At 38.0% G+C, this 52,873-nt stretch overlaps 5 protein-coding genes and 2 pseudogenes across 6 annotated transcripts; 1 reads left to right on the forward strand and 6 right to left on the reverse strand.

The window, feature by feature from the left end:
* Positions 1–1,994: 1,994 nt before the first annotated feature.
* LOC125479596 (mitogen-activated protein kinase 7-like) lies at positions 1,995–4,921 on the reverse strand. 2 transcript variants are annotated; one of them, XM_048589116.1, is made up of 3 exons: positions 4,484–4,921; positions 3,323–3,749; positions 1,995–3,011 (listed from the first exon to the last, which is right to left on the reverse strand). In XM_048589116.1, exons 2-3 carry the CDS (start codon positions 3,743–3,745, stop codon positions 2,298–2,300), a joined length of 1,137 nt encoding a protein of 378 aa, XP_048445073.1. In that variant the 5' UTR covers positions 3,746–3,749; positions 4,484–4,921; the 3' UTR covers positions 1,995–2,297. The 2 variants fall into 2 exon arrangements, with proteins under 2 accessions (XP_048445073.1, XP_048445067.1); XM_048589110.1 differs by having other exon boundaries at positions 3,323–3,759; positions 4,484–4,918.
* A 3,333-nt stretch (positions 4,922–8,254) lies between these two features.
* LOC125471814 lies at positions 8,255–13,483 on the reverse strand (annotated as a pseudogene).
* A 1,047-nt stretch (positions 13,484–14,530) lies between these two features.
* LOC125479600 (thioredoxin domain-containing protein PLP3A-like) lies at positions 14,531–16,421 on the reverse strand. The gene is made up of 7 exons (XM_048589127.1): positions 16,009–16,421; positions 15,848–15,895; positions 15,594–15,736; positions 15,442–15,514; positions 15,224–15,285; positions 14,863–14,960; positions 14,531–14,791 (listed from the first exon to the last, which is right to left on the reverse strand). Exons 1-7 carry the CDS (start codon positions 16,165–16,167, stop codon positions 14,685–14,687), a joined length of 690 nt encoding a protein of 229 aa, XP_048445084.1. The 5' UTR covers positions 16,168–16,421; the 3' UTR covers positions 14,531–14,684.
* Positions 16,422–19,513: 3,092 nt separating this feature from the next.
* Positions 19,514–22,556, reverse strand: LOC125476048 (annotated as a pseudogene).
* Positions 22,557–23,126: 570 nt separating this feature from the next.
* On the reverse strand, positions 23,127–25,033 carry LOC125479608 (AAA-ATPase At2g18190-like). The gene is made up of 2 exons (XM_048589138.1): positions 23,993–25,033; positions 23,127–23,797 (listed from the first exon to the last, which is right to left on the reverse strand). The coding sequence occupies exons 1-2, from the start codon at positions 25,004–25,006 to the stop codon at positions 23,303–23,305; spliced, it is 1,509 nt and encodes a 502-aa protein (XP_048445095.1). The 5' UTR covers positions 25,007–25,033; the 3' UTR covers positions 23,127–23,302.
* An 18,533-nt stretch (positions 25,034–43,566) lies between these two features.
* LOC125479603 lies at positions 43,567–46,942 on the forward strand. The gene is made up of 5 exons (XM_048589133.1): positions 43,567–44,095; positions 44,757–44,835; positions 44,943–45,707; positions 45,900–46,160; positions 46,419–46,942. Exons 1-5 carry the CDS (start codon positions 43,687–43,689, stop codon positions 46,489–46,491), a joined length of 1,587 nt encoding a protein of 528 aa, XP_048445090.1. The 5' UTR covers positions 43,567–43,686; the 3' UTR covers positions 46,492–46,942.
* Positions 46,943–47,121: 179 nt separating this feature from the next.
* LOC125479611 (AAA-ATPase At3g50940-like) lies at positions 47,122–49,357 on the reverse strand. Its single transcript, XM_048589145.1, has 2 exons — positions 48,230–49,357; positions 47,122–47,768 (listed from the first exon to the last, which is right to left on the reverse strand). The coding sequence occupies exons 1-2, from the start codon at positions 49,298–49,300 to the stop codon at positions 47,337–47,339; spliced, it is 1,503 nt and encodes a 500-aa protein (XP_048445102.1). The 5' UTR covers positions 49,301–49,357; the 3' UTR covers positions 47,122–47,336.
* Between the last annotated feature and the right edge of the window lie 3,516 nt (positions 49,358–52,873).

A 52,873-nucleotide genomic window follows, 5' to 3' on the forward strand; every position in this document is an offset into this window, starting at 1 on the left:
TGTTTGTTGTGTTTGTAATTCAATTTAAGCATATGAATTTTAGACATTTAAAATTTTAAGTGACCAATTTGTTTTATTAACAATGATCCCCATTGGACTCTGGACTTTGGAAACCACATATGACATATTGGACCCTTCCTCAACTTCAAGGTCGACTCCATTTAACATATTGCATATACATATACATAATATATATATATATATATATAGAGAGAGAGAGAGAGAGAGAGAGAGAGAGGGGATATTCCACTTTTGATGTACATGTGCTTAAGAGTTAGGTAATCTTTCATTTAAAGATGCCAGCTCCTCGTTACTTTTTGCCAAACAGACTTTTCATACTTGACACTGAACACAAATAAGATATAGTAGCGGTTTTTACACTCTCAATTTATCTTCTAACATTGTATCTATATGTGTAGAAAAATTATAAGCTAAATCGAAAGTACCAAAATCACTACCTATTTAAAGAGAAAATTGAAGCATTGTCATGAACTTTGACCCAATCTGAGTTTTAGTTGTTATATTGAAAATCCATAAACATTAATCCTTGAACTTATCACAACGTAGAGAAAACATCCTTTTGAGCAACAATGATGGAAATATCATCCAAAATAAAAGGTTAAAGGAAAAATATGAACAAAATTTCTAACGAAGTCGCTCAAAAAAACTCATTTCTACACATTGTAGTAAGTTTAAAAACCATTACTCTAATTAAATTACAATTTAAGACCATTACTTCAATGACATGTTTCTTGCAAGTTGCCTTGAGAGGGTTGGACCCAGTCATTGTAAAAAGAAGGGGAGAGGCAGGCAAGAGAGGTAAGCAGTGGGCAGTGAGTGGTGGGCTGTTAGTGGGTTTATTAGGGGTTAAGAAAAGTTGGGAGACATAAATATCAATTCTTATCAACTTCTTTTGTGAAGGTCTCTTTCTTTGGGTCTCAAATTGTGTGCTCTTTCTGCTTTAAAGTGAACTTTCGAGTGTCATGGCTTTTTTTGTATATATGGTAGGATATAATATATATGATGGATGTTTTCTTATAGTTTGTTTGCCAAAATAAACTTAAAAAGTAGGCTGCATATCGATGCAGCAGCTTTAGAAATAGGACAAGGATTATTTCTCATTTTTATCAATCTTCTTCTGTTTGAACGATTAAGATTTTATCTTGTCACTCTACTAGTTTTAGTAATAGTTGATTTTAATTCTTGATAAAGCCAGAAAGAATGCATATAGAGGAACGAGAAATGAAGAATGGTAGGTGAAGGGTCGATGATTAAATAAAGGAGAATGTAGAAAATAGAAAAGAAAATCTACTAAACTTTGTTTTTAGTTAATTTTTATTTTGTGTACTCTACGATATCCGCTTTATTCCCGGCATTCATCCTCCACCTTTGTCCATCCCTCATTTCTCTCTTGTATTTCCTATTTACTGTTAACAAGACAATGAAACTAAACACAACAAACGAAATAAACAGTCTTATATTCGGTTCCGATAGGCATTGAACCAGTCAATCTCCAACCAAAAGCTAGGGGTCATACTAACAACTGTGTGCTTACAGTAGGACAGTATTAAGCTGCTTTATCCATGCCTCGGCTCACCTAATCTATCCATATCCACCTTTGGATATTATCCAAAATACAAGACAAACATGAATTCCCTTACTCCGCACTTTTTCTTTTCTCCCCTTTCTCTATATCTCTATCGAGTTTTCATAGCTCTAGAGCAATTGTAGTTCCTATTTGCGCCTACCACGAAATATCACGCAAATGACACAAATCGTACAGTGAAAGTTCGACGAATGATTTTATATATTCCTTTCACTTTCAGGCAAACAAGCATATATGCTTCAGCATATACACTAAGCCTTGGGCGACCCACACATCTACCTATTAAGCTTGAGCTTGACAATATGTGAAGAAACAGTACACAAAAACACATCTTTGCCTTTGAGTAAAGAAAACTACAAAGATAATTGAAACAGAAGACAAGAACGCGAATAAAAATGGATACATCTTTATTCAGTTTCTTTCGGTTTTTCTCTGGAAATGTCTTGCATGCATTATCCATAATAAGATACCATAGTCGTAGACTACAGGTAACAAGCATAATTATATACACAGTTACACGATAGAATGTTCAGAGAGACGGAGACCTCAAGCTACCGAACATAATGCAAAATCTTGGTAAGATCATGATGAACAACAATACGTTTCTCTAGTGCATGGTTTTTTATAAATAATAAACACATTGCACGAAGAAACATTGTTTTTGAAACTGGAAAGCGTTTTGAAAGTTTACCTAGGCATGCACAAAAGCCGCTACTGGATGGTAGTGAAGCATCTGGACAGCTTCTGGATGGTAGTGAAGCATCTCGTTCCACATCATCTCCCTGATCATTGGTTCCCCCATATTCTCATCTATATCGAGGCTGATGGGAACCTGGGCAAGAGGATCGGATCTTGGATCGTATAGCTCTGACATGTAAGGGTGTTGGAGTGCTTCTGAGACGGAAATCCTCTTGGTTGGATCAAACACAAGCATCCTTTGCAACAAGTCTATAGCTAAAGGATCGGCTTGGGGGTATAAACGGGACAAATGTGTCCCCCTAGAAAGGGGCAGTGATTGGATGTACTTCCTGGCTTTCGGGTTGTCAATGAATGCAAGATCAGACTCATTCTGGCTACCAAGAACATTGATAATTAGTTTTAGTTGGTTGAGGCATTCAGTTCCAGGAAAGATTGGCTTCCGACCAAGAATTTCAGCAAAGATGCATCCTACGGACCAGACGTCAATGGATGTTCCATAATTGTCACAGGACAATAGCAGCTCTGGTGCACGATACCAGCGAGTGACAACATACTCTGTCATGAACTGGCCTCTACCTCCGCTGGTTCGGGCCAACCCAAAGTCACATATTTTCAAGTCGCAGTTAGCATTGACTAGCAGGTTCCCAGGCTTCAAGTCCCGGTGAAGGATGTTTGCTGAATGAAGATACTTGAGCCCTCGAAGCAACTACAATGCCGAATCAAATTAGTCACAAGTAGAACAACTATTACAAGAGCAGAGCTCAAGGATTAACTGAAGCTTGGTGAGGAACCAAAATTTCAGCCTTTGAAATGCATAGAAACACCGGAGTGTTGAGTTCTACATAAGAAAATGCAAGAAGCTGAAACGTCTGCTTGTGCTTGGTCAAAATGTACTTCGGTAACATGCTTTCTACTCATTCATGAACTAATGCAGCTCAAAATTAGCATCAACCAATTGGGATGACCACTTGGAGGAATTAACGAGGTAATTAACACTAGTTGAGAGAAAGCTAGTACCTGAAATAGGAAGTATTTGCAATGGTCACTGGAAAGTGGTTGGGAGGACTTTATAATATGATGAAGATCCGTGTCCATGAGCTCGTAAACGAAGTACACATCTTTGAAACTTGTCCTGTGGATAGGCATCATAACATCCTTCAAAGCAATGACATTTTCGTGCTGGATATGTTTAAGAAGCTTCAACTCCCTCAGAGTCCTCAATGCATCAATGCTGTTCTCAAACACGTTATTGATCTTCTTGATTGCAACTTTCTCATTCGTTTCCCTATTGATTGACGAGCACACTACACCATATGCCCCTTTCCCTATTGCTTTGATCGGTACGTACTTGGTGTCAACCTCAAACAATGTTTGCCACATTGAGTAATAATGCTTCCCCCGTTGCCTAATTCCATTCGGAGGCTCAACTAAAGTTGCCATTTTCCTGCAAATCACTATAACACGATCCAAATCACTCAATACCTTATAACTTAAAACACAAATACTTCTAATAAAAACCCTCAAACAACAAAAATATAACAAGAACAACATGAAATACCAAGTGAAAGAAATTGAAGTGTATGACAAGCACTGGATGATAAATTTCTACGGAAACCGAAAACGGCATGTGTGGGAGTGTGTACGTAAAGAAGAGGTAAGCTTTAAAATGGAATCAATCCTTACTTGCCCTTAACACTTCTAGACTTGGATCTTTTGCAGTCACCCAATTCCCCGTTTGTGTTATTCTTGCTACTTTTCTCCTACTTTTTAAATTACACAGAATTTCACTTCCACTTTTGACTTCTTTTTTTTTATTTTTAACTTTCAACTCCTAAATTTTTCATCTTTTTTCTTTTACTTGTCGACCCAGCAATTTTTGAAATCCCATTCACACCAACAATTCTCCAACTTCCACACACAACAAAAAACTACCCAATAAACCAAACTCAAAAACGAAACTGAAAAGCACACTTATTACCCGAGTTCGAATTCCCTCCCAAAATTTGAATTAGTTTAAAGTAGAATGTCGATTGCATCAAAAGACTAGCTGAGGAATCAAAGTTTTTACTTTTTACCGACATGAAAGCTCCCAAATCACGAATTCATAGCTAAATTCTAAAACTTCACACAAAAATTCAAGAAGAAAAACAAAAACCCAGAAGAGAAAGAAGAACAAACCTCAATAATTGGCAAGCAACATTAACAGGAGAAGAGAGGATCCTCAGAGGTCGTGGGGACAAGTAACTGGCAAGTATATAGATCTTCCCTTATCTATATTTATATATACGAATACATATATATATATAGATGTAAATATATAGATAAATGGCTCAAAGCCTCATAGTGATATCAGACCATCATCACGAGTTATGATTCTTTTTCTCGTCGTGATCAGAGAGAGAGAGAGAGAGAGAGAGGGAGAGAGGGAGAGAGGGAGAGAGGGAGGGGGGTTAATGTTAAATACAAATTAACCCCCCACGGGAGAGAGAGGAGGAGGAGGAAGGAGCTAAACCCATGACCCCCACACCGACAGCTGCATAACATCTCGCTTTCTTTCTGTCTTCGTTTTTGTTGCTTCATGCACAATCAATCAAACACTCTAAAATCATGCTGTCGAATATAAGATTACGCCGTCTGTTGACGGCTCTGGGTCAATTCGGCTTACCTATCAGTTTATCACTTCCCTCGTCCATGTGAAATGTACCTTTTTTCAACCCTACTTATTTGAAAATTTGTACCACCAACGACATACGCATTCATTGCATTTTATCTATTTTTGCATACGGAAAATGTTCAATTTGAGTTAGGCTGCTACAGTAATTATAATAATTAGGTATCATATTAGTCATTTAAGTAAGTTAAACTTGAGATGTTCCATGTGAGAATGAATACTACTAGCTTTTGATAGACAAAAAAAAAAAAAAAAAAAAAACTACTAGCCTTTGTGTTAGTGACATTTGGTTTGGAAACTTTAGCATGAGTTGATCTCTAAGATATCTTGAATGAAGAAAATTTAATAAAAAATTTTGTGCCAATTGAAAGGTAAACTATGAATTACTCATTAACAAAACCTATCATTTCAACCCCTCAAAATAATATGAGAAGTTTCATTCACGTACAATTCTTCTAATCACCTCAAAATGAATAAATTTTCACCATTACTTTTAATATGCCTTCAATTTATGAGATATTATTATTACTTTTCTTTACAACGATAAAGAAATGATACTCATCCCCGTTTTTGTTCAATTACAAACAAGAAACATGGAAATAAGGATGTATATGCTCTTAGATAATGCTAAACAATTGGTGGTTGATAGGATAAGTATAGATTAATATTTAACATGTAATGCGAGGAGATCCATTAAGATGACTCATCGGTGATACACAATAGGTGCCCACATACATTCCATATATCACTATTATCACTATTACAAGCATAAACGTCACCATTTACCATCAAAATTAACACATATTTACATTTAAATAGACTTCCGTTTAACTAAATGGGTACCCATTGATGATCCCTATTGGTACATTTCCAAAAGGCTAAGTTCCATAAGTTTGGTCACATCTTTAAATGTTTCCATTGTAATTGAAAAAAAAAAATGCCCAAACCGAATTTTACATCAAAATTTCATCCAATTCAAACTAAATGGTTGTTCCAAGTGTGATTTAAGGGTGAAACAACTCCACACAAACTTAAATAAAATTTACATTTTTACTCTGAAATGATGCACACAATAAAAATAATAAAATATGGATAAAGTTTGAATGTGATATAACAAAGGGTTATTATACAAAATGGCCCTTGAGATTTGCATGATCAATAGAAATGGTCATTGAGATTGTCCACCATCCATAATTTTGGTTTTTCCGTTAAAAACGATTTTGGGCAATTTTCAAAGCTTTATAACTTAATGGTTTCTTAACCAAATTCGACCCATAATATATCAAAATGAAGATAGGAAAGTGTAGAATAAGATTATACCTATTTGGGAAATAGCCTGAAAGGTGACTGGTCCATGGGAAAACTGGAAAACTCGCCGGAAAATAGCTAAACTTTAAATGCTCATAACTTCTTCAATACTCAGCCAAATCGAGTGATTAAAAAACGAAAATAATATTTCTTGACGAGACAAAGAGAATGGTACCTTTTTTGAAGGCTAACTCCCCGTGGTTTGGTTGGACAACAGCTCGAAAGTGGCTAACCATTGTCGAATTAGCCACTTTCGAGTAGTTTTCAATCAAACAACGGCGAGTTAGCCTTCGAAAAAGGTATCATTCTCTTCGTTTCATCAATAAGTATTATTTTCGTTTTTGAAGGATTTGGTTGAGTATTGAAGAAGTTATGAACGTTTAAAGTTTACCCAGTTTCCAACAAGTTTTCCAGTTTTCCCGCGGACTAGTCACCTTTCAGGCTATTTTCCTGTCATCTCCGATTGAGCTTCCAAATAGGTATAATCTTGTTCTACACTTTCTTATTTTCATTTTGATAAATTATGGGTCGAATTTGGTTAAGAATCGATCAAGTTAGGAAGCTTTGAAAATTGCCCAAAGAGTTTTTAACGGAATAACTAAAATCATGGATGGTGGACAATCTCAGGGACCATTTCTATTGATTTTCAATCTCATGAACCATTTTTATTGATCATACAAATCTCAGGGACCATTTTGTATAATAACCCTATAACAAATAAAATTTGAAATGAGATTGGTAACATACTAATTATATAACTACAATGGTTTTATTAAGAGTTATGCACCGCAAGAGCAACATTAACATACGCCACAGTACATGGATGATTTCTCTAATCTGGCCTTTAAAAAAAAACATATTTAATCCTTTCGATTTTAGAGATAAATGTTAACGATGATCACAAATATTTTGTGATAACGGATAATTATCACGCTCTTATTGTCTTAATAATTCATGATTTACATGTAATAAAAATAAAGGAATTGTTATTAACACTCCAAAAATTTCATTCTACATTCCTCACAAGTGTATTTTTCTTTCTAATTATAGAAAGTTTGAAGTGCCAAATGAGATTTTTGGAGTGCTAATAACAATTCTCCAAAAATAATATAATGTATTAATGTTATAATGTTTGATGTATAATTCTGTTTGTAGGAGAATATCAAACCCTTTCGGTGGACTTGGCTGCCAAACCAAATGGCTAAAAGCCTAAAACTAAGGGGAGGCAGTCCAACTTGAAGATATGGTAAGATTGTGAAGAGTGTTGCCTTTGCTTTCCCTACAATTCATTCATTCATTCATTCACTCTCTCTCTCTGTGTCTCTCGCGTGAGTCTTTGAAAGAAACATTCCGTAAGTGCACACTTTCTCCGCCGCCCTCCTCCATCTCTCAAGCAACCGGCGCAGCCGCGTGGCGATGCGGTAGCTGCCAGACTGGTTGCCGGTTGCCTTTGCTGAGTTTGCTCAGCTTGCTTGGTGGGGCCCCCCCTAGAGCAAACCCTATTCTGCTATCCATCTAGATTCTGATAATCTGAAAGTAGCTAAACTCTTGCTTTCCAACAAGCAAATCACAAAGTCTTTGGCTACATCATGGTATCATATCATGCATAATGCACCCAAACAAACCCAGCTGGGTTTGTACCAAACACTCAATAGTGTTTCAACAACTCTCCTCGACAAAATCTGAACTCAGAATTGCCTCCAGCGAAGTAAAGACTAAATGTCCGTTTAAATTAGGATATCTACACCATGATCATATCATGCATGCACCAAAAATTCAGTTGGGTTTGTACCAAACTCTAAAGAGTTTTTTCAACAACTATCATCTGTTCATGAGATGTGAACGCAATATCTTCTTTAACAAACTAGAGATCGAGTGCCGTGCGCTAGACCACTGTTCATGTGCTATTAGAAATTTATATTGAAAAATGAAGACATGCACATAAATTATAATAGTGAAAAGTGATAAACTGGCAAACTATGCACATGGCCAAAACTTTATTCATTCATATTTTATGCGGTAAAAGTTTAATAGAACAATTAAGTTGAGTACAGGCGCGCATTTGGGTTGGGGGTTTTGACAGCCAATGATTCATTTATTCAACCAAGCATATCTTCTCCTGTGTCTGACTTTTCTTCACCAGATATGGAACTGCATTACAACCCAAAACATATTTAAAATGTCACAAACTCCACCTAAAATTCGAATAAGTGATGTTTTCGTCTCGGTTGCTTACCATTTTCTTCTTGTTCTTGTTCTTTCTTCTTCTTCTTTTTGTCAAGAGAGCTCAAGAGCTCCTCTTGCCGGGTAAGTGACTCCTCGAGAGCCTAAACAAGAAGCCAATTCAAATGAGGATCATACACCTATAACGTTTACAGTACCCTCCTAGCGATTGATGTAAATTACGGCTTTTACTTTCCTATGGTTGGATTCTGTTTCATGATTTATTTTTTTGGCTAGGTTTTACAGCTCTGTATTCCAGAAATCTACATAGAGGAACTTGTACAAACGCTACCTGCTTTGTTGCCATAAGCTCTTGCTCCAAGGCATCAACCCGGCCTAGAGCAGCATTCAGCATTTCCTCCTTCTGAGCTGGCTTGGCGGCTGGTTTCATGTTCAAAACAGTCATTCTCTCTTCCAACTCAGCCATGCGTTTCATGACAGTCATGAGATCTGAACCGGAGATGGCAGAGTGTGAAGAGCCCTGGCCTTTGACCATTGTGTCACTGTCGCAGACAGTGCTGGAGTAGAAGGTAGAGTCGGTGAGCTTCCTCGGCATGCTACGTGTTAGTCTGACCATGGCAACAACTGCCCATAAGAAACGTCATAATAGCAGCCATAATCTGAGAGCCGAACCCTTCAGGAAGTTCACAAGCATTGTTCCTGGCTAAACAATCTCCTGCAAGTAAAGAAACTCAGACCCTATAACTATTGTGAAAGGAACAAAAAGGGTAAAAAAATGGAATATCTTAGAATTAGAAAAGGAAAGAAAACACAATATACCAGCTCACCTAAATTCTTAGATGATTTAGCCTTTGAGAGGGAAAATTTAACATTCCCTGCTGACACTGGCCAACTTGAATCCACAGATTTACCAACCATCGAGACACTGTCCTTGCGCCTGAAAGACACTTGGCGAGTTTTGGCTAGGGAAACCTGCAAAGATTATCTCAGAGGAAGTTAGAACTGTCACAATAACAGAGGAGAGAAACTTCAGCTACAAGATACGCAGATAACAATTATACGTGTGTCTATGCTTAGAAACACATACAGAAGAAAGAAAAGCTCTCAGTGTATTTTGACAATTGCTCGGTTGAAATTTAAATTGAACTTGGAAGTCTTTTGCACTTACTTCTTCATGGAAGCGAGAAAGTGCATGATTGAGTTGAGGAGCGGAAGGTCCAATGTTTAGAGCTGCATCGAGTCCCTAGGAAGATTATATGATTAAGCTATGAATTACATCTACGAACAGGAAGCACCAAAATATATTTTGAAAATCATGTGACTAAGAATTTTGAGATGACCTAGTATCCGAAATGTGAATCTGGAAACTAGGGTCAGGTTTATAAGGAAAAAGAAAAGCAGAAGATATGTTCAAGCAGGACCTACTTGAAGTCCAGATTTTCTTGAACATTTATGACTGCCGTTATGGACCATCTGCAAGTACATAAATTGATACTTATGAATTCTAATTAAATTAGAAGTTAAAATAATGCATAGTGGTAATGATACAAAATAATAAAAAGGAAAAAAAACGAAGAGAAGAACGGTCTTTATCTACCTTCATGATCTCCGGTTGTTTCCAGGGTCCCTTGTCCGAAAGCATACAGCCTCCTTGATCAGCACAAGTACATGTACCTCCTAAAAACTCGGGCAATTCGCTGGAGCAAAGTCAAACCAGAAAATGTACATGAAAATAAGCAAACTGATGAAGCAGCTTATGTGGAAGCAAAGCTCCTAAAAAGTCTGCTTCGTTTAAAACAGACTTACCTAGTATCAATGATTTCAAGCAACTTGCTCTGATACTTGTTGCCAAGGACCTGGAGGATGATAGTTTGCCCTGATTAATGTAGCCCTGACGAGAATAAGCATTTTTAGCATAAAAATGTATATACTCACATTAATCTTTGCTGTAGTCTTCGGATCAAGGAAGGACTTCACGGTGTTCCACAACATTCGAAAGCCAGAACCAGCATTGATGATAAACATGCGATTCAAGGTCTGTGGTAAAAACAACAATTTGTGTGGCATCATAATTCTGACATCAACAAAAATGTCCTGAAGTTCCCGAAATTTTATAGACCAAAAGATGTTAACTGGTAAGGCAGTACCTCAGGATAATTGTCACCGTCAATCTTCTGAAGGCGAGTAATAAGTTCCCTGGCAGATTTGTTGAAATTCTTAAATCCCTGAGGCATTGCAGTAAGTTCGTAACAGATTATTTAACTTCCATGTAATGTAATTTGAAGCAAGAAAACTTAGAAGGCCAAAAAGGCTTGTCTAGCGCCATCATCTGCAAACTGCGTAAAAAACTTATGCCTCTCAAGATTCTTTGTAGTAAATATCCCTTATAGTTAAAAATCTTAGCACATCTTGGCAACAGCTATAAACAATATACCAGCTTTTCCCTTGTTTTCCCATAAGTGATTCTAGTTTTCTGTTTTTCAAATTATTTGCTGAGTAGAAGTAGCGGTTATAGTTAGTATCACATACCACTCCTTGCACATCGAGGATAGTTGTACTTTGATCAATGTGCTTCTTTGCTGCAATTGAGCAAGCTGGAAACTTAACAGCAAATGTCCTCTCGAACTCCTGGACATGGTATTTGATGTAGCGGTCCATAGTTGTAGCTTGCATCAGCTTGGTCACATCTACTAGGCCTAGTCTCTCAATGTACACAGGTCGTCCTTCCTTGTCTACACCATGATGTCCTTGGGGATAGTATTTCAAGACTTCATCGAGTTCCTTGAATTCAAAGTCCTAGAAGAAAAGATAAATACATGAGTAACTAAATTGACGAACAAATATAAACAAATGAAATTCTGCTCTTTACTAAAGGAAAACAAACATAAAAATTGAATGGAAAGATATAAAATGAAATACTTAGCAAACTTCAAAACCTAAGCACCTATTTCTACAGAAGATACCTCCATGATTGTGTCAGCATCGAATGCCTTCCTCCAGTCGAGCATGTCAGACCACATTTGCTTGGTTTTGTCGACATCAAATTTCCTGGCCTTCAAGAATCTGTCTTACAATGATTAGTTAGATTAAACAAGAACCCAGTATCTGTCATAAAAACCATCGACGACAAAACTGCCACTGGAGCAAGAAAAAGGAAGGAACCTAAGCATCTTATGATAATCATCGTGCTTGGAGGGTAGAAGCTCCTCCAGTAAAAGTGCCTGCCGCAATGAATCAACAGCATGTATCTCCTCTAAGTTGTGCACATCCTCAATGTCGATAGACAAGACTTTACTACTGCTTCTTCTATTCCTTTTTGACAAAGAATTTCTGAACCTAGTAGAGGCATTCATTGCCTTCTTCTTCAACGACCCGACTTTAGTCTTTCTATCTTCCTCAGAGATTTCGACATCAGATACTGAAAATTACACAACATAAGTGAGTCATATCTATGCGCATCAAACGCGAGGCATCCTAATATGCAAAGAATAGTATGTTTGCCTATCAATGCATTCAAATTCCAAGGCTTTTTTTGTTCATTCCAACATCCTAAAGTCCCTTAAAGTGGCATTGTGCATTACAAATTCAAGACAAGTCCTCACATTTGAAGCATATAGTTATTGAGATGCGAATATACGTTGATTCTAAATGAAATATTACCGGGTAGAGGTCCAGACATGGTGTTACTTGTGAGGACAACGGGGTTTACTTGTCCGAAAACTTTGTTAAAGTAGTAGCTGAAGTGCAGAAGAAGAATGAAGCACTCATATCACAGATGCAGACCCAGAACCAAAACCCTGTCCAAATGCCTGCATTTACATTCCCACTTTGGAAAACAAAATCACAAAACAGACCAATTATGCTATATAATGTACTTTGCAACCAAATGCAGCTTAAATTTCGAAAAAGAAACAACCAACTTAAAAGGGCCATTCGCTAAAATGATTAGAAACTAAATCCCAATTCCTAAAACGATCAAAATCAGATATCAACGATATATTGAAAACTGATCAGTTTTTAGCAATTGGTACGTGAAAAATGATCGTGTTGGCTAATTTCCCAACTAAAAAAGCAAATTACTTCAAGTACAATTGAGCAGTAACTACAAGAATCGCCCAATTGAACAAATCCATGCATTTACATTCCCACTTTGGAAACCAAAATCACAACCAGAGTGCAACTTAAATTAAAATATAAAAACTATATATAACTCAACTAAAAAATAGGATTAATTCAAATAAAATTGAGCAGTAACAACAAGAAAGAGAAAAATTAAAGGCCTCCAATTGTACAAAAATACAGAAAAATATAGTGGGATTAATAGGATTATTGATTTTATTTACCTCTGTCCTCTGGTGAACACAGTGGGGGGGGGGGGGGGGGTCAGTCCAAAAAAAAAAAAACACGAATGGGGTTTTTGGGGAGAGAGAGACAAGGATGGATATAAATATCCTGAATCATAGTCGGGATTTGAGAATTCTTAGAAAATGTCGGAGAGACAGTGAGGGAGAAGAAAATTAGTAAATCTTGTTTTCTTTTTTTAAGGTTTCGATTCAGTTGAGAGCTTGATGTTTGACGAGGTCTCGACAGAAGGCGAAATGCAAGGCAACTCCACTCAAATCCTAAATAACGTCTCTTTGCTTTTCCCGGTAAAACTATATTCCCACTACTTTCATTTCATATATGGTTTTGTTTTCATTTGATAAGTTCTCGACAGTACGAGGACAATTTTATTAACAATAAAGCATAAATTTGATCTTGGCTAACTAATATCTAGCTCGTAGATATGTTTTTTTTTTTTTTTTGAAAAACACTTACGTTTATATACACTTTCATAAAAAGTACGTTGAAATTTTTAATAAAAATCCAAAAAACACTTGAAGTTCCTAAAAGAAGCACCTAGCAAGTGCTTTTGCTTATACAGCATGTCCGAATATTTTTCTAATCCATATGCACTTTTAACTTTTCTTGCTAAATATTATGAAAAATGGTTTTGATGATCTGAAATCACTTATACAAGAGAGTTTTCTATATGAATAAAATCAGAGTCACCTCGAACTAACCAAGACAAACCAAAACAAAGAAGAGTAAAGCCACAAGATAAAAGAGTTTCAACTAACTGAATCAGAGAGAAATATTACATTGTGCATTTGTTGTCTTTTTTCTTCACCGTCTGCCTTCTTTATTTTTGGTGATAGAAAGTTAGAAACCAACGTCCTCCCATTCTAATTATATAGCGCTCCAACAGACTCCTCTAAGTGTTCATTTGGAAATGGTGATCTCAAATCTACGTATTTGGGATTTGATACAAGAAATATCTAGAGATTTGGATAATATTACTATGCATACATTTATTTTTTAAGAAAGATTGATTGCATCTAGTCATTTTAAATAAATGTGATGTTGTTTCTCACTCGACGTTCACCTGCATGAGAGATTTTTATGCCAACTAAAAATAACGGACCATAAATCTTAGATTGTTACTCGATCACGAAAGAATTTGTGGATGCTGCACTTACCGAGTTGTACTTTCTGTTTTTATAATTACTTTTTTCGACTTTTCTTAATTAATTACAAAAATCTGAATCCTTTCTTTCACATGGTTTCATCCAAATGTACATTGTTGTATAAAATCAGATACTTTTCTTAATTTTCTTTATAAAACTAAATTTATTCACCTTAAGTCATTTCTTTTCCGGTTCTGTTGGCTTTACCTAATTTACTTATCGACATTGTCATTTTTTCTTTCCTACCTATCCAATCTCCCGGGATTTGGCTCGATTATTTCCAGCTCTGTCCAAAATATTTGGATTCCAAATTTCCTGATTCTGCTCGTTTTTGTAGTCGCCCGGAGCACACAAATCTCAGGACGGACTTTTACCATTTATCAGGATGAAGAACTTGCATGTAGACGGAGTATACACCACCTGATGCAGGTAAAGTTTATCTCAAACTGAGGGTTTAGCAATATAATCGTATTTAAATGCAATTGTTTTACTATGCTACCGTATTTTGTTCACGAGAAGTTATTGTGTGGTACACGATTTAGAAAAGTCTACAGATACAGTGCAAACGAATGCCTGGAAGAATATATTTCCACTGCAATGCGGTCCACAAAAAGAGAAACAAAACCGATTCCGTTCATACGGTAACATAAATTAGATGCCACAAGAAGCATACAAGCATACAACGCATTTGAAAACTCAGGTTGTGGTTTCAATCTGAATCCGAATCAAGATTCACAGATGATCTCACTGTCCTGCGACCGCCTTCAAGATATCCATCATCTTCATCATCGTCTTCTTTCTTCTCACTAATTATGCCTGTTAAATTGGCAGTTTAGAGACTCCGCAACAGGATACAAAATGTGAAACACACTTGACAAAGCCATTACCTTTCTTGATTAGTGCAACTTCAAGCGCCCTTGTGCTGAAATCATCTTTTGCTCCCACTTCTTGAAATCCAACCAACCTATCCACAGCAACTCCTTTTCTGAAAAAAGGCGAACCTCTGAATCCGTAAATATGAATTTCAATGGAAGATCTCAGTGCAAGATGTTATTAGCATGAAAGTTATCACATGCTCTTGAAGCACATGTCAAATGATTGCGCAATTACAGTTTTACTATATTTCCAGCTTTCGTTGCTCTCCTGCCTTTTCATACAACAGCGAAATAGTGGATGCCCATATGCCTCTTTAATGCTCGAAATGGATATGCACACAGATTTACAATAATTATATGGAGATTGCCTGACCTGAAGAGTATGACACAAGGCAAAGTTTTGATTCCGAGCTTGGTAACAAAGAAGGGCGCATTCTGCAGTTCATCATCAAATAATCAATTCCCAATTCTAAACCCTTTACTAACTAAAGGACCAAAAACGGAAGGTTGCAAACAAGTAAGCTCAATCCAAGTAAACACGAAAATTTGCACCAACTACAACACAAAACAGGAAACAAAGTTCACAGCAACCTCGGCATCCAGCTTGATGAACTTAGAATCAACATGCTTCGAGGCAAGCGTCTTCAAATGCTTATCCATTATCCTAGAAATAACCAAGCAACGTAAGTTCAAAACACAATCACTAAACCATGTCTAAATTTTCTAGACCAATATGCACTTACTTGCATCTATAGAACTCCCGGTGATAAAAATGGCAGATGACCTTTTCAGTTCCGGTAACTTCACCCAAAAAATCCCCCTCAGTTATATCCCTGTACTCTCCATGCCCTTTCCTCTTCAAAGCTTCTCGCTTCTCAGCTTCTTTCTATTCAAACAAAATCAAAATTTCAAAAATTCAAACCAAACCCTCCAAACAAACACACAAATCCAAGAAATCCCCCATCCGCAAATCAATCAAACACGAAAAATATCGTACCTTTAAAGCATTAATCCGATCCGCGTGCAGTTTTTCAAGCTCCGGATCCTACTCATCACAAAATAATCAAACAAACCATCGCTTTGCGAATTGGGAATTTGAAATGCACATGAAAGATGCAGAATTGAATCAAATCGAATGGAATCGAACCCAGAACTTACATCCATCAACTCGTCGAGGTCGACTTCCTGGTTGGAGGAGCTCGTGGCGGCCGCCTTCTCGTTGGAAAGAAGTTCCTTTTGGTAATTACGGGCTGCGGCGGCCATTACATTTCCGAATGCTAGATTTTGGAGAGTGGACTTCACTGAATCGGGATCCATGTTTCCTGGGAATTGAAAACTTTTCGGATTTGGAGCTTGGATTGTATTGTTCTTCAGTAATATATGGATGATTGCAGATCTGGAAATACAGAGTAGATGCAATCGCAGCTTTTCTGGATTTCGCGGAGGAAAGGGTTCAATTCAAGCGCGAACCACCATTGAGTGGAGGTTTTGGGTCTTGGAGACGAAGACTGACGATCAAACGGGCTCCGTGTTTGGGTGACAATAGGTGATTGGGCATAGGGCCAATTAGTACTGTTTTCCTTCAATCAGAGCACTCAATTTCTCGAAACACTCGTACCCATTTTAAAGAAATTATTTCATTTTGTTTCTTTGAGATTATTTTTGAAAAGGCTAAAAGAGTTTTATGACAATTAAAAGCACTTTTGGCAATGTTTGGTAATTTTTTTTTTTTAATTTTTTTTAATGTTTGTGATTTATAAAAGTGCTTTCTTCGATAAGGCACTTCTAAAAGTTTCATTAGAAAACATTTAGATAATAAAATTTCAATGTATACATTTACTGAAAGTGCTTCTTGCAAAAACTCTTATAAACAAACGTTCTTTCAACCTATGCAATCTGAGCCACTGCTCATCTTGCTAAAGGCCTTCTTAGACTTTGATCATCCATTGTCTTCAGATGTCCCCGCCTAACTGATATTCTTATTTTCACGATCATTTTAGTTGAGTTTGGTCTAATTATATTGTAATTAGTCTATTTGAATTTGGACTTTTGCCGCAATTCCACCCAAAAGAAAAAGGTAAAAGTTATTGTGAACAACTTTTTTTTACCTTGAATATTGTATTGCAAAGGGTACAAGTCACAACTTGCAAACTGCAAATTGAAAATCTATGAAGATGAACAGAAACCAAACATTTTTATACGAGGTAGCATATATATCACATAGCCTCATGCTTATTCAACACATGCATGATGATAATTTTCATTTACCTTCCCTGCTCTTCAAGCTTCCAGACACCACCTCTAAACCCAACATCCTCAACCGGACAAGACACCAACTCACATTCAGAACTCTCAACGACGGCAAAACTTGTCGAACCCCTTCCCATTCTTCTTCGAAATCTGAAAGAGATTCGAGCATTCGGCCCTCAGTTTTCCAAACAACGTTGTCACTAATCCCCTAAAACCTTTCATTCATCTTCTCAAGATTGCCCGATGATTCGAAAGATACCTCAAAATAGGAAGTGAGATGGGATTGAGCCAAACTGGACTAATCTTTCCGCGATAAAACTTAAGACTCAGCTCATGAAGCTGCTGAGGAGGGAACAACAACTTATCAAGCTTGGTGACGAGATCATCACTGCCCTGACTATCGAAACAACAAAAGGTATCGAATTTAATACAAACCTTTTACATATTAGTCCATTCATAAACGTGAGAAGTAAATAAAAATATCACTAAACTTAGTCCCTTTTAGCCAATTAAACATTCTCCAACTCGAAGGCTTACTTAGCTTGTTCATCGAGGTATTCAAGTCTAAGTGCCGCACGGGCGGAAGGCTTAAAGAGTCATCCCGTGACACTAGGCTGTCTGGGCGGGCGCCTTAGCAAGTCTAGGCGCATTTTCTTAATTTCCAAACACCTAAGTATCAATCGGGGTGGTGGCCAGCCGCCTAGCGCCTAGGTGGCGATAGGTGGGGATTTTTAGAATAGTGTGTGGGACAAGTCACCAAGCAATTAAACTATGTGTGTGCTAATGTTTCCGTCTTTCTGTTTACTTTAGAATATCTGGACTTAGGTGATCATTGGGTGTGGTACTAAGAGAAGGGGGTTGGGCTATGTTGATGATGTTGCACAGGGCAGTGTTCATCAAGTTCAAGGTTGTGAGTGACAATGGAAAGTTGAAGACTGTCCAATTATGGCATCATCAGCTAGGTTATGCCTCCTTTGGTTATTTGCAAAAATTACTTCCGTTATTATTTAGGAATATTTCAGATTCTTCGTTAAAGTGTAATATTTGCACATTAGCTAAAAGCCATCAAGCTTCTTATTCTCTGAGTATGAATAAAAGAACGATTCCTTTTGAGTTAATTCATTCAGATATGTGAGGGCAATCTTCGGTTGTTACTCAACATGGTGTGCGTTGGTTTGTAACCTTTGTTGATGACTGCACTAGAATGACTTGGTTGTACCTCATGAAAAATAAAAGAGATGTGGGTGGAATCTTCAAAAAGTTTTATCACATGGTCAATACTCAATATTCTCTCCCTATTAAAGTGCTTTGGTCAGACAACGGTGGTGAGTATATGAATCAGGATCTTTCTCAGTTTTTCACAGAAATGGGTATTCTTCATGAAACTACGTGCCCTCAGACTCCACAGCAAAATGGCGTCGCCGAACGAAAAAACCGACACATCCTTGAGATTACCCGTGCCCTTTTTATTGGTGGTTGTGCACCCAAGACATATTGGGCGGATGCAGTAACCTATGCTATTTATCTCATGAACCGGATGCTATCGCGTGTTCTCTTTTTTAGAACACCTTTGGCCATGATTGTTGATCATGCTTTGCTCTCGTCCACCCTTCACTTAGAACCACAGGTTTTTAGTTGTGTGGCATACATTCACCTTCACAAAAATCAACGAAGCAAACTTGATCCATGTGCGGGTGCATGTTCCTTGGATTTAGTCTTCAACAAAAGGGTTATCACTGTTTCATCCATCCACTTGACATACGTATGTGACCATGGATGTTACCTTTTCTAAAGACGAATTATTTTTTCCTCTTAGCCATACTCCTCAAGGGGAGCAAACCTTAATCGACGATTATGGCGAGTTCGGTATAATTGAAGAATTAAGTGTAGAAGACAGTGCACATGCCCCAAATAGGCTGCTTAACTGTGACAGTAATAGTCTAAATAGCACCACCACTAGTGGGCCACGTAAGTGACCAGAATCTGCCTACCCAAAAGAGCAAAAAAATCATGATATTGCCGAGAGCCCAAGTGGCCCCAATGAAGTGAATAATGATTCACGCCTCAGGCAAAATCTAGTGGACATTAATGATGACACAAGTGGGCTGAGTGCAGAAAATCTACTCCATTGCCAACTATGTCTCCACTCATCAACTTTCACCGCAATACTGTGCATCTGTTCAACAGATGGAAACCATCAAAATACCCACCAGAGTGGAAGAAGCCTTGAAAGATCCAAAATGGATAGAGGCAATGCAAGTTGAAATGGAAGTATTACAAAAGAATAATACATGGAGTGTAGTTACACTTCTCAAAGAAAAGAAATCAGTAGGATGCAAGTGGGTGTTTACTATTAAACATATGGCGGATGGGACAATTAACAAGTACAAGGTGACGTTAGTGGCAAAAGGGTTTAGCCAGACAAGGCAAGGTAGTTAGAGGCTAAAACCCTGAACCCGCTTGTCGTGCAATAGGATATGTGAATGTGCATATCCATTCCACTAGGATGCAGCAATGCAGGGTCAAGTCAATTCTTGTGGTTAGTGGTGAATACAATAATTCTCTCGTCGCCAAAGCTCGACCACAAACCATCTATGAAGTTCAATAAGCTCGAGAGTGACACTAACTGCGATCATTATAACACCACGTGATATGTCAATGCCCATCAAAAGAAAAAAAAAGAGTAACTAAGAATATCATTTGTAACAAAAAACAGAAGGAATTGAAGCAAAACCTTGGTGTTAGAAGTTTGATTTTGTTTCTCTGATTGCCGATTTTGTATATCAACACTGCAGTAATCGATATCCTCAATCACCAAAATCGAACGATTTGTAGTAGACAACAACACCCTCTTCAATTTATAGTCAGTGGAAAGATTAGTAAGCCCCAAATCATACACATTAAACTTAAGATAATTAGCCATGGCTGCGATCAAGCTCAATTTCCAGTGCCGGGAGGACCATACAACAAGTAGACTTTTTCCAAGCCTTCCCCACCTTCTTATAAAACTCCCTCCTCCTCACAAACCTATCCAAATCCTCTACAATCATTTTCTTAAGCTCAGGGTCCATTGCCATCGTCTCAAAAGTAGCAGGGTGCTCTAGGTTTATCAATCCCCAAGTACTGTTGTTGCCATCATCATACGAACATAAATGACAAGAGTAAAGCTTCACAACCTTCTCTTCTTCTTTAATGGCATTTGGCCTAGCAAGAATGTAAGGCAAGAAGGCGTCTATCACTTTGTCTTTGTGTTTTTTGTGAAATGTCAGCTTAAAGAACCGGTGCTTCAAACTTTCCCTAAAGTACTCCTTTACCTTCTTGGTTTCCATGACATTAAAGCGCCACCTGAGCTTAACATTATCGAAAGTGTTGGCGACTTCTTCATCTTTGTCGATGGAAAATCAGATGGTCTATTGGCGATGCATTTTTCCGACATGGAGGCATTGAGTGCCAGGATTGTTGCCAATGGTTTGGAGGTAGACCTCAGTGGCATCATAGACCTGGTTGCGTGATAAGCTCATATTTATATATATATATATATTTTTTACATCAAATTTACTTATCTTTTCTTAGTTAATTCCTTATATTTTTGAGCTATTTACTTTGTTTTTGTGTTTTGTAGGATTCGTCAAGCAAAGAAAAGAAAAATAGCACAAGTGGGATTTTAAGTAACAAGTTCGTCAAAACTGCATGTGCAGGTCAGCTGACTTTGGAAGAAAGTTACGGACAAGTCAGAATGAATTAGAGAATGAGCCTTATATGCTTGGAAAGCTACATATGTCTATTTTTTGGAGCATTTCATGGATTACTAATATCATTTTTCTAGAAGAGGTTATGGACATTTTAACACTTAAAGGTTCCAAGAGGCTGAACAGTTTGTAACTGACAAGAAAGCATTGAAAGCAATAAATCCACTAAAATTAGCAGCCAAAACTGATGCAGCTAAGAACAAGCCAGTTGACACCTATTCAAATATCAGAGGAAATGGAAAATTAAGTGGGAGTAATTGGCATAAAGGCTGCCCAAAGAGTTACAATTGTTTTACCATTTTCTCTCACTTATTGTCATCACTAAATGACTGTTAGTGGGGTGAGTTATGGAGAAGAAACTGTGGCAGCAAACAAGAACCAAAAAGGGCTGCAGGTTGCAGTGGCAAAGCTAGGAAAAAAATGAAAGGAAAGGAAGAAAAAAAGGTAAGGCTGCTGCGTTGGGGAAGGAAGGAAAGGAAGGAGGAAATCTTGGCATTCTCTTATTTTGGTTTTATCTTCTCAAACTCATGTCTTTCTTTTGGTTTTATTTGAGAATAATGTGTAACTAAATTTTTAGTAGTTAGGGGCTGTTTTGAAGCCCCGAATATGATTGCAAGTTTGTTATAACATTTCGTTTGAATTACTTTTATGAATGGATGAAAATTGGTTCACTACTTGTCTCATTGATGAATTCTTTATGTGTTTTCTACGGATGCATACTTACTAAGTATATCTAGGATTCTAATGCTATGAATATGTGTGTGCCTACCCTTGTCGAATGAGGACCGACATATGTTCTAGAGTAGTACTTGTTAATTGCGATTAACATGTGAACCAATTTCTAGGATAAGTAAGACAACACTAGTACTTACGATGCCTTGTGATGACTCAAACTCTTTTTGTTCTTAATGATTTCTACTTGTTAAATCTATGAACACGCCATTCTAGATTGCACGTTAGGGACTAAGTTGAGTTGAAAACACCATTCTCTTAACATACTACATAAGAAAGAGTAATATGTTGAGTTCTAACATTGAGCCAACTTGAGCATCTTCATCCAGAATAGAAGGAATTTGAATGAAACATAACATGTTTGCATGATTATTTGGTGGTGGATAGCAATTCCCCTAACTCGTTTTTCTTAATTTGTGAACTACTTGAAATCTGTTTTTGTCCTGTTTTTATTCGATTTAATTTAAATAGCAAATCAACTCCAAAAATCCCAAAAATTTGTGTGCGTATAACTCTGTGTGTCTAGTGTTTGCATATGAAATTTCGTAAACTTTAGATAAGTGTAAGTCGGTCTAATAATTATTTTTTGGTGGCTGGCCAGTAGGGACGGACAGCCCAGTTTTTGTGACATTTTAAGTAGTTAGATAAAACAATTTTCTGCGGGAAAGACCTTTATTTTTATATGCTACAATTGATAAATCTTAGTGTTAATAAGGAAAATCAATAGGACATTTGTGTGATACTTTGTGGTGTGTTTTTAATCCTATCATTGCGTACTGCTCCGTAGAGCTCGTCAATGATGAGAGTGAGGTTAGAGGAGAGTGGAGTGAAAAGGGATTTGAGTTTTGAGTACACGTACGAGCGGACGGCGGGGATGAGCTTTCGGACCAACACCATGGATCCTGCAACGGAGATATAGGCTGAGAACAAGGAGGATGCTAGCGTGAGTAGATTTTTTGGATCAAAGGAAAACATTTTGGTAATTTCAGATTGGTTTGTTGAGAGATGGATGAAGATACCATTGGAAAATTATCTACTCATCAACCAACAAATTAGACTTCATACAAGATGCTTAATTTTATTTGATCCCCTCGTCACCACAAACGAACCCATCAAATTATCTGCTTAATAATTAAGCAACCTAATCCGCCGCCACCGTGAGTGGAAAGGACACCCAAATACAATGCATGAGAAATAAGGGAGACGAAATTGGACAAAGTAACACAATAAAATGTATCGAATTCAGCACATATATTATACATCTTAGTCCATTCATGTTAACCCCTATTAACCAATTAAACATTCTCCAACATCCGCCTTATAGAAAAGATTGATATTCCACCTATCACATAGGGTTAAGACGGCACCCCACTAGTTTTGAAATTTAACTTGACCCCTTTTATTTTTTAAATTTATGATTAACGTCTGTTTAACTCTAAATTACGAAAAAAAGAATTCGAACTTGAATGCAAAGTATGAAGCACATTGCAGACCTAATTTAGATTTAGAATGAATTACCATATCGCTTTGTCAAAGAAAAAAAGGTAGGTTAAACTCTTGTGCTGCAATTCCATCTAATTTCCTGTGTTTACATTCACGAATTCATAAAACCAAGTTCAGCAAGTCCTTAAATCACATAAGATTCACAAAAGAGAGCTTGAAACTAGCCAGAGATTTCCGAAAGGGTTTAAGGGTTAATTATCTAAGATTGAAACATTAAACTAGGACATGGGAGGTGCCAGGCAACAAGCATCAGGTTTCGACCATGGAAGACGGATGTGCAGCAACTTTTTGATCCCTTTTCTGTGCCGCTGTTGCTTCTTAACCGACGGCAGCGATGTTTCCTTCTTCTTGCTCTCAGCCTTCTTACCTTTGAGCAGGTTGACAAGTCCTTGAAGAGCCACATTAGCATCATCACTCTTCATCAGCTCCTCAGCAACCTCTGCAGGGGTGACCTCTGTGCTCTCAATCAGCCCTTCAATTTCTCCGCAGAGGCGATGGCGGTTGTGTTCTTGAATGCCAAGGTAGTTAGAGGCCAAGATCCTGTACCCAGCTGTGGTGCAATAGGACATGTGAATGTGCAGGTCCATTCGACCCGGACGCAGCAATGCCGGGTCCAGTCGGTCTTTGTGGTTCGTGGTGAACACAAGGATCCTCTCATCTCCACAGCTTGACCACAATCCATCAATAAAGTTCAGTAGACCCGAAAGTGTCACCTGCAAATTAAACATTAAGTCCATGTAAAGTTGCAACCCAATGCCAATGCCCATTTGAAAATAACATGATAAACAGGGAGGATGCAACGTACTAATAGGCTACTACAATAAAAATTTGAAACTTAGAGCTTCATTTGGCAAAACATTGAACCTTGATTCATCAAACAAAGGGCATCGAAAAAAAAGAGTACTAACCCGGCTCCTGTCCGAATCGGAATCCGAGTCCGAATCCGAATCCGAATCCCGGTTGCCAACATCCACCCTGCAGCAATCAATGTCCTCAATTACCAAAATAGAACGATTGGTAGTGGACAGCAAAACCTTCTTCAACTGAGAGTCACTGTAAATGCTATTGAGCTCCAAATCGAACACATCAAACTTGAGGTAGTTAGCCATGGCGGCGATCAAGCTCGATTTACCCGTCCCTGGCGGCCCGTACAGCAAGTAGCCCCTTTTCCAAGCTTTCCCCACCTTCTTATAAAACTCCTTCCTCCTCACAAACCTCTCCAAATCCTCCACGATTATTTTCTTCATCTCCGGGTCCATCGCCATGGTGTCGAAAGTCGACGGGTGCTCCAGGTTCACAGACCCCCATTCGGAATTCGCCACGTCATCGTCGTTGTATCTCGACCAGAGGTGGCGGGTGTAGAGCTTCACCGCCTTCTCCTCTGCTTTAATGGCGTCGGCCTGAGCAAGAACATAAGGCAGGTACGAGGAAATCACCTTGTCCATGTATTTCCTACGAAATGTCAGCTCAAAATACCGCCTTTCGGATGTACTGTCGTTCTTCCCCTTATTGGTCTCCGAGATAAACCGCCACTTGAGCTTGACGGCATCGTCGAAGGTGTCGGAAACTTCCTCGTCCTTGTCGATGGCGACGCCGATGTTCTTCTTCCGGGGAGCTTTGCTGACGCGGAGGCGCTCGGTGTGGGGCCCGATCTTGGTCCGCAGGTAAACCTCGGCTGCGTCGTAGACTTGGTTGCGGGTCATGCCAGAGAGCTCATCGACTACGAGAGTGAGGTCACGGGAGAAGAGAGGAGCAAAAAGGTAATTCAGGGCTTTGTAGATGTAGGAGCGGAAGGGGGCGGGGATGAGGTCGCTCGCGACGGAGCGGAACAGCATCATGAATGTGGTGATGGAGGCGTAGACGGAGAACATCGACGACGCCGTCGTCGGCATCTGGTCTTTCAGTTTGTTGAGAGAGAACATTCTTGACGTTTTATGGAAAATGGCGGCTCTGTTTTTAGAATTTGAGAGAAGTGATTTTGGTGCAGAGTTTTTATAGATGTAATGATCTTTTGGCTAACAGAAGAAATGGTATGGACTGTTTAGTAATTTTATCATAAGTTGATGCGAATGGAGAGGAAAGATTCGGGTGATGCTGCAGCTGCGATTTCTTGGGGCCAAAGAAAGGAAAAGGTGGAATAAAAGTAAAACCGACAATGTCATGGACTTGGGAACTTGACTTTGGCGTCGGCAATTCAGTAGCTATTATTAGTAGTGTAATATTAGGCAGATTAAATTTGAAAACTAAATGATGTGTCAACAATAAAAAATAAGCACATTAATCAACACTTAAGTAATAATTCAATCATCAACTTTTATGCTATTTAATTTACAAAATTTAACCCAAGGGGGCACCTTTCTCCCGAAGTTACGGGGCTATTTTGCTGAGTTCCTTAGAGAGAGTTGTCTCGCTTCTCTAGGTATTCTCTATCTACCCACTTGTGTTGATTTTGGGTACAGATACCCATTTGTTGAAGGTCGTTAGAGCTTTTTTTTTTTTTTGAGTATGGCATGGACTTTTAGTCGGAACCTTATTAAAAATGGGAGCGTATGGATTTGTTCGGATGAATATGGAATTATTTCCCCATGCCCATTCTATATTTTCTTATATAAATTTAGTCTTGCTAGCATTACCCTTGTTATTAAGTCTCATCAACCGTTCATGCTTTCTGTTTGATTTGGGACTCTTTAAATTTTGAGTATTGACTACATGTCAAGTATGTTTTCGATACTTGGACCTGTCGGCTAGCACCTTCACCTCATGCTAGCTGTGAACATTGCAAAAATTTTAGGGAAATACCCAAAATGGGACAATTTCTTAATCTTAAGAAAGAAATAGGACAAACCGGTTATGCACACCATGCACAGAATCAAAATTACTAAAACACCCACATATAAATGGGTTATTCCTCCCATTTTCTGATTTCTCTCTCTGCTCTCTCATTTCCCCTCTCTCTCTCTTCTCTCACTTTCTGTCTCTCTACTCTCTCCCTTCCTCAGATCTTTAAGCTCAGATTTTGAAGAGATGGAAGTCCAAAAGAAGGCGAGATGAGTGAGTTGGGCTTTGGGTTCACCTCATACCCTGATTTCGAACAAAGTGATGTGAGAGAGAGAGAGAGGTCAGAAGAGTGAGTCACCATATTTGTTGTTTTGGCCAGAAAGTTCCATTTTTTTTGCGACTAAAGCTTTGGCAGGCATAGTAAGGTATGGTGTTTAGTTCCAAATTCCTTCATCAATGATTTATGGAATAAATGAGTTGTTTGTAAGATGAATTAATACTTAGAAGTTAAATTAGGGTTTGCATTTCATGTTGGGGCGTATGGGTTGTGGAATAAATTTCAAGTTTTGACGTGCTACAAGACTAGGATGGAACAATTTCTAGTTCAAGTGTTCAATTGCAGAATTTTGTGTGAAACTTTTTTCGTAATGTGCAGGTGGTGTGCATGGTTATACCTTAATATGAGAAGTGGGTAGACATGTTGACACGCCGGACCCTGATATTATCCAACATACTAGGGTAGGCATGTGCCGGCCGACACCTGAAGGTGACGAAGCCATATTAGGATGCATGAGAACTAAAAACAAATAACCAACATATATAAAACTTGTAAATTTAATTATAATGAGTATGCAATTGTGGAATGTGTTCAGAGTATACAACTAATCCGAGACACTAAAAAGGAATAATATAAAATTTAATGAACAAAAGGATAGGTCCTACACCGAGTGGACTCGAAGATGCTGAATCTGGAGTGTCTTGATGCCGATTCTAAGTCCTAAGGGGGAGCAAAACAAAACATGAGTGGATCAAGTTGATATATAAGTAATACTAAAACAGTTATTCTTCAATGTACCAACCCCCAAAGTTTAAGAAAACTCAATAGTGTAATATGTAATAAGTTTTTCGAAAACCCTAGTCATAAAACTTAATAAAACATATATCATATATAATGTGCTTAGTAGTGGTATCAGTATCACCCGAGGGCATACAGAACTCTTCATTCGCCCGAAGGCCTTCATTCACCCGTAGGCCCCTACAACACCCAGCCGAAACCATATATAGATATCATTCGCCCGTAGGCATATAGTGACCATTAGATAAGCACAAAAATCATTAAACATAATCTTTCCAAAATATATCTCATTGGAGCTCAAATAGCTTAAACATCATATCATAAATCATGTTCATCAATATCTTAGTGAAAGTAAATCCAGGAAAGCATGAAATATCAGTAAGCGTAAATCCAATTTACTCATAAACGTTTCATAAAACGTAACCATTAAATCATGATTTTCATGTATACATTTCTAATAGTAAAATCATGCATTTTGGAAGGGGTCCATTCACAGATACTTCGCCATCGAAGAGCCGTGCAAACTATGGAAGACGGAAATGCCACAAACAATTGCACCTACGCACATAAAGGGACCAGTTAATAAAACTATACTAAAACCAATTGAATTTGGGAAAACGGACGTCGGATTCGTAATCAGGGTGTCGAATTACCCTAAGAAGAGTCATGGGTAAATTTCGTAAAAGTCAACAAAAAGTCCACATAGAATATTCTAGGAATATTCCAGAGAATATGCCTTGACATAATTTATTCCCTAATAGAATATTCCATCCGAGTCGGGTCGGGATGATCCGGTTCGGATTTGGGTTGGGTCGAAACTGGGTTTGGGCCGGGTAGCTGGGTTGGGCCTAGTTAAAGAGTTAGGCCCGGTTTCTAGGTTTGGATCAGAGTTTTGGGTTGGGCTAAGTTACTAAGATTGGGCTGGGTTGGTTGGGTTTGGGTTAAGTAGCAGGGTTTTGGGCTAGGGTTTGGAATAAGTTTGGATTTACGGGTCAAGTCGACCTATTTCAAGTCGAGTTGGCTGGTTTTGACGAAGAAAAATACCAGAGCTTTCTAGCTCCGTTCAACCCCAAAACTTAACCAAAATAAGTCATACAATATACCAAATTGAAGCCCAAAGAATAAGGATTTGAATCATACCATTAGTTTCCTCAATTATGGCCGGAGTTGGCCGGAAAACGGCCTGGAAGTCACGGAATTCTTGCCAGAATCTGGGGAAGTCTCCTCGAGGTGTTTCTTTGTAGTTTCGACAACCAAAACATGTACAAAAGAGTTAGTCTTCAACCAGAGACGAGGGAAGGACAACCAAAAGGGTTAGAACCTTACCCTTATGTTGGGAAGTCGAGGAACTTGTCAGCGATGGTAGCTTTGCCGCGGGGATGATGTTGCAGGGTTGAGAGGGGAGTTTAAGGGGAGTAACGAGATGGTTGTTAATGGTTGAAACTCGTCGAAACATGGCGGTGGGTACGGTGTTATCCTCTGCGTTTGTAAAGAGAGAGAAAAGAGAAATGAGAGAGAGTTGAGGGAGAGAAGTAAAAGAGAGAACCTTACGAGGAGATAAAAGAGAATGGAAGGAAAAATGGGATGGGGGCCAAACTAAAACGAGTGGGCCCCACAAGGCACACAATTTAAGACCTAAAAAACAACGTTTCAAAATATCTAACCCAACCATAATGAAAATACAAAATTATCCTTCCGTTCTGTAAGAATCGAGGACGGGTGACACGCCCCGATCCCGATGTCTGAAGGACAGCGGGGTGGCCATGTACTAGTCAACACCCAAGGTGATGCAAGCCATTTAATAAATACATATGCCGAGAACATGTGAAACATGCATATAAATTTTGCTCGAACTACATAATAATAATATTCAGCCGTCAATAAAATGATGGTGATAATGCATAACATGTTCAGAGCATACATCTAATTTATAATATAAGTGGATGGTGTAACAGAAAGTGCTATTACAAGTGATGTCAAAAGTAGAGAGGATGACACGATATCATTGGTAAGGGAATGCCTTATAGCTTAGATCGTATGCTTCGTTCCTATGTCTTGAGGGGGCGCAAAACAAACATGAGTGGACCAAGTTGATATATATATATATATATAATACTGAAACCGTTATTCAACAACGTACTAACCCCCCAAGGTTTTATGAAAACTCAATACTATGTAATAGATTTTTCCAAAAACCCTAGCATGCCATAAAACCTTCGTAAAACATATATCATATATAATGTGCTAAATAGTGGTATCAGTATTGCCCGAAGGCATAGAGAACTCTTCATTCGCCTGAAGGCATATAGGAAACTTCATTCGCCCGTAGGCTCCTACATCACCCACCCGAAGGCATATATATAGTGACCACAAGATAAGCACAAAAATCAATGAATATAATTTTTCCAACATAAGACATATATCTCAATAGAGCTCAGTAGCTCAAACATCATATCTCAAAACATCTTCATAGTATATAACCATCCATCATATATACTACAAAGAACGTAAAAATCGATAAAGTATGGTATTCCAAAATATTCTTAGTAAAGCATGATATTTCATAAAGTGTAAATCCAATTTACTCATAAACGTTTCATAAAACGTAACCATTAAATCATGCTTTTCATGTATGCATTTCTAATAGTAAAATATGCATTTTAGAAGGGGTTCACTCACAGATACTATGTCGTCGAAGTGCTGTGCGAAATAGAAGGACGGAATCACTGTTAAAAAACGCACCTAAGCACATAAAGGGTACAATTGATAAAACTCTACCATAACGATTGAATTTCAGAAAACGAACGTCATAAACGGATTTAGGACATCGAAAAACATAAGGAGGGACCTCAGGTACCCCCACGCGCTGCCGCAAGGCGGCGACCCCAATGGCCACACGTTGAGATGGATCGCCAGAAAGTTAGCCAGAAAAGCCACCAGCACGGCCCAAAGGCCTAGGTTCAAAGGGATTTTGGGTTTAGGTTCTAACGGGCTTTGGGCTTGAAAGCCCGGCCCAAAGCTCTGGGCTAGAGGACCCGATTTAGGGTCTCGGGTCGGGTATGACTCGATTTTGCGAGGGAGAAGACTGGAGCTTCCTGGGCTCCGATCAACTCCGTTACTCAACCTCTAGGGTGCGATTTAGCTATCAAATTGAAACTTAGGAGGAAAGGAAGAGATTCATACCACAACACGCCGTGAGGTGGCCAAAGTCGGCTGGAGTTTGGTTCAAAAGTCCCGGGGCTTGCCAGAGTCTCTAAACCCTTGCACCAGTTTCCATGGTGCTACCTTCTTGGTCCTGGGTTCCAGGGTTGGTGTCTGTAGGTCGTGGGTTCGAAGGTTTGTGTGTGTGTGTTGTCAGAGAGGAGAGAGCACCAAGAGAGAGAGAGAGATCTGCGAAAGGGAGAGATAGTGTGAGTTGAGAAGTGAGTGACTTGGGGGAGAGGAGAGAAGAAGAAAGAAGGAGATAGGGAGCTGCCACGTGGCTGGCAGATAGGAGGGGAATGTGTTAAAATTAATAGGAAGAAATCCAAAAAGAGAGGGGAAAAAATCCGGATTGGGTAATGGATAGGGGGCAAAATAGTAATTTCATAAGTTTGTTAAAATGAAAATATACATAATTTGGGACGGGGTTTCACAATGGGTCATTACACTTGTAAACGGGTTGGGTTTACTGGGTTTGAACCCGACCCGTTAATTTAACGGGTCACCTGAACTCAACCCTTTAAACTAATGGGTCATCCAAATCCAACCCGTTAATTTAATAAGTCATCCGTTAACATCCATTCACAATTTTTTTTATTATTTTTTATTTTTTAGATTTTGCATTCCAATACTAATTACAGATCTTTTAACCAAAATTAAAAACATTGACTAACAGTCTAACATCATATATATATATATCAAAGTACAATCTTCCAAATCAACTAATTAATAAAACTCCATAAGGGTTTTACAAAATGTGAAGCATGGCTATACGTCATGGGGCAATGTCGTATTCAACATCATCAAGATGTACCGCCAAATTACATAGTTACTTCAAGGAAGAATTTGCATATCGAACACCCAAAAATCTGCAACACACCCACAAAACACAATTATTTTAGAATCACAGAACAAGATTTGGCTTACTAGACTAAATTTGAAACACAAAACACAATTATATCATTCTGCTTTAGTGCTACGCAGTGTCCCAATACTTATAAGGCCAAGCCTGATAAAAGTGGGCTACCTGGACTAAATGGGAACTATTTTTCATGACAAGTCAAGGCCAAGGTGGTACTTAACAAGGTGCAAACACAATTATATCACAAAACACGAAGGATGCATGCAGTGTTACTTGTTTCTATTCATTTGCCCCAATAGAAAAAAAAAACTGAATAAAGAAGTGAAATTTCCATTAGTTTTGATACCAAATGAACAATAAAAGTAAGCATTAATCTTGCACAATCCATCCAAACTACTAAGCATCACATAAAATATCTTTAAAAGAACAAGGGAATTCTAATTCGGGTGTAAGGGGTGGGCGCCAAATGACTTAACTCACATCTACTGATGGTTTTGACCTTCTACTTCCTGGAACATATATATTGTAGCCCAAAAAGCACCCAACTGCTGAAGTTTAGCTCAAAAATTGACGTATTAGGTTCCAAGAATGCAACTTTAAGCTAGGAAAATTAAAATGGGATCAATACAATCGCGCTTAATAGCAGAAAATGGGTGGCTTAAAAATTCAATATTTTTGGACTTTCCAAAGATCATAATTGCTAAACAGACGAATACCCAATTGGTTTTGAGCAAATTAAGCACTTCAATGTTCAACTAACTACTTATAAGGTTGAATAAATCCAAGCTCAATTTAGTTTTATCAATGACAACTAATCCTCAATGCATAACAACAGTAATGCCTACAATCAGTAAACAAGATTCTTGTATCGAGGAGATTGGGAATATCAAGCATGCCAGCAAGAATTTAGAATATGAAATAGCACCGAATCTAATTCCAATTTGCATTCTCTCTAAAAGGATTAAAAGGGACTTTCAGAGAATAGCACCCAACCATTATGCTCGATACCATGAAGGTTTGAGTTGGCATAAATAATCCAATTAACGAGAATGCAGATGACAACAAATGCATTTTCAGAGAATGCAAAAGAAAAGCCTCCATAGCTGTAAAAATTGATTTCCCTTAATTGATTTGAGTGTAAAGAATACTTATCACATTTCTTATATTATATTTGTACCACATTTTTAATAAAAGTAAAACCCTCCAACATATGCGAATTCTTTTTTTTTTGGTAAAAATGTGATATAAAAATGTGACAAGGGTAGAACCCACCAACATATGAAGGGAGACCAATTCTTTAAGTCAAATGATGTGTCACTAATAATAAATAAGTACGTTAATCAATAGTTAATTAATAATACAATCATCAACAACCACATAATTTGGTTTACACAATTTGTTTAAAAATTTGACCTCCCTAATATTACGCTTTTGTAAGTATTAACTATTTAGTAAAGGCTTTTTTTTTTACTATGTTCTTGAGACTTGATTTTTAGTTTCATAACTAAATTTGTTTTCGCTTAATCATACAAAACTCAATTTTTATCTTACTTTATCACAGTTGTGTCAACTTTGTCGAAAAAGCGTTAAGCATCACATGGTATAACTAGTCTGCATGTTTAGAGTTTTGGGCGGACGACATGGATATTAAGCCATTAATATCACATTTTTTATATTATATTTGGACGACATGGAAGAGAAAAACAACCGTTGACGTGGGTGAGTAAAATGCGAATGGAATTATAGGACTCCCTACGCCTCACAAACCTGTCCAAATCATTTTTAATCATCGTCTTAAGCTCAGGGTCCATTGCCATTGTCTCAAACGTAGCCGGAGGCTCCTAACTTATCGACCCATTCACAATTGTCGTCATCGTCGTAGTGCGAATGTGAATTTTGTGTATAAATTTTCGCGACTCTGTCTTGTTCTTTAATTGAATTGTGTTTGGACTGAAAATAAACAATTATTTTCACTTAAAGCACTGATGGGTATTTATTTTAAACAAAAGTGAACAATGCGTCGGCTTAAAGATTTCAAAAGTATTTTACACGTGGTGTTGTGGAGCTTCAGTTGATGTGCAATTCTACACTAAAGCCTAATGCTTTGTTTCTTTATTTTCTTTGGTACATAGCCCTAATGCTACTTTCCCCGTTTTTCTGGTTTTCATTTTTTGAACATATTATCTACTCTGAGGAGAGAGGGTGAACTTAACATCACAATATGCTAACAATAATATGGTTCAAACTCGTTTTTAACGAGAATCGAACATAAGATCTCTCATTTATAAGTGAAAAGGAATACCACTATAATATAGTATTCATTAAACAAATGATTTTGGTAACCTTTTCGAGTCAAACGAAGATATTGTGAGCTTTTTCGGTGAAGAAGTTATTGTGTTGTACTAGAATATTGTAACTTAATTAAAGAGTAAGATGAAACTGATTTCCTAAATTAAGTTTACAAAATAACTTATTATCCCATATCGTGGACATAATGCAAATTTATATTAAATATATGTATCAATTTTAAGGCAAACTACCAAGTTCAAAATTCTACTTGGATTAAGCCATAATTTGAAAGAAGACATTAATAAGCATAGGACAATTTGAAGGAAGACATTTATAAGCATAGGAAAATTTGAAGGAATACATTAATAAATATTTTTAATTCCTATAATACTCTTATTAAACTATAAAAAAAAATGATATTATTTATCTTTCTAGACACATTTTATACTTAGAGAATAATGTGATTGCCATCACCTACCACTACCAAACCTAACCTCTTACACCACCATTGCCATGACCACCACCACAACCATAACCGTCACCACTACCACCACAACCACAACTTCCACTACCATCGTTGCCACCACCGCCACCACTATCATATACGAAACCGGCACCATCGTTGTTGTTGTTGCCCTTGCCACTATTGTTAACTTTGCAACCCAACCACCGTACCCCTTATTGTAGCCCAAGCGCCACACCCCTTTATTGGCACCACCACCACCACCATCACAATCATTGCCCTCGCCGTTATTGTCGTTGGCATCGCCCCCAGTATCATGTTTATTTTTGTCATTATATACAATTATATCCCCTTTACATTAAATTTTACCAAATGCTTTTACACTGTTTTTCATACTCACAACACTTCTAAAATATAGTTTACTAAACGCTTAATTGCTTTAATTTGTAGCTGATCATTCTTAAAATATAGTAGAAGCAGTTAAAAAAACATATATTCTAGCTAAAAGTTTAAACTTGGTATTTAAACTTTAAACTATGTTGATGCACAAAATCAGCAAGACTTTGGAACAACGTAAAGTGTCGAGTTTATAACTTTCGCACGGTTGCTCCGGTCACCTAGTGAGGATAATATGTAAAGAGATAGAGATAGGGAAGCAAACACAAGATGTACGTGGTTCACCCTAAGTTTGGCTATGTCCACAGAGTAAAGGAGTTGTCATTAATAGTGAAGGGTTTATACAAATACATAAGTTCAAGCATAATCATCATTAGTGGGTTCTAATGACTAATTTAAGTACAATAATAACATTAGGGATTCATTGTAGGAGAATGGTCTTCTTTTATAGTTAAGGAAAGTCTCCACCTTTTGTCCGCGGTCGATGTGGGACTCTATGAGTTTTATTTTCATGTTGACATGTGTCGTGCTGTGATTGGCCTCCTGGTTGGAGGGAAACCCTTGTGCTTCAGCAGGGGTGCCTTAGCATGAATCCTTCAGTGGGTCCTTGAGGGTATGAAGTTGACCAGTACTTGATAGTTTCGGGATTGGTCAAGTATGGTACAAACAGTGCTCCCCTAAGTTCTTGAGTGAGGAAAACTTCTTGGTTGGGGACTTGAAAAATCCAAAGTCACTGAGTAATCACAAAACTTTTGAGTACCAAAGTGTAGTAGCATATAGTGGGAGTCCCCTAAGTTTCCAAGTGAAAAGGATAGTCGAAGGAGGTGGCTTGATATTCTTGAGTCATTGAAGAAAAAACACTTCAAAAATTCTTTTTTTTTTTCTTTTTCTTTTTTGGATGTAGCCCAAGCATATATATTTTTTCTTAAGCCCAATTCCTTCTTTCTTTTTTTGTGGGAAAAAAAAATGTGTTTGAAGTCTTTTCCTTTGTGTACATAGCTTGCATGGTTGAAACTTTTTCCTTTAGGCACATAGCTTGAATGGTTGAAGCTAGTCATAGGACCCTATAAATCGATTTGCTTAACACTGTCTTGATCAAGAATGTGTGAAGCTTTTTACATGTTATAGTGTTGATGCCTTTTCCTTTGGGCACATAACTTGAGTGGTTGAAGCATTGTAGGTGAAACTTTTGGGTTGAGGTTTTGTCGGTGAAACTTTTGGGTTGAAGCTTTGTAGGAGAAGCTTTTGGTTGAAGCTTTGTAGGAGAAGCTTTTTGGTTGAAGCTTTGTAAGTGAATTTTTTTGGTTGAGGCTTTGTGGGTAGGAGAAGCTTTTTGGTTGAGGCTTTGTGTGTGAAGCTTTTTAGTTGAAACTTTGTAGGAGAAGCTTTTTGGTTGAAACTTTGTAGGAGAAGCTTTTGGTTGAAGCTTTGTAGGTACAACATTTTGCTTAGGCACATAACTTGAATAGTTGAAGCTAGGCCGAAAAAAACCGAACCGTAAAAAAACCGAACCGAAATTGTCAAACCAAACCGAACCGAATCTGACCAGTTCGGTTTCGATTTTTGAGGCTCGGAAACCGAACCGAACCGAACCGATATATATATAATTTTTTTGAATATTTATAAATAGTTTAGTCATACAATCATAACAAAACAGAACCTGTCGCCAAGTTGGTTTCAATGAAACTTTACAAGCTGGAGGCATGGGTTCGAACCCTCATGCCTCCAGGATTTGTGAGGTTATTTTTAATTTTTTAATCTTTTTAACAAAACCCTTAAACCTTTATTGCATTTGATTTTGTTAAGATTATTTTAAATAACATTTTAATTAGTATCTTTTCTTTTATTATTTCTATGTAGAAATGGCAAGTGGAAGTTCAAAAAAAGGTGATATGTTGTCCCCTAGGCCACCCAAGCGTTAGCAAGAAAATTGTCGTTGAAAAAGTACGTGGATCACTCTCATTGTGGGGCACTTGAAAGTTGAAATTTGGAATGTTTATTTTAGTCTTTTAGATGTGGAATACTTGAACTTTGATGTTTATTTTAAGTTTGGACTTTGGAAGATTTAAACTTTGATGTTTATTTAACTTTGGACTTTGGAACACTTGATTATAATTAAACTTTGAATTGAATGTTTATTTTCATTGTCTTTGAGTTGAGACTATGATTATATTAGAAATTTGGAATGCTTATTTTGAGTCTTGACGATTATGTTGAAATAGGACTTATTACAAAATGGATGCAAGTTGTTTTCATATACTTTTTTTAAGCTACTTGGGGAAAAAAGCAAAAAAAAAAAAAAAAAAACCGAATCGGGTCGAAACCGAACCGAGAAAACCGAACCGAATACAAACCGAACCGAACACAAACCGATAGAAAACCGAACCGAACCGAACCGAACAGTAATTTCGGTTCGGTTTCCGGTTTTCGCAAAAAACCGAACCGAACGGAACCGAACCCACCCCTAATTCCTAGAGCACCATAAATTGATTTTGCTTCACACTATCTTGATCAAGATTGTGTGAAGCTTTTGACATATGTAGTTGCCTCCTATGTGTTGAAGCTTTGTTTGCCTTCTCCACATGTAATAATTAATAATTAATTAATTGCTTAATTAATTTCAAAATTTTAAATTAATTTTTTTTGGCAGAATTTTTTTTAAACTAGGGACAATAAAATATGGGAGAGACCATATATATAGATTTTGCTTCCACATTCTTGAGTAAGATTGTGCGAGGCAAACCACATATTGTAGTAGTTGATGGTTTGGAGGAACCGTATAAATTGATTTTGCTTCACACAGTCTTGATCAAGAGTGTGCGAGGCAAACCACATATTGTAGTAGTTGAAGGTTTGGAGGAACCATATAAATTGATTTTGCTTCGCACAGTCTTGATCAAGAGTGTGCAAAGCTTTCTACGAGTTGTAGTTGCATTGTTATAGAGGGAAAATGCACTACTACGAAACCATTTATTAGTGTCGCTATGATAATCGACAAGAAACGTATATTACTGTCGAATATTAAGCAAAATTTGACAGAAAATGAATGCATTGGCAGATATAATAAGTGACAGAATTGCCAACGTCAGGAAATGAATTTTCCGACAGAAAATACTCTAAAACCGACAGAACTTGAGTCGGATATAACCGACAGAGAATATATTAATAATGAATAAATAAGAGCATTCTCTGTCGGATAAAATCGACAAGGCACAATTTTGAAATCTGCTCAATTTAAAATATTCATTTTGTCGTTTCCTTTATGTACAATGTCCTATCATTTACGCTACTTCTGTTCTTGATTTTGTACTTCACTTTTCATGTGAATGCAGAGAGGTAAAGCTTAGGCGGTGCAATTGCTGGCAGCAATTTAAATTGACAAATCCATTCTTCATCCATTAAAAAAATATTTTAAATTTACTTGAATACATTGAATTTACTTGAATGTTTACACCAGGCCAAACCAAATTTGAAAAATAAAGTAAAAGAAATAACAAACATTTGTTGACAACTTCATCTTCCTCAAAAGACTTGCACCTTATCCTAGACTTGCTGCTCACAAACAACTTCATCTTCCTTAAAAGACTTGCACCTCACAAACAACTTCATCACAATTATTCAGGGCAGCATGCATACAAAAAAAAAAAAAAGTACATGAGTATAATGAAGACTATCAGATATATGGATACAGAGACCATGCTCATTCTGGGTTGAGCATTTATACCTATATTTCTGAGATCTGTGGACATCGTGGTTGCCGCTGCTCATTTTTCTTGCTGATCTAAAGTCTGACATTGCTACTGTTCCTTGTGTTTGCCATCATCTCCGGTCATCGTCAACAACACAAGCTCATTGACTAGGCTTGGATTTCACTATTGCATTTGTACTGGAATTAAGAAATTAATGAGGAAATGAGATCGATGCATTTTACCTTTGTGCATCACAAACCGAGACAGCTGAAATAGGTGAGCTAGACTTGGGTCTGCGAAGAAATAAAGGCAGATTTGTGTTCAGATTTGCAGGTTTCAGAATATGGAGTAGTACAGCTTATATACTAACTTGCTAGGGTTTCTCTCACATGGGAATCTGAATGAATAACAAATTGAAAAACTTTTGGCGAAAAAATAATAAAATAGTCAATTTCTATCAATTATAATAGCCATAATATGTTAAAAATATTAAAAAAAAAAATACTAACAGTTGCATCCAACACTAAATATCCGCTAGGAATTTATGTCAGATATAATCGACAAGATTTCATTGTTATCCGACACTAACTGAATGATGTGTCAGATATCTTTTATACGACATAATGGCTTATTAAACCACCACCATCATCCGACGCCTAAAGCTAATATTGTAGTAGTGATGTATAGAGCAGATGCAAGAGTTCTGAAGAGCTTGATCTTTGTATACCATGCACTGAAGCCTTTGTTGGCTTGTAATTAGACTTCATTGGTGACTATAGCCCTTGTTGGGCATAAGTGCTCCCCCAATTTGGTTGAGTTAATCTTGCTTATCTCCCTTTTGAGTTGTAAGGCCTGAGGGTTTTTTATTATTTGTGAATGCTAATTATTTGTGATTGCTAAGAGTTCACTTGTACAAGTTGTACCATTCTTCACCTAGTTGGTGGGAAGAATGGTGAGTTGCCTAGGCAAAAATGTTTATTAATAGTACTAGTTGTACTTTTCATTGCCTGGTTGGTGATAGAAAGGTGAGTTCCTTCATCACCTAGTAGGTGATAAGAGTGGCAAGTTGCCAAATGATATTAAAGTACGGGTTGTACTTTCATCACCTGGTTGGTGATACGAAGGTGAGTTCCTTCATCACCTGGTTAGTAAGAATAAGGGCAAGGTGCCGAAGCACATTGTAGCAAGTGCCAAATGACAAAAAGTATGTTTACACCCCTTCGAAGCTCAGTTGGCTTATGTATGAATGTGTTGGAATATATGATGTTTATGTTGATTGATATGAGTGATGCTTATATATGTTTTGCTATGCATGAAGGAATCCATACTTTGGATATGTAAACCATGTTGGTTGTAACACTTAGTTTCACTTTCTTTATGTGAAAGTACGCATGTTGAAGCTCTGAGTTAAAGTATAGAGGTAGGTTAACGTAGACCAAGTGTTCTAGTGCTAGGAATGTAAAAGACTCAGACAAAGTTGTCTGAATTCCTTTTCATTAAATATTTGCCGAAGGGCTTCTGTTACAAAAGATCTCAAATAGTTGAGGATCAAAACATTTGTAATGTGTATGCATTCTTATAATAGCATTTCCTTCACACTTAGTCCCCGTACTTTGAAAGAGCGAGGCTTGACCCCATGGTCATAATAGTTGAAGGTTCGTTCACCCCTGGTTTTCTTGATATGAACCTTTATCCCTCTTGTTGTAATGAGCGTGCTAAGAGTAAAAATTCTTCCTCTTACCAAGAGACAAATATGTTTGGTGGCTTAGCGAGTAGCTAAGTAAGGCAGCACATGATGTAATAGGTGTTTAAATGGCCAAAACCTCATCACTTGGTAGAACCTAACTTCCACTCCGCACTTGTTGATTTGGGTTAACCATATGAGGGTTCCCTTGGTATGTCTTTGCCTTAGTAAAGGCATGATTGTAAGCTTGCATCATCACTTCAGAGTAAGTCTTCCAAGTGTTAACATTGATCATGTACTTGAAGAAGCATTTACGCATGCCTACCGTGAAGGCCCTGACTTCTGTTTTATCATCTGCCTCAAAGCAACGAGAGTACTCATGGCTGAAGTGACCGACATATTCATGCAATGACTCGTCTGATTTCTGACGAATGATGTATAACTTATATGCGAAGTGTAAACGATCAGCTTGGTAGATATGTTAAACCATGAAGAGTCTTTTTAGCTCAGCGAAGGAATCCACAATATTAGGTTGAAGACGACAATACCAATTGAGAACTCGACCAAAGAGAGTTGGGGGGAATATGAGACATCGTTCTTCATCATTATGTCTTTAGTATGTCATGGTAGATTCGAAGACCCATGCTTAATTAGATTTTTCCTACCAGTATACGATTGCAAGCCAAGCTTCTGTTTAGTTTTTTTCTTGTAGAGGGGTGCAAATTGTTAAAGGTCTTGGCCTTGAATGATTTTAGTCAGGTATTTTAGCTTGACGCTCAGCCTTCAGCTTGTTCACTTTTTCAAGGAGCTGCAAGATAAGGGGGTCTTGATTGGAGTTAGGCACTATTATAAATTTTCTTCGTAAGTTTCCCTCATCCTTTGGAAGGAGAGAAGTTTGGTCAAAGGCATGTGGCCTTTCCTTGGATACACCGTACTCATTTCCGGGAAGTGCCCGTTAGAAATCCCCCGAGTTTTCTACACATTCTTGTCCCTCCTAGGTTTGTCGTTCTTTTCCTGGATTGAGGGCTAGCCTATGTTGTGGTAGGTGACTGAGCCTTTTAATGACCTTTGGGTCTTTGATCCTTGAGTTTATATAAATGGGGTTTTCTTGACGCTACCTTAAGAAGTTTTAACAGTCGTGATAAACAGCTTTCAATCCTTCTACTCCTTCTGCAAGGAAGTGCCTTCCCCCACTTCTTCTGCTTTGAGTCAAAGCAGTTAAGTTAAGAGAAATCTCGTGTTGATCAACATATAATGGGTAGTTTGCTCCTTATTAGGAGTATCCATGTTGAAGACCGGTGTCCCTCCATGTTGAAGGGCATCCAGGTGATGGTTAACATCCACATGGGTGATGGGCTCGTGAGATTAAGTCTATCTAGCCTCGTGGAGCATCCCGAATAGTTTCTCATACTATTCTTGGAGGATTTCATTCTTCATTGCTATCTTGTTGTTTTGAGCCTCAAGCTCTTCGATCTTAGCCTAAAGAGCAAATTTTTTTCTTTCTTTTCTTCGTCGGCTCACACTAAACACGAGGGCAGTATCATTCTGTATGCTGTGGCTTCCTTCACTTCCCATGTTGGAGAGGGATGTTTGATCAAAGGAGAGTGTACGAATGATGGAAACTAGCTTGACAAAGCTGGAGATAGTAGGAATAAGTGTCGTTCCCACAAATGGTGCCACATGTTGATGCACAAAATCAGCGAGACTTTGGAACAACGTAAAGTGTCAAGTTTATGACCTTCGCACAGTTGTTCTGGTCACCTAGTGAGGATAATATGTAAAAAGATAGAGATAAGGAAACAAACACAAGATGTATGTGGTTCACCCTAAGTTTGGCTATGTCCACAGAGTAAATGAGTTCTCATTAATAGTGAAGGGTTTACACAAATACATAGGTTCAAGCATAATCATCATTAGTAGGTTCTAATGACTAGTTTTAGTACAATAGTGACATTAGGGATTCATTGTAGGAGAATGGTCTTCTTTATAGTTGATGAGAGTTTCTAACTTTCGTCTGCGGTCGATGTGGAACTCTATGAGTTTTATTTTGACGTTGACATGTGTCGTGCTATGATTGGCCTCCTGGTTGGAGGGAAACCCTTGTGCTTCGGCAGGGGTGCCTCAATATGTATCATTTAGTGGGTCCTTGAAGGTATGAAGTTGACCGATGCTTGGTAGTCAAACAAACTAAAAAAACTCTATCAATTTAATCTTCAACCTATTTAATATATGATTGTATATAAAAATAAAAAGAATAAAATTCCCTAGGATAGAGCGAAGCTTCTCTCCGATTCGTGAAAGTTCATTCTCTCATTTCGTGAGAGTTCCTTCTCCCTTTTGAGAGTTTGTTGTTTACTTCTTCATCCCTTCTCAGTCGCAGGCCCTGGGTGAATCCAAGGTCGGTGGCCATCTCATGTTTCTTTTTTCTTATTTTATTTTCTGCATGCTCGTTGGCATGCGTTTTGTCCTCGATGTTTCGACCTAATCTACCTATGCTCCATGTTCTGATCCCCTCTTCATCCAATCTATGTTTCTTGTCCACCTCCCTATAACTCTTCATTCACCATCTTATCGACTGCACCTGGCTCTAACCTTTTTCTATCTCACTCAATTTCAGATTTGCAGTCCATTTTTCTTCACGCGACTTGTCGTGAACCTCTCAGAAGGTGCGTATAGCTCCGGCTTCGGTGGAAACACCACCACCTTCCATGTGTATGCGTTATTGGCATTGCTACTGGTGGGATCTCTTTCACGCTGGTTTTTATCAATTTGTGGCTCAGATCTATTTAGTGTTTGATACAGGAAGGTTGGAGTTTTCTTTTCCACGAATGAGGATCTTCTTCAGATCCTCTTTGTGAGGATCTTGGAAATCCTCTAATCATGACAGTTCATCGTATATCGTGCGGTTAGAAAGCATTGTAAATTTTTTTATTTAAAATTGAATATAAACAGTACTTGACGAAAATTGGCTGCACGATGTATGATGAACATATGTGATTAGAGGATCCTCGAGATTCTCACAAAGAAGATCCGGAGAAGATCCTCATTACATTTCCACCACTTATGGGGCATTGGTTGGCTAGATCTCTGGTATGTTCTGGGGATGGTGGTGCACGATGGAGGATTCCGGTCTATGACAATGTGGTGCAGGCTTTTTCTAGTTGTTTTGATTTTTGTTGTTTTGTTTGGGCTATGTTTTGCTCGGAGGGCTCATTTCTTATTTTGAGCTTGACTTGTAATTGAACCTCCTATTATGTGTAGTTGTTGTTAGGGGTGGAAAAAATTCCCGAAAATCCCAAACCGAACCGAAAAAATCCCGATCCCAAACCAAAAATTTCCCAAACCGAAATTTCCGAAATTTTCGGGATGCTATCCCGAACCAATCCCGAAATTTTGGTATGGGATTTGGGATTGGCTTCTCAATATTTCGGGAATCCCATACCAAACCGAATTATATATTATTAATTTATACATATATATATTATATATTATTCTTTTATAATTGATGCTAGTAGTTTCTAATTCATGCTCTGCAACCTGGAATGCCTTACACCTTGCATATTTTTCATGTTCTGTTTGATATTCATTTGGATTTTATTATTGCTGCTATCATGGCTAATGATTTCAGAAGGTTTGATTCTTTTGTCTCTTAACAGATTGTCAAAAGGGTTTAATTAATTTGAATTTTGACTCTGATAAAACAATCAAGCATGCCAATATTTGATTAAATGGTAGTGTGAATGAAATGACATTCCTAGTTCATGAATGTGTTCTTAAATTATATATTTGAAGAATAATTCATAATTTCATATTTTAATTTGGGATTCCCGATTTGTCCCGAAATCCCGAAAATATTTCGGGATTCCCGAAATTTGGGATTCCCGAAATTTTGGTTTGGGATTGGTCTTCAAATTCCCGTCCCAAAAGATTTCGGTTTGGGATTCGGGATACTACTTTCGGTTCGGTATCCCATACCGAACCACCCCTAGTTGTTGTGTTAGTAACTTAGTAATGAATATACTTTGACCAAAAAAAAAAATTAAAAAAAAAAAAGAAAAATTCCCTACAATATTTTTTGGTGAAAGAAAAGCCCTAATAATTGGGGGTTGTAGACCCATTTTAAAAAATTCCCATTGTATTCGTTGGAGCTGGCCGCAGTAAAAGAATGTCCATGGAGCTTCAAACCGCTGGAAATCCGAGAAAATGGCGGTTCACATGGGAGGCCCAATCTCACATCCCAATCCTCCGCCTATTCCTATTTGATTCCTGCACAAAACCCTCGACTCAATGCCGGAAGCTCACCGTCCACATAACCCCCTCAGAGTCTCTGGTCCTGGTGAGCTGGGCCGAGGAAGCTCAGGAGGTCTCGCTTAGGGTTCCAATGCCTAGGGTTTTGGTGGACGCTGACTGTCCGGTGAGCTTCAGTGCCCTAGACGATCACATTGAAGTCAAGCTCGTCCTCCTCCTCCCTGTTGATCACCCTATTGTTTTGAGCTTCGATTCTTTACTCAGTTTGGATGGAGGGGAGGAGAAAGCGTTGGAGGGCGAATTGAAGCCACTTTCGTTGGCTTCTGGTGAGTTGGATTTTTTGCTTAATACGTTTGGTTTTGTTCAATGTTTGTTGTATTAGCTAAATTTGTTTTCTTTGCAGTAGGAAAAATTGATGTGTAAAATAAAAAGACTAGCTTTTTTTTGTGTTTTTATGGTTTGATTCCTTATTAAAGTTGTCGTCTGTTCGAAGATTTCAATTAGTTGTCCAATGTTGATAATATTTGCTCAAGACATTGATTCTGGGTTATTGCTTAATGTGTTTGGTCTAGTTCAATGTTTGTTTGTTTGTAAGTTGTATTTGAATGTGTGTAGGTAAATTTGCTTTCTTTGCAGGAGGGAAAACGATGTACAGAGAAAAAAGGCTACAATTTTTTGTGTTTTTGTGGAGTGATTGAGCAAAGTTGTATTAAAGTTGTGGACTTTTCCTTTTCGATGATTAATGAGTTGGCCAATGTTGGTAATTGTTGATCAATACATTAGTTTTCTGGGATATTGTTGTAAGGGCGTGAATTATCATGTGGAAAATTGTGCACATTTTGTTATGTTAATGCCCTTTATTTTGGGTTCTGCATAATGATGTACCTCTGTTTTTTTAATCAGGATTGTTTGTTTTCTTTTCGTGTGATTTTTGTAAACAAATAATTACTTCTTTTATGTAACGCTTGGTTGGTTGGTTGGTTTCAGAGGTCAAGAGTCTATCATCGTCTGGAGTTCACTTTTACTGCAGAAATTGCTCGTTTAAGTTGACTGCAAGTCCCCTGAGGTAAGACTTTGTTTTCTTGTTTGAGCTCATTAAATTGTACTTAACTAACCATTGAAAGTCTCTTTCTTGTTTCTTTGTGATATTTCAACCTTTATTTATGAATGTAGCCAGTTTGTGGAAATGCCTTCAGTCAATTGGCGAGAGGTGGCTGATAACTGGTTTGGGGCTTGCTGTTGTTCATTTGGAGGCATTAGTGAGAAGCTGGTTGTTAGATATGCAAATTCTTACGCATGTGCGAAGGGTGTCTGCCTGGTGAACTCTACAAATATTACACTATGCAAGGATGATCTTGTTGGATTTGAATTTCCTGACTTGGGTGAACGCCAAAGATACGATAGTGAATCAGATGGAAGTGGTGACAATGGTTTTACCGAGTCAGAACTTAATCTTGGAAATAATCTCACATGCAATGAAGATTTTGCTGCAGAATCTAAATGTGAAGTTGCTAACGACGAAAGTAACAGTGAGGATGTACCTCATCTCTGCTCAGGATCAGTTTGCTCTATAAAAAATGCATCTGCACCAGGATGCTGTAATCATATGGGAAGTCATGTTCAAAATTATGATGGTGACAGCTGCAGACTTCGTTTTTCTGAAATTTCTTTAGAGGACCAAAAACCTACTAAAAGTATGGAGATCTTGAAAAACCATGAATCTTTCCTAAATGGGTATCTTGAAAACATTTTTATGGTTAGGTCCTCCAATCTATCTATAGATGTTGAGTGGGTTGAATTTTTCTGCCCTCAATGTTCATCACTTCTCGGAGCTTACCCTTGTGATAATGGCAGTGCACTTGTAGATGGTGGAGTTCGATTGTTTAAATGTAATGTTTCCACTGGCCTGCCAGTTGGTGAGCCAGCGGACATATTCAGGTTAGCATATAGTGAACTACAATGAATATATATCTCTCTTCCCCCTCCCCCCGTGGGTACTCATATCACTCACTTGTGTCTTTTGTCCACCTTTTAGTTTTCAGTGGTCATCTCCTTTTCACTTTACAGTATTGAAGTTTGTTTGAGTGTCATGGAGAAGTTCAATTTTCAAAAGTTTTATTTCATAAACAGGAAGTATACACTGGAAAGTATGTTCGCAAATCAACTACTGGAGTGTGCAAAAGACGAATTATCTTTTAGGACCGTGGTTAGTGACCTAAAAAGCAGATCTCCCATGGTGCAAATTGTTCTCATGAATACAAATTCTTGGTCTGGCACCGGTCATTGTTTGGCCAGAGAGGGCAATAAAGAACCAGTACCCAAGATAGATCTGCATCCTGTCATCAAGGTGCTATTTTCACAGCGCAGCAGCAGGGAGGAATCTCAAGCAAGGTTAGTTTATCATTTCAGCTCTTTTTGTGTTTAGATAAATGTGCAAATTATTCATAGCTCATCTTGAAAAATGATGCTAGTCTAGGCCTTAGCACAAAGAGGAATGCATTTTTCTCCTTGCTAAGTAAGTTTTCGATATTGTGCATTTCGGTCTGCTATGCGATAGAGGTTTGTCTAGTTCTGATTAATTTCTATGTATACTCTCTGCACATTGTCCTCAATTTTTGTCCTCTAATTTTATAAGATAATGGTATGTAGGATGCTAGAAGATTCAGTAACAAAGGACGTCGTTGATGAAGTATTTATGCTGACACATCAAATAGAGAACTAATCGAGACTCTTTCTGCAAGAAATGATATGCTTCCACCTTCCTGCTCTTCATTACAGGGTTTATCTTTGTCATCCATGCCGAGGTAGCAGCGTATCCTAGATCTCCCGGAAATTCCATTTGTATGGAGAAATAGCCCAATCTCGTTTGGATATCCGAAATATGGGAAAAGAACCCCCCCTTCTCTACCTAGAGTGGCAGATTCTGTATCGTGGTGATATCTCAACTTGATGTGTAGAGTGGGATGCACACTTATTAAAGAGGTGACGACGTATACAAGGGGAGGCGAGTTTAGTGATTTCGTTACCACCATCAGATAGGCTAACTCATGTTTGAATAGTTTAGAAACCCTGTAGCATGTAATATGGATGTTGATGTTCTGTAAGATTGTCCTGTTTTGAATTTCTTCAGGGAGGTAGTAAATTATTCTTGAAAGCAAGAGTTTAGTTTTGAACTTGTTCCCGGTGACAGCCAAAGAGTACTCCAATCGTCGGCTTACGAGCAATCCACTCGTCTGCTAATACCTGTTTTTGCTTTGATTATGGTTATGTTGTTTTAGCAGCATGAAGAAATGAGCTGAGTTTGGCATCACAGACGTGCTCCTTCTGCTTTTTTCACAACAGCATAAAAACAGAGCTTAAAGAAAATATTATCCATTAATATTTACATGACCGCACTCATTTATGTTACGCTAGTAGTGAAACTGAGCCCCAAAATCTAGCAGCAGTCTCTTCGTAATAGGATTAGAGATAATCTCGTTCTAAACAGATGATTGGTCTAATAGAAAATGGGTTTTTTAGCGGACAAACGGTTGCTGCTTCTGTTTGTGGCGATACTTCTGTTATTCCTCACAGATTTCTTGTGTTGCTTCCCAATTTCTGCCTCTTTGCTGAAGGCTTCTTCTCAGCCTCCGCCTCACATTCATCGCCTTCCAATTTCTTCCTCTTTAAAAGCTTGACAAGCCCTTCGAGTGCAGTATCAACATCTTCGTTCATCAGCTCTTCTGCAACGTGCGCTGGAGTTACCTCCGTTTCCTTGAGCAAGTCTTCGATTTCTCCGAAGAGGTGGTGATGGTTATAGATGCCTAAGTAGTTCGAGGCCAAGAGTTTGAATCCGTGGAATGTGCAGTAGGACATATGAATGTGCATGTCCATGCGGCCTGGGCGTAAAAGCGCAGGGTCTAGCCTTTCTTTGTGGTTAGTGGTAAAAATTATGATCCTCTCGTCTCCACAGCTAGACCATAAGCCATCTATGAAGTTTAGTAGTCCAGAGAGTGTTAACTGCAGGAAGCCAAAGATGTGTTAGCTAAACTTCTTGTACTGAGGAGTGCGTTTTCCAGGGTTAAAGCCGGAGAAAAAAAGAAAGGATTGTACGAGTACATTCACCGGTGCAACGTAGAATACAAAAAACCAATCGATTTTCCTTCCAATCCAATGGGATAAAAAGAGTCGTGAAGGGAAATATAAAAAAGAGCAACTTCCTACCTAACTATGTGGGTGCTGGTGCTTTTCCCCCCTTTGATTCAAAAACTAAGAGTGAGGTAGGGTTGGTTGATTGTGAAAGTGTCTACCATTTAGGTTTTGAGGTTGAAATGTAGTGCTAAGCTAGTTGTTAGTTACATGCTAAATAACCAATCAAATGCTAATTAACCCAAATCAAGATTTACCAAATCACAAAGATCAATTCAAAGCATCAAACTCAACAATTTTATATAAGAAAGCAAAGCACTAGGATGGCAAACCTGTGCATCATGCTGCCTTCTTCCATCTGTATGTTGACGATCGGGAAAATCAACGCTACAATCGATGTCTTCAATCACAAGAATTGACCTGTTCGCGGTGCCCAGCAGCACGGTTCTCAGGTCCGACTCCCGAAATATGTTAGTGAGCTGCAAGTCGTAGACATCAAACTTGAGATAATTAGCCATGGCTGCGATCAAGCTCGATTTTCCAGTGCCCGGAGGACCATACAGCAAGTACCCTCGTTTCCACGCCCTTCCTACTTTCTTGTAGAACTCCTTCCTCCTGACAAACCTGTTAAGATCATCGATAACCGCATTCTTGAGATTTTGGTCCATGGCCAGAGTCTCAAATGTTGCAGGGTGTTCGAGATTGATGGATTCCCATTTGATGCAATGGTTTGAATTCAGTGTGTACATCTTCAAAGCCCTTTCTTCAACATTCATTGCATTGGCCCTTTCAAGAACATAAGGCACATAACAATCCAAAACTTTCTCTCTGTACTGCTTGTGGAATGTTAGCTCAAAGTAGCGCTTTTCGGACCTCGGAGGAGAAAATGGATCATTACGGTTCCCCTGTTGTGACTCTGCACAAACAAACCTCCATTTGAGTTGAATCCCTTCATAGAAATCGACCAACTTCTCGCCTTTCTCGAGTCGGATTGTCAAGTTCTTCTCCTTGGGGCTCTTGCTAACTCTGATCCTCTCGGTGTTGGAGCTGATCCTTGTGCACAAATAAATCTCTGCAGCTTCATAGACTTGGTTGCGCGATATTCCATTCGATTCCTCTATGACTAGGGTGAGTTGAGGGGAATGAGTCTTGAAAATGTATCTGATGGTAGATAAAAGGTAGCCCCTAACCGGATGAGGAATGAGCTCGTTGGCCATGGACCGAAATAGCATCATCGAGGCCGCCATGGAGGCGTAGGCAGAGAACAGCGACGACGGAGAGGGCATTTCTTTGGAGGAGAACATGTTCATGGTTAAAAGCTTTGGATCCAGAAGAATTTTAGAGTTTGTGTTGTCTTTCAAGTTTTTGTGAAGTGTTGAGAGGAGAGGAGTGAAGTAGATCATAAATAACAAGGGTTTCTTTTCTTTGTTTGGAATTTCGGTAGTGAATAGACATGTAAACGTGTGGATGCATCTGCGTTTGCGTGAGTGGAATCCTACAACAATACAGCCAAAAGAGAGAGAGAGAGAGGCCCCATTATCCCATGCTTTCTTCTTTCTTTCTTTCTTTCTCTTTTTATTTCTTTTTCGTCCTTTTTCGTCCTTTTTCTCTCTCTTTTGGGTTTCATCGTTAGTTGTTCAATTATTATAATTCAAACACTAGAAAAGCTGAATTCCGAAAGCTTCGGGAGCAAGCAACGATGTCATCTCTCATAAAGAATTCTCCCATACAACTAGTGTCCAAGCATAACTGGTTGCACGGATACGCTAAGACCATCTCTAATTCTTGAGCTAAAATCTAAAATTTTTAACTCAGAAAATTTAGTTTTAGCCCAAAAATAGTTTTTCTGTTTAAACCCTTCTGGCTTAAATTTTTTAGGCTAAGATTATTAAATAATAAATTTAGGCTAATTTTTTTTTTAAAGTAATTTTTAAATTTTTTTTGTACACTATTATAATTTAATTTTAGTCTAAATGACCAATTTGGCCCTGAACTATCACTGAACTTTCCATTTCCTCCCTGAACTTTTTAATTGGAAACTTAAGGACTTAAACTAATTTTTTTAGCCGATTTCCCCCCTACCGTTAGTTTTTCATAGATTTCATCCAAATTAAATTTAAGTCTGATCATGTGCACACCACGTAACTCTCCTTTGTGGATAAAAGCGTCACTTCACTAGACGTTTAGACACAAAAGCTATAGAATCACACATATTTGCATAAGTTTATATTTTAGAAATCTAAGGTTTTCAATTATTTTAAAGAATGAAGCGACCGAACTACCCACACTTGTTATGCACTTGCTTCCATTTAACAAAAATTTGGATGGAATGAATGAACAATTAACAGCAGGGGGTAAATCGGCCAAAAAAATTAGTTTAAATCCTTAATTTTCCAATTAAAAAGTTTAGGGGGGAAATCGAAAGTTAGGTGATAGTTCAAGGGGCATATCGGCAGTTTACTCTTTAATTTTATGAACATTTTAACCTAAAAATATTTAAATTCCGATAAATATTAAAAAATCACTAAATTTGGGTGAATTTTTAGTTAAATAATTTTTTAAAATTATTTTAGCCATTGGATTTAAATTTGGGCCGTTAGATTTTTTTTACTGTTAGATTTGATTATAATCGATCTCAGCTGTTGGATTGAATAAATCCTGAGAGACATACCCATATGGGGTGGGTCCCGCTGGTGGTGCCCACACCATTTTCTAGGCTATATCCTGGGGGGAATTTGACTTTTGTTTGGCTTTTAACTTTTAGCTCACACATTTAACATGAGTTGGGTTTTTTTGGGGGAGAGAGGGGGAATAAAACCTAAAAAATAGCATTTAGCCCAGGGTTGGCTTTGGTCAAGGGTAAAAAGACGATGGCACTACACTTTTTTCCACAGTAAGACCATCTCCAATGGTCGGGCTAAAAGCCAAATATTTTAGCCCGGAAAATTTAGCTATTAGCCCAAAAACAACTTTTCTACTCCAACCATTTTGGCCTAAAATTTTAGCCCGGGATTATTAAAGAATGAACTTAGGCTATTTTTTTTCTTAAATTAAATTAAAAAAATAAATAAATATGTAGATTGTCGTAAATTAATTTTATAAACATTTGAATCTAAAAAAATTTAAATTCCGATAAATATTGAAAAATCACTAAATTTCCCACAAAGCAAGCCGTCAACTTTTACCAATCTTTCAACCCTGGGCTAACTTTCAATTCACCAAATTTTCAATTCACCAACCGTTGAACACCAAACTTTCAATTTTCACCAACTGTTCAACACCAAACTTTCAACTTTCACCAACCATTCACCACCAAACTTTCAGAAATCATCCTCTATATAAACATATGTCCAATATTTGTTGATCACACAACCTTTCAACCTTCAATCATCCTCTATATTCACCAATATTTCAACTTTCAAAGAGTTTTTGTTTCCTAAAAATCCTCAATATCTCATCAATGGGTATGGCAATGCAGATGGCACAATACCAAGCAAGGATGGAGATTAAGGATGCAGAATTGTTCAATGCTGAAGTTGAACTTATCAACTCGTTTATGCAATCTGAGCACGATGGCGAATCTAGCCATCGTGGTTCTGTCACGGGGTGTTCATATGTGCAGCGTGATAGAGAAGAGTGTCATGATCGAATGATGAAAGATTATTTCATCGAGCGTCTGAGATTTCCTGCTCATGATTTTCGGAGGCGGTTTCGGATGAGGAGAGAGCTTTTTGAAAGCATCTTGAATGCAGTTGTCAATCATGACCACTACTTTGAACGGAGGGTAGATGCCACAGGCCGACAAGGTCTATCACCTTGTAAGAGAAATTTGGGTTTTGTGTGGATGTTTAAACAAATACATAGGTATTTATAGAGTTTTTGGGTGAATTTTGAGTTAAATAATTTTCTTTAATTATTTTAACCGTTAGATTTAAATTTGGGCCGTTAGATCTTTTTTTTTACCGTTAGATTTGATTATATTTGATCTCAGCCGTTGGATTCAATGTATTTTAAAATTTAAAAAATCAAATTTGAATCTGGACCGTTGGATCAGCCAACGGTCCTTGAAACGCAACCGTTGGATTGCAAAAATAGCCGTTGGAGTTCATCTGGGTGGCCGACAACCCGCTGACAGCGGGGCCCACCCTGTCGGACACGGACTGCAAGCGCTCCGCGTGGGACGCGTTCGCGAGTGAGCGGGCCGAGATTGGCCTTTGGGCCAGCGAGTCCAGTCGCGCGGGGGGGGGGCGGGGTGGGGGAATCTGGGGGGTATTTGGCCCAACTTTAACATTTGGCATTTAGCCCAATGTTTTAGCATGGGTTGGAGATGGTTTGGGGGGGGGGGGAATTTGGGGGGAAATTTGGCATTTAGCCCATTGTTGGAGATGGTCGAAGAAAGAAAGAAAAAGGGGAAAATGGACAAAAATGCATGAGAAATTCATGGTTGTTACTTTTCAATTGGAACTAGGGTTTTCTGATAAGAAACCAATTTAGGCATTGCTTGTTTCAGCAGTTGGAATCCCAATTCACACAATTGATTTGGAATTCTACCCATTTTTCGTGAGTACCTTTATAGTTATTTTATGTCGACATGTTAAATTTCTTCGGTCATTCAATTTAAATCAATAAATCAAATTTAGTTATCAAATATTTATCTGCATTACGTATCTTTGGGTACTTAAAAAAATTGAAAATCCTACAACACACAAGTGAACAACAAAAGGTTAATATTCTCTTTTTAAATGCGTCATTTGATCAAATTGGGTTTTGCTTGAAATTTTGTAACTTTACTTTTATTTGCTTGGATTTGTCTCTCTTTCATTAGTGTCTTGTTCCACAAAAACCACAAACAACACAAACCACTTGCGAAGACTATAACATGCATATTATATTGCTTAAAACTTGACTCATGGGGCATGTCTTGCTACTTTCGGCGTGGAAGAGGAAAGTTCCTCTTAAAGTTTGCCAAGTAGTCT

Source organism: the organism of the source record quoted next, unplaced genomic scaffold (genome assembly GCF_019419815.1).
Source record: "Pyrus x bretschneideri cultivar Hongxiangsu unplaced genomic scaffold, Pyrus_bretschneideri_v1 Contig1, whole genome shotgun sequence".
Lineage (NCBI taxonomy): Eukaryota > Viridiplantae > Streptophyta > Magnoliopsida > Rosales > Rosaceae > Pyrus > Pyrus x bretschneideri.

Excerpts from the sequence above, each read along its gene's own strand:
- LOC125479603 (XM_048589133.1), top strand. The coding sequence starts at position 43,687 with ATGTCCATGGAGCTTCAAACCGCTGGAAATCCGAGAAAATGGCGGTTC. Across the intron at positions 44,096-44,756 it reads GCCACTTTCGTTGGCTTCTG|AGGTCAAGAGTCTATCATCG; the intron begins GTGAGTTGGATT and ends GGTTGGTTTCAG. Across the intron at positions 44,836-44,942 it reads TTGACTGCAAGTCCCCTGAG|CCAGTTTGTGGAAATGCCTT; the intron begins GTAAGACTTTGT and ends TTATGAATGTAG.
- LOC125479608 (XM_048589138.1), bottom strand. The coding sequence starts at position 25,006 with ATGTTCTCTCTCAACAAACTGAAAGACCAGATGCCGACGACGGCGTCG. Across the intron at positions 23,798-23,992 it reads CCGATTCGGACAGGAGCCGG|GTGACACTTTCGGGTCTACT; the intron begins GTTAGTACTCTT and ends TTTAATTTGCAG.
- LOC125479600 (XM_048589127.1), bottom strand. The coding sequence starts at position 16,167 with ATGGATCCCGATTCAGTGAAGTCCACTCTCCAAAATCTAGCATTCGGA. Across the intron at positions 15,737-15,847 it reads ATCGGATTAATGCTTTAAAG|AAAGAAGCTGAGAAGCGAGA; the intron begins GTACGATATTTT and ends TTGTTTGAATAG. Across the intron at positions 14,961-15,223 it reads CCTTGTGTCATACTCTTCAG|AAAAGGAGTTGCTGTGGATA; the intron begins GTCAGGCAATCT and ends GCCTTTTTTCAG.
- LOC125479611 (XM_048589145.1), bottom strand. The coding sequence starts at position 49,300 with ATGATCTACTTCACTCCTCTCCTCTCAACACTTCACAAAAACTTGAAA. Across the intron at positions 47,769-48,229 it reads GAAGGCAGCATGATGCACAG|TTAACACTCTCTGGACTACT; the intron begins GTTTGCCATCCT and ends GGCTTCCTGCAG.
- LOC125479596 (XM_048589116.1), bottom strand. The coding sequence starts at position 3,745 with ATGGCAACTTTAGTTGAGCCTCCGAATGGAATTAGGCAACGGGGGAAG. Across the intron at positions 3,012-3,322 it reads GCAAATACTTCCTATTTCAG|TTGCTTCGAGGGCTCAAGTA; the intron begins GTACTAGCTTTC and ends TCGGCATTGTAG.